The 70,093-nt window shown below is 43.6% G+C and overlaps 7 protein-coding genes across 16 annotated transcripts; 3 read left to right on the top strand and 4 right to left on the bottom strand.

The window, feature by feature from the left end:
* LOC8063648 (uncharacterized protein At4g14100) lies at positions 687–1,872 on the bottom strand. Its single transcript, XM_002459437.2, has 2 exons — positions 1,207–1,872; positions 687–1,033 (listed from the first exon to the last, which is right to left on the bottom strand). The coding sequence occupies exons 1-2, from the start codon at positions 1,742–1,744 to the stop codon at positions 903–905; spliced, it is 669 nt and encodes a 222-aa protein (XP_002459482.1). The 5' UTR covers positions 1,745–1,872; the 3' UTR covers positions 687–902.
* LOC8063647 (TLC domain-containing protein At5g14285) lies at positions 2,583–3,451 on the bottom strand. Its single transcript, XM_021453336.1, has one exon. It carries the CDS (start codon positions 3,297–3,299, stop codon positions 2,583–2,585), a length of 717 nt encoding a protein of 238 aa, XP_021309011.1. The 5' UTR covers positions 3,300–3,451.
* On the bottom strand, positions 4,070–5,331 carry LOC8075062 (uncharacterized protein At4g14100). Its single transcript, XM_002459435.2, has 2 exons — positions 4,584–5,331; positions 4,070–4,495 (listed from the first exon to the last, which is right to left on the bottom strand). Exons 1-2 carry the CDS (start codon positions 5,224–5,226, stop codon positions 4,362–4,364), a joined length of 777 nt encoding a protein of 258 aa, XP_002459480.2. The 5' UTR covers positions 5,227–5,331; the 3' UTR covers positions 4,070–4,361.
* LOC8075061 lies at positions 7,876–14,808 on the top strand. Of its 6 annotated transcripts, none has more exons than XM_021454037.1 (7): positions 7,876–8,078; positions 11,152–11,304; positions 11,487–11,758; positions 11,923–12,574; positions 12,666–12,865; positions 12,942–13,186; positions 13,361–14,808. In XM_021454037.1, exons 3-7 carry the CDS (start codon positions 11,487–11,489, stop codon positions 14,485–14,487), a joined length of 2,496 nt encoding a protein of 831 aa, XP_021309712.1. In that variant the 5' UTR covers positions 7,876–8,078; positions 11,152–11,304; the 3' UTR covers positions 14,488–14,808. The 6 variants fall into 6 exon arrangements, with proteins under 6 accessions (XP_021309712.1, XP_021309711.1, XP_021309710.1 ...); XM_021454036.1 differs by having other exon boundaries at positions 11,078–11,304; XM_021454035.1 differs by having other exon boundaries at positions 11,075–11,304.
* LOC8063646 (benzyl alcohol O-benzoyltransferase) lies at positions 18,350–20,278 on the top strand. The gene is made up of 2 exons (XM_002461564.2): positions 18,350–18,833; positions 19,127–20,278. Exons 1-2 carry the CDS (start codon positions 18,387–18,389, stop codon positions 20,021–20,023), a joined length of 1,344 nt encoding a protein of 447 aa, XP_002461609.1. The 5' UTR covers positions 18,350–18,386; the 3' UTR covers positions 20,024–20,278.
* On the bottom strand, positions 24,676–32,803 carry LOC8075060 (disease resistance protein RPM1). 5 transcript variants are annotated; one of them, XM_021452469.1, is made up of 5 exons: positions 32,578–32,803; positions 32,385–32,441; positions 29,189–30,330; positions 25,287–27,326; positions 24,676–25,191 (listed from the first exon to the last, which is right to left on the bottom strand). In XM_021452469.1, the coding sequence occupies exons 3-4, from the start codon at positions 30,283–30,285 to the stop codon at positions 25,325–25,327; spliced, it is 3,099 nt and encodes a 1,032-aa protein (XP_021308144.1). In that variant the 5' UTR covers positions 30,286–30,330; positions 32,385–32,441; positions 32,578–32,803; the 3' UTR covers positions 24,676–25,191; positions 25,287–25,324. The 5 variants fall into 5 exon arrangements, with proteins under 5 accessions (XP_021308144.1, XP_021308143.1, XP_021308146.1 ...); XM_021452468.1 differs by having other exon boundaries at positions 24,676–27,326; XM_021452471.1 differs by having other exon boundaries at positions 24,676–27,326; positions 32,599–32,803.
* On the top strand, positions 35,771–62,568 carry LOC8075058 (putative disease resistance RPP13-like protein 3). Its single transcript, XM_021453335.1, has 5 exons — positions 35,771–36,768; positions 56,207–57,382; positions 57,533–58,552; positions 61,875–62,070; positions 62,170–62,568. Exons 1-5 carry the CDS (start codon positions 35,924–35,926, stop codon positions 62,566–62,568), a joined length of 3,636 nt encoding a protein of 1,211 aa, XP_021309010.1. The 5' UTR covers positions 35,771–35,923.

Below are 70,093 nucleotides of genomic sequence, written 5' to 3'. Positions count from 1 at the left end.
GTACGCGGCGACCAGCGCGGGGCGAACTCCTCGACTCGACGACTACGCTCAGGGCGGACGGCGACCATCGACGAGAACCGGCGACTCGACGACGCCGTTCGCGCTGTCCAGGATGCCGAGCACGCCGCGGTTCTCCATAGCGACGGCGAGCGGCGGCGCGACTAAACTCTAGCGGCGCCGCGCGTGAGCGGAGTCCGCCAGGCGCCGTCGCTATTAATACCGCGTCGTGACTCACGAGGAAGCCGAACCGACGGTCGCGTCGCTTTGATGAGGGGCAGCCGCGTCCAACGGGAGTCTCGATCGCCGAAACGAACTCTATTCACGCAACTTGCCGTCGCTTCAAAACGAACGCTCTATATATATATATATATATATATATATAATTATTATTATTATTTTCGGCACGCCACATGCACATGTCTAAAATATACAGTATATAGTATACGAACCGAAGAATAAGAGCTTGTTTGGCACAGCTCAACTTCACTAGTAATGTTATTTTGAAAATAGCTTCATGTGTGACTTATGAAGCTGAGCTGTTTTAGAGAAAGTGTTTGGCAAAATAGCTTCACCAACTACTTCATGCATAGTTGAGAGAGAGCAATGAGGGAGAAGCTGCAATAAGCTACCTTTTTTCAGCTTCATCCAACTTATGTCTTTGTGAGAGGAGGGGAAAAATAGCTTCACCCATGAAGCTATTTTGGAAATAAGTGTTTGGCAAAAAAAACAGTTTACGAAGGTGTTGTGAGCTGTACCAAACAGGCCCTATATATATAGACACCCTCCTTGAGACAGATGTCGCTCTAGAGAGCCTGTCTTCAATCAATCATCAGACTTGAAGAGCTCACGTACTGTATCGCTGCAGGCGGAGACCCGGATCGAGGAGCCACGGCGACCTGAGCTCAAGGAGAAGCAGCGGCGCCGTCGGCCCTGCCGCCATTGAAGCAGTAAGGCGGTGCCTGCCACTTTGTGTCGTCGTCCTGCGGCACTCCCCCGACCTCAAAGCTCAGCACGTGCCGCTGCATCACTGTCCCTGCGAAACAAGATCGCAGAATTGCATACATAAATCATCAATCAATCTGCTGCATCAAATCAAGCAAACACGCACTGACAGGCTAAAAAATTTTCGGAGTCCTAGAACAGTAACAAAAGAAATCAAGAAACTAGAAGTACTGAATTTATTTGCAAGTCAGCCATGGACGGCACCATTATTGACGACGATCCAGCTGACGGGACGGCCGGTGGCGGCGTCCTCGTAGTATCGGGCGAAGACGGAGTTGGACCAGACATGGCAGTCGAAGCCGTCGACGCGGTCGCGCCCGAGGTACGCCGCGCCGCCGCCGCCGCGGGCTTTCTTCCAGTCGGGCGGCAGGAGGCCGACGGGGTACTGGAAGGTGGTGCAGGACGCGGAGTCGAACAGGAAGGAGGTGCCGTTGGTCCACTCCACGTCCCGGAGCGGCTCGCCGGAGCCGAGCTGGTCGCGGATGACGTTCAGCGCGCGCCCGCGAGGCCAGTCGTAGTAGATGTCGATCTGCTGCAGCCGCCCGCCGCGCGTGGTCTGGTTCGTGATCACCACCGCGTGGTACTGCTCCGGCCACGGCGGTGACGTCGTCGCCGGCACCGGGGGAGGATGGTGCCCGGCGACGGTCTCGGCAGCTGGTGCCGCCGCGGCGACGGACGGTGGTGTCGTCTTGGCACTGGCCGCGGCGACCAGGAGCAGTGGGAGGAGCTGGAGAGGCGACATCGGCGGTTCACGGAGCGAGGCTGCGAGGGATCGAGGAAGGAGAAGTGAAAAGTTGCTCGTATAATCTGCCGCTCTTGAGCTTCAGCTGGTTGCCCTCCCCAGTCCCACCCCCGCCATGACCGATGACTCGGCAGTCGTCGGCACAGCACACTAGCACAGTCGACAGCCAAATCTGCCACTGACACGTCAGTTTGCTCGTGATAATCATTTTTCTTTTTTAAGCAGGGCCTTGTTTAGTTCCCCCGAAATTCAAAAAGTTTTTAAGATTCTCCGTCACATCGAATCTTAAGGCACATGCATTAAGTATTAAATATAGACGAAAACAAAAACGAATTACACAATTTGTCTGTAAATCGTAAGACGAATCTTTTTATCCTAGATAGTTCATGATTTGATAATATTTATCAAATAAAAACGAAAGTGCTACAGTAGCGAAATCCGAAATTTTTTCGGAACTAAAGGAGGCCCAAGTTGAATTCTTACGTATTCACCGTTTTCCGCAGCATTTTATCTCTACAGTTGGAATGACTGTGACCGACAGCGTTGGTACAGAGACCGAAGAAGAGGGAGAGAGGAGATAATCTGTACTTAAGATAACAGTATCTAGAAGCTTTTTTTTTTGCTTAGCAACGAAAGAAAAAGATCTATCAAGGCCGTAATTCAGTTTGATACAAGCTTAATTGGATATTATCATGTTATTTGCTAACATGAGCTTATATTTTAGATGTTATAGTCGTCATAAATAAATTTAACTCTCGAATTTCTTCAAAAGAGGAACACAAATACTCTTCTCTTTCAAATTACAAGACGTGTTCTGACTTTTTTAGATTCATAATTTTTAGATCAACAGGTTCCAAATCCACAGGTTGCTAATCACAATGCCGATGCCGACAACGAGGATCCAGGAGATCCGCACCCACCACGGGATGACGTCGACGGCCTGGCCAGATAGGTAGAAGGCAGCCATCTTGAGGAGGAAGAGCGGGCCGGCAACGCCCCTGGCGAGCATGTAGAGCGTGTAGAAGGGAAGCGAGACGACATCGTAGACACGCGCGGCGGTGGGGGATTGGTCTCGCAAGATCCCAGTGAGCGTCCATACGTTCTGCAGCAAGCTGGTGACCTCGGCGAGAAAGAGGAGGACTAGTAGTGGGTAGGCGCCGTGGCGGACGAGGTATCGGCAGGTGAGGAAGACAAATAGCGTGGCAAGGTGGTGCCCGATGATGAGGACATCTCTGGGTAGGAAGACAAGGTAGTGGAGCAGGTCCACGGCGAAGTAGGCGATGCTGTGGTCGAGGACATGGTCCTGCGGGCGTGCGTTGGGCGCGGTGAAGGAGCGGGCTCCTACGGGCAGTGTGAGGCTGGCCTCCGCAGCGGCCAACGCGGCGGGGGTGCCATGGAAGAGCGAGATGAGGCAGCTGGCGCTATCTAGGTGTTGTCGCGACGCCCACTGCCGGAACATGACGAGCTGCCCGACACAATAGATGGTGGCATACATGGCGAAGAATTTCGGGAATAGCCACCGCTTCTCGGCGGCCAAGGACGCCATGAAATCCATGGCTAGGCTAGGAAGCCACTAGATCAGCGCTGGATCGAGGAGAATCGGTCGCGCTGAGACGTGGGTACTGGATCGAGGGCGAGGGGTAGGGCCTTGGAGCGGCGATGTTGAGGAGATGGATGGCTTTGCCTCTGCACTGCCACGGCTGTAGTTGCGGCTAGGTTTGGTTTGTTGCAATGGGGAAGGGTGAGAAGGTGAGGTGACAAATATAAACAAGTGCCAAATAGCTAAAGCCAAACCGAGAGATTGAAACAAAGAGTGTTTTTGTTTGTTCATTCCATGTGATTTGAGGTCGCTCCATAAGGGTTGCGTGTTTATTCTTTTGGGTGAGTTGGATTTGGTTTGTTGTGGTGGATAAGGGGGAGAAGGAGAGGCAACAAATACAAACAAGTGCCAAACATCCAAAGCCAAACCGAGATCGAAACGAGGAGGGTTTTTGTTCGTTTTGTTTCGTGTGATTTGAGAGGCCATTCCGTAAAGGGTTGTGTGTTTAATTCATTTGGATGAGCTAGGTTTGGTTTGTTGCGATGGAGAGGGGGGGTGAAGGAAAGATGACAAATATAAACAAGTGTTAAACAATCAAAACCGAATTGAGAGATCAAAATGAGGAGGGTTTTTGTTTGTTTGTTTCGTGTGATTTGAGGCTGCTCCATAATGGTTTTGTGTTTAATTCTTTTGGGTGAGCTGGGCTTGGTTTGTTGCAGTGGCGAAGGAGGAGAAGGCGAGGCGATAAATATAAACAAGTGCCAAACAACCAAAGCCAAAACGAGAGATCGAAACGAGGAGAGTTTTATGTTTGTTTGTTCCTTGTGATTTGAGGCCGTTCTATAAGGGTTTGCTTGTTTAATTCTTTTTGAATGAGCTGCTGAAAAGACTAATAGTGCACACGTCACCCCCCCTTGAGACACATGTGACATGTCACTGCAGAAAATCTCTCCTCAGTCTACCATCAAGATGGACTTCAACTCTTCAACAGAGCTCAGCGTCAAATGATATGCACTATGCAGCGTCCAGCTGCAGGTGGAGCCCGGCCGGACTCCGGACGCCCCCGGCGACGTGATCTCAGGAAGACCAAGCAGCGGCGTTGGCGCTACTGCCGCCATTGCTGTCGATGAAGCAGTATGCCGGCGCCTGCCACTTGGAGGAGTCCTGCAGCACTGCCCCCGCCTCGAAGCTCAGCACATGCCGCTGCATCCCTGAGAAAAAACAAGAACAAGAGCGCATGTCGTCAATCTCCAGATCAAGAAACTGACGACGGGGCGTCCGGGCGTAGACCGTACGTACCATTGAAGGTCCAGCTGACGGGGCGGCCGGTGGCGACGTCCTCGTAGTAGCGGGCGAAGACGAAGTTGGACCAGACGTGGCAGTCGAAGCCGTCGACGCGGTCGCGGCCCAGGTAGGCGGCGCCGGCGCGGGATTTCCAGTCGGGCGGGAGGAGGCCGACGGCGAACTGGAAGGTGGCGCAGGACGCGGCGTCGAACAGGAACGCGGTGCCGTTGGTCCACTCCACGTTCCACTGCGGCTCGCCGGAGAGCTGGTCGCGGACGATGTTCAGATCGCGCCCGCGCGGCCAGTCGTAGTAGAGGTCGATCAGCTGCAGCCCGCCGCCGCCGCCATGCGCGCTCAGGTTCGTGATCACCACCGCGTGGAACTGCTCCGGCCACGGCGGCGTCGCCGGCGGCACCGGAGACGACGACGGAGCAGAAGGCCCGCCACCGCCCCCGTCGTCGTCCCTGACGGCTGCTGCTGCCGCTGTCACGAACGCCACTGCGGTGGTCTTGCCATTGGCCGTGGCGAGGAGGAGTGGGAGGAGCAACAACAGGAGTGGCGACATTGGGGGCTTATGCTTATCCGAGCTGATCACCGCCGCCACTCGGTCCGGCCGTGCGTAGATGCTGAGGTTGGCGTTGGAGAAAAAGCTGCTCATTTTTAATTTGCCGCTCTCCAGGAGGTCCTGAGGAGGACGACGTAAGAGGAGGCGACGTCGGCCATCGGGGGGCTTATCCGGGGCTTATCATGGACACTTGGTCATGCTCCGCCGCGCCGGTACTACCACTACGACTACGACTACGACTACGAGGAAGCAGACGGCAGTTTTACTTTGGGCCACACGAGAAAAGTTTTTCCCCATTTAAACGGATAGTTCTGATTCAAATTCACGTTAAGTTTACTCGATTTAATTTATGATTAAGTATCTACTATATATCTTTTTATTTTTTAAAAAATTACTATGCAGATAGCGATTGAAGTGAAAGTATGTATATATAACACATGAAGACAGATATGACTCATGAAAAGCAACATGTTTTTTTATCAGTAATTATATTGGTATGAAAATATACAAACAAATAGTTATGTCAATTATATATAAAAACATTTCTCAAGGGACTAATAAATTAAAGTTTATATAAAAATACACAAAAACAAAAAATAAATAAATATAAAAATGTTGAAAAAATAAACCCAATATTTATATAGGAATATTAAATCCAATGTCATAGTCGTAGTCATGGTGGAGCAGTGGAGCTCAACCCCAACAAGAAAATCTTCTGGATCTTGGCACACACACCATAATCGCCCTGCACGGTGACTGCCTTCCGCGTGTGCTTGCTGGCTCCGCCACAGCCTTGAGCTCCGCGGGTAGCGCGGAGATGGAGAGCGAGAAAGGTGTGAAGTCCATCGTCATTACTCTATTACAGAGGAAAAAACGCGAAAAGGGAAGCTGGTTGGGTTTATGGGGGGTATAAGGGCACTCACAATGCAGACTCTATTATAGAGTCTAAAGTTATTTATTACCTCAAACAATGTGGACTTAGAGTCTAAATAATACTTGGAGTCTTATTTTTTCTACCTCTTTCTTCAATAAATATGCTGCCACATCAGCAAAATACCATAAATAATATGTAATTAAGGCCCTGTTTGGTTTCCCTTGCTAAATTTTAGCTAGCTAAATTTTAGTCATTTTAGTAGCTAAAGTACCAAACACATTGACTAAAAAGAGCTAAAATAGTTTAGTTCCATTAGTCACCCAAGAGTAGCTAAAATAATTTTAGCTAGCTAAAGTTTAGCAAGGGGAACCAAACAGACCCTAAGTGTCTTAGACTCTGTGATAGAGTCTTGCATTGTGAGTGCCCTAAGGAAGTGGATAGGTGTGTCGCTGTAACCGCCCATGCGTCCTCGATTTCTTTGCATGTGCCTTGTATAGGAAAGCATTGGTTATAAGGTCATCATTAATGGAGGTTTTATGGCCTAGTTTTCAATACACCTATATTTTGAAAACAATGTATAAAAGTTTTATGGAGATGAAACTCTCTCTACTTCCATAAAACTCTTATCATCTCTTTCTTCATTAATATAGTGTCACATCAGCATATTAAATGTCCATAAAACTCTAATGAAATCTCCATTGAGACTGGTCTCCTGATGCTTACGGTGAACGCCAATCATATATAGGGACATGATGGACTTGAGAAAGACCATGAAGGAGGATAGTAAGACAAGGGCCTCGATTAAGGATGATGATGATCCTCTAAATAGATACTCACGGTTCTTCTCTAGTGTAATTTAATGAATTAAATAAACAATTTATTTTCTATTTTTTCATTTAATTTTTTTAATTATACTAGAGCAGAATCACATGGTCGGTGAAGGGGAGCTCCACGACGATGGAGCCATGGAGGGGTAGGTCGGTTGAGGACCTCCTCCTACCGGCCGCAGTTTTACCCTGAGTCCTTTATGGCCCAACGGGTCGATCGCAATAATGACGCAACTGTCACTCGGACGCTAAGGGCACTCACAATGCAAGACTCTATCATAAAGTCTAAGACAATTAATTACATATTATTTATGGTATTTTGCTGATGTGGCAGCATATTTATTAAAGAAAGAGGTAGAAAAAATAAGACTCCAAGTCTTATTTAGACTCTAAGTCCACATTGTTCGAGGTAATAAATAACTTTAGACTCTACGATTGAGTCTGCATTGTGAGTGCCCTAAGAGAAGAAATGATGAGAGTAAGGCCTTGTTTAGTTTTATTTTTTTTTTAAAAAATAGATACTGTGACACTTTCGTTTATATTTGACAAATATTATTTCATCATAGACTAACTAGACTTAAAAATTCGTCTTGCAAATTATAAAAAACTATGCAATTAGTTTTTGTTTTTATCTACATTGAATATTTCATGCATATGTCGCAAGATTCTACGTGACGAAGTCTAAAGAATTTTGCAATTTTTTTAGAAACTAAACAAGGTATGTCAACAACGTAAAATATCATCAAAGTACCGCGATAGTTAAGGATGTAGGAGGACTTTTGTCCCGGGTGGTGCCACTATTTTTTACTATATTTTTATTTATTTTGCACGCAAGTGCCGGGGTGCCACTACTATCGGCCGAAATGAATCGCACCAACAACCCAAAAGCTATTCACGGGCTGCGACCTTTGTGGGCTTTTATTTGTGGGCTGCGACTTGTGGTGGGCCTGGGCTATATTGCAGTTGCAACATGGTCCGTCCTGCGCGGTGGCTTAGCAGGCCCAAAGGTGAGCAGGAGCTTCGCTAGGCGCCGCTGCCGCCCGACAGCGGACGCCACCCGCCCCCCTTCCCCTCCCCGTTACCCTTCCGGCCGCCGCCGCCGCACGTCGGCACGTGGACACCTCGCCGCCGCCGCCGCAAACCACGCGGCCCGCCGGTCTAGAAGGAGCTCTCCTCCCGTAGTGACGGCCACCCCCGCCCCCTGGATTGACTGACTTCCACTGGACTGGCTTCTGCTTTTGACGGTAACGAGTTCCTACCTTTGCTTTGGTGGATCATCGCTAGATTTTTTCATTTTTTTTCGCGGAATCGTTAACGGAGGACCCAAATCGAGATCATTGGTGCCCCGATAGTGTTGCTCCCCTTCTCTTCCCCGTCTTTCTCTCCCCTCCTCTGACGAGTGCCGAGCACCACCACCCACTTGCGCCGCCGGTGGAGGCGGGCTCAGCGGAGGTGCTCTCCTCGCCAGCGTCGATCCTGGCCGCGCCGGACTCAATCCAGGTTCGCGCGAGGAGGAGGCGCGCGGGACCGAGCTCGCCCTACTACCGTCGGTGAGGCGCCGTTCACCACCGAGGTTTCCTTCCTCTCTTTCCCTCTCCCTCTCTTCTCTGTCGTGAAATGTCTTCCCGCCACAAGAAACTACCGAGACGGGAGCGGGGATGCATCTCCTAGATTTGAGGGAGAGATGAGGGGTTTTGAGTAGTTACTTAAAAATTTTAGGTATTGGTAACGGGGTAGTTAATCGGTTGGTGCCCTCTCAATTACCTATGTGGCAGGTTTTCAGTATTGGGGATGAGGCAAGTATATGTTGGAGATGCTCTTAAGCATAATCCTGGGTAGTGCTAGTTTGGGAGTGATGGCGATTGTCGAAGTTCCAGTTGATTTGGGAGGGGTTAGGGTTTAGCCTAGCGCTGCAACATCCTCAAGACCCACACCTGTCGTTCGTTCCCCAGATTTAGCTCTACCACTTTGAAATACTGTAGCTTAGTAGCCACAGCGGCAGCCATAGGATAGGAAACGAGCAGGCTGCTTGGTGCGGAGCTCGGTGGTGGAGCCCCGCTCCCCAACCCGCCATCTGCGAGTTCGGCCCAAGCCCCAAGGTATGATGCCGTCTCTCCCTGCCCCTTTCCTCATGCGGCCTCGTTTGGTGACTGTGTCTGCCGACCCATATGTGCTGGTTCTGCAGGCTGTGAGGTGGCGTGGGCTTGGAAAATTCTGAACTTTTGCTCAGGATTGGTGGCCCCATTAGTTGGAGCTAGCTGTGTATGTCAGACCGATTAGCAGGAATCGACATGGTGACCAAGTGCACCTAGTGGTTGAGATCAGAGATTTTGATCGACTGCATTTCTCTACAGAACTTCAGATTCAGGCGACATATTGACTTTGCCAAAGGATTAGTCTTGTTCAGTTTATTTAGCGCATGGCGTACACAAATAGTGATACCGAGGAACATTGGTGCCTTCAGGGAATCCAGATTCAGGTGGTCGACATCATGAATCCCATACTGGCTGCGAAAGAGATTAATCACTCTAAGCTTAATCTGATCACCCTTTAGACAATCATTTAGTAGCAAACCTTCAGCCAGCCAATAATCAACTAGTTGTTCCTTACTAATAGATCCATGTGGGAAAAAAGGAGTGCAATATAGAAAGCACTGTTGTTGGGTGGGTTTCAGCTTGTCGTAGCTGTATTTGAGTCGATAAAACATTTCATCACATGTTCATTGTTGAACAAATGATGTCATTCCTTGATTTTTTCTTCTAATTACATTTTATAGAGTTCTCACTAATCTGCTGCATTTTGCTCTTCCTCAACTGAGTTGACAAACTTATTTCTTTCAGTCTGTGGCTTGCTTATACTTGGTAGAATATTAGAGTCAAGCATCCAGGTACGGCCTTTAAGATTGTTTCTCAGTTTGTGGGAGCATGTCAAGCCAAGACAAGATGGACTAGATTTTTTCTCTGGAACATTTTCTTTCTCTGCACATTTAGTTCCAGGTGTCAGTAAAAGTACAATCATACTTATATGTGTGTAGTTGTAGCCTGTAGTTGCTGATGTCATCCTTGACAGAATAGAAATGGATCTTTCTACTGATGATGTATCAGTAGAAGTACACTGCATATAGAGAAGTGATCATCACACTGAATTTTAGATGCTAGTGCTTCTAGTTAGGCTATAATAACACTGAAAAGCATTATGTTAGTTCACAGAGCATCTCATCTTCATGGCCAATGTAGCAGCTTGAACCAGCTTGTTCATACCCTATGTTCTCACATAGCTTCCCCCCAGCTTCTTGATGTTGCTATTGTTTGTTTCCAAGGTAGCTGCCTGAGCCAGCTCGTTCCTTGGACTTTCTGCTTGACGGATCCCCTCACCTGCGCCATAGACGCCAGGCAGTGACCAAGCTCCAATCGAAAACTAAACATTTACATGTTCCAAGCTGGGTAAAAGGAGGCAATACCAACATCTAGCGGGGACAAACCAAGGGCCGAATCGAGAGAGAGGGAGGGGGTTGATGATGTAGATTAAGGCCATTTGGTAGCATGGAATAGTTTGTTTAACCCTCCTGGCAGCAGCACTGTAGTTCTGGCTTCAGTTCAAATAATTTCAGTTAGTGGTGCTGAATATGGGTTCCATATTTCTGGTGTTGGGTGTTGTGACGACCTTTGAGGTTGTTCTGAAAGTTAAGGGTCTACTGAATGAGTTATTTTCTTATGATTTGTGGTTACATGTGGTGTGGCATAGTAGCATTTTGAAGTTAGCTAAATTATTTGTTCGATGAAATGTTGATCCTGTAAATGATCTGTTATTGAGTTGCTCAAACTCCTACTGCTATCAAGCTACTGCTGCTAATAGATCTCTGTTAATAGACCTCTGGTCTGCATGCTAATACTAATATGCCCCATGCACCAAGAAATGCCTTATGATGTTGATATTATCTTTGTTTGCAACAAGAAACACTGATGCTTGAACATCTGTTTAGTCTTCAGTGACTTCATGGCCAATGTATGCCACATGATCCTAAATTCTGTCACTACTCCCCTTGTTACTTATTAAGATAGCTTGTCCATGTTCTTAACTATTTTTTGTAAATTAATTAGGCTCTGTTTAATTTGGTGGAGGCTCTGTAATTCCTGTTTTGGTTCCTCTTGCTGGCGATTAGTCAAGATAGTTCATTTGGCTGTTAAGCTTACTTCCTTGCCTGTTTCATCCGATCATTCGCACGTGGGCTATGAAGCAGCAGCCAGCAGCAGTGATGCTTATGTACATGGACCGGCGAGGTTTGACCCCCGGCTAACCGTGGATCGTTTGGGCCAGGCGTAGGCATGGATCAGGTTGGACTAACTGATGGTGCGGGGAGTCGAGATTACCTGTGCTCTGCTCCGCCCTGTTTGAAGTCCTAGTGTAACCAAGCTCACGGTCAACAAGATGGTTGGGTGTAGGGGAAAGTAAGACTTTGGTGCTTTCGTGGTGAGTTGCTGTCATCATTTACATAGTCCTACAGTCTTGCCGAAATGGCATAGTGATGAGTTATTAGGAAATGGGGTTATATAATATAAGCTTGCTGGGGGTACTGGTGTCATTGTATTGATTGGCTATTTTGTTTTTTTACCACTCCTTGTCTGTGATGAGGTTTACTGCTGTACATGCAGATGACTAGGTGGGATGAAATTTTGACTCTTCCAGTTCAGAACCCACCATCGTTGGAGTTCTCAGCAGCAGATATCTCGTGGTCAATGGTGGAGGGCTGGAAGGATTCTATGGATAGGCTTGCGCTGATTCCATATTCAAGGGTGAATGACTTTGTCAGAGGAGAGTCGAACAACAAAGATTGCCCAACAAGATTTCACGTTGAAGCACGGAGAAGGCGTCCTCCGACAATGAACTGCAAGCCGAAAGTTGATGGGATACTTGAGTATATTCTGTAAGTAATTTGAAGCATTACTTATGTTTTCCATCAGACATGACCCTAGGCTGTAGGTTGTTTAGTTGTGTCACCTCTTAAAATGAATATATGAATGCTGTTCCTTGTTCCAGATGTCAAAATTCAGAGTATAATTTTGAACTTGATTGCACCATTCCGCGCAGGTATTGGTGTTCTTTTGGCCCAGATGATTATAGGAAGGGTGGTAATGTACGGCCTAGCAGGCCCATCTCAGAAAAGAGAAAAACACCTGCTGGCCGCCCTAATACAAAGAGGGGCTGTGTGTGCCATTTTATTGTGAAGCGCTTGATTGTTGAACCATCTGTGGCTCTTGTGATATATAACCATAATAAGCATGTGGATAAGAAAGGCATGCCATGCCATGGTTCTATGGACAAGATGGCTGTAGGGACAAAGGCAATGTTTGCACCATACATATCTGATGAGCTGCGTCTTCAAGTTATGTCTTTGCTCTATGTTGGTATTCCAGTGGAGACCATAATGCAGAGGCATACTGAAATGGTTGAAAAGCAAGGAGGTCCATCAAATAGAGATGATCTTCTTACTCATAGATATGTTAGGAGACTGGAAAGGAAAATACGTCGTTCTGTTTATGAGCTTGATGATGATGACACTATTAGTATTGACTTATGGGTTGAAAATAACCAGGATCATGTGTTCTTCTATGAAGATTTTTCAGATACAGACACCTTTGTCTTGGGCATCCAGACAGATTGGCAGCTACAGCAAATGATTCAGTTTGGCAGCCATAGTTTAATGGCTTCTGATTCAAAGTTTGGAACAAACAAGCTAAAGGTTTGTCAATGACTCTTTTGTTAATATTTGTTCCAATAGTAGTTTAAAATTTACTCATTTCATTGTAGCATTCCCATTCACCATTTTGCAGTATCCTGTACACAGCATCCTTGTTTTCGACCAGCACAAAAATGCAATTCCTGTTGCGTGGATTATGACCCCCAATTTTGCACATGGTGAAATACATAAATGGATGGGTGCTCTTTATGATCGAGCTCATACCAAAGATCCTACCTGGCAATTGGGTGGCTTTATTATTGATGATCCCTTGGCAGACGTTCGCACAATAAGGTAGTTAATAGTCTTTTTAACTTCATTTTACTCTTTCCTGGGGTTGCATTGCCTGAGCATATAACATGTTTAACAGGGAAGTCTTCCATTGCCCTGTGCTGATCAGTTTATGGCGTATCCGGCATGCTTGGCATAAAAATTTGGTTAACAAATGTTCAGACATTGAGAAGCGTTCAGCGATGGCCAAACGTCTTGGAGATGCAATATCTAGTATATGCAGAGGAAATGGTGATGTTGAATTATTTGAAGGTTTTCTGCAAGATTTTGTCGATTGTGCTGGGTTTCTAGATTACTTTGAAGCTAGATGGCTTCCAAGACTTGGTCAGTTCATGTACCTTCTACTATCATATTTTGCTTTTCCATCTCTGGATTTTACTGCACTTGCCAATGGCTTTTAGTTATACCCTTTCTTAAGAAGTAAAGTGTTGAAGTTATTTGGTGAGGTTTCTTGATTGCTGTCAGATCCGCTACTGCTGACTGTTAAATATTTTCCAGGGGCATGGATTACTGTCTTAAAAACCATCTCATTGGCTACAGCACAGGTAGCTTCAGCAATAGAGAGTTACCATCACCTGCTAAAACTTCGGTTGCTAAATGAGGCAGATAAAAGTGTCTACTGGCGTGCTGATTGGTTGGTTCATAAGTTGGGTACAAAGGTCCATTCTTACTACTGGCTGGATGAATTCTCAGGAAAGAACAGCTTTTCACGCTACTGGAAGAGTGAGTGGAGCAGTGGACCAAACCCATGGTGCCAGGGAATGCAGATTCCAGATTCCGATGTTGTCATTGAAGGCAATTATGCCAGTGTGGTCAGCCAGAAGAATAAGGAGAACTCCCATGTCGTACTGAATCCAGGTTCTGAGTTTGCATTGTGCGATTGTAGCTGGTCAAGGAAGGGGAACATTTGCAAACATGTAGTAAAGTCAGCAAAGGTCTGCCGTGACAGGGGATTGGCACTGCCATCGTTGGCCATGTTCCACTATTACCAGGCATTGGCAAATCTTGTTCATTGTCCACCCAGTGACACTTTGATTAGTGACCATGCAATGGCTGTGGCAGTTTCTGTTAAAACACAGTTAGATGCAGTGTTGTGCGCTGTTAATGGAACTTCTTCAACTAGGCCAGCTTTCCAGGATCCACAATCAATAAATAAGCCAAGAGAATCTGAAACTGAGAAAGCCAACTCTGAGAATGGTGTGTGCGCAAGTCAATCCCAGCCTGATGCTGGCGATGATGAAGATCAGGACATTCCAACTCGCAAGAAAAGAAAGTCGGGAAACGCTTCTGGTGACAGTGAAGATGTTTCCATATATCAGGACAGTCTGGCTAGCAAGAAACATAAGTCAGGAGAAGCTTCTGGTGATGATGAAGAGGCCTCCACAGAAGAGGACAGTCGGGCTCGTGACAGTAGGAAGACAGGAGAAACTTCTGCTAACGATAAAGAGGTTTCTGCAAGTCAGGACAGTAGAGATCGCGAGAAGAGAGAGTCGGGAGAACCTTCTGTCAACGAAGGAACTTCAGCATCTCAAGCCATGCAACCTTCCGAGACTGAAACCAGCCAAGCAACCAATGGACTAAACAATGACAAGCTTAGATTAGCTGAAGGGGCAATTGGGACATGACTTTTCATGATTGTTGTTAGGTTAGATCCTCCCTCACTTCTGAATGCACCTAGAACGCCTTGTGGGGCTTGTAAATTTCGAGCTACTGAACATATGGATCAGATTGGATGATTCAATTGTTGAATTAACTAGCAACTGAGCTCTAAAAAAACAACTAGCGGCTTCTTGTGTTTCCAAAGTGTGGAAGGAAGCATAAATCAATTTATCCTTATGAAAAAGGAGATCGTGTAAATTATGTTAGGACAACAATTCCAGTCAAACTGTCGTCACAACAACAATAGCAAGTTCCGCTTTAACCGTCTGGCACAATGTTGAACCTAATGACCTCATGATTTTTTATTATTATTTATTATTATTTGTAAATGAAGCAATATCATATCATATGGTACCTACCAAATTGAGGTCTTGTTTGGCTGTAGTCATACATATGGACTGTTGTGAACTTAAGTGTAGCCAAACATGCCGTATATAACAGATAATTCATGAGTTTGTGGTGTGCTCTATGTAATTTTGCTCGATAGATGTTAGTACAACTGCTACATAAATCGATTTTCAGTAAACAACCGCAGTGGGTTGCACCTCAGTTTCTTTTTCAGTGGTTTCAAGACCTGTGCAGTAGGTCCACAAATCACTATCACGGTCCTAGGGAACAGAACTCGATAAGAATAAGATCATCCACAGCTAAAAACTGAGTCATGAATAACCGCATCAACAGCCCAGTAAGGTTTATTAAACAATATTATGGAAAATGCATGGCATACGTATGACTACAGCCAAACTTGTTGTTTGCAAACTCCCATAACAAAATGCAAAGGATAAAAATAGACCATCTCCAAAGGATTTGACATTTGGACTTGGCAAAGGATAAAAATAGGAGATCTCCAGGCGCGCGCTTTCCTCACGCGTGACTTTGCTCGCGTGATCGGGTTTGCAAAGCCGTCCATAGTTTGGCATTTTTGCCAAGTTTGCTCCCTCATTTGCCAAGTTACCCAAATTGTAAATTCCAAATGCAAAACCATTGAATATCTTTTTTAGAGCTTTTTAGCAAATTACTTAAATGTAAACCTCAAATGCAAAACCTTTAGAGATACTAGAGGTCCCTCAGTTGAACCTACACTGTTGAAATTCTGAAACAGATCTGTTCTTTTGTGTTGCTCATTCTCACATCTCATTGCTTATTTATATGCAGCCAATCTAGTACACTTCTCTGTTCTGTTTCTGGAATATACGAGTAGAAACCAGCTGGAATCATCTTCTAACGAATAGCAGGATAAAATCTTGTTTCATTCAGAAAGAGACCCATAACAACACTTCAGTGCAACACAGATCCATACCAACATCCTAGACGAGTAGCCGTATAGATCCAGAATTCACAAATCACATAAAGTTCCATTTGAAGCTCTCTTAAACAGAAGTTAATCCCTGATCACTTTACTAAGGCTAAATTAGCAAATGCAATCAGATTAAACAAGGCACACCAAGGAAGTAGCAATTAGTGCATGTCATAGGCAAGCTTTGTTTATCATACTTAACAGAGGTAAAGCCAGTTGGACACCAACTAAGGCCTTGTTCAGTTGAGAGAGAATTTTGGTTTTGCCTACTGTAGTACCTTCGTTTGTTTGTGACAAATATTGTCGAATCATGAACTAACTAAACTCAAAAGATTCATCTCGCGAATTACAGATAAACTTTGTAATTAGTATTTGTTTTCGTCTGTATTTAATACTTCATGCATGTGTCACAAGATTTGATGTGACGGGGAATCTTGAAATTTTTAAAACTAAACAAAGCCTAAGCTACAACCATGGCTCCTACTCAGCAAGTCACATCCCTTTAAGCTCCCGTAGCCTCTGGTACTTGTCCATCAGCGCATTACTATATAGGTAAAATTTCCTGCAACTCTCTGGCCTAGAGAGGTCGTGTAGCTCCTTGCAAAGCTCCTCATCGTCGACAGTTGCTGAAGGATCAAAATTTCTAGTAACTGTTTTGAGCATTGGTGTCCATCCCAATATCCGTTTCACAAATGCAAAATCATGATCTGCACCGCTCAATCCACAAATATGCAACTCCTGGAGAGAATTCAAGCAGAGCACCTCAGTTTTCCAGTCTTGCGGCTGACGACAAATACAATCCGGCGAACAAGCAGTTTGTTCCTGAGATGAGGAGCATAGACATAAGATGGGCTAACTTCTCAACGATCTTTTCAATGGCTATTGACAATAAGAAAAGCATTAGAAAACAGAATCATTTCAATTTACGGTCATTTAGAAAGTGGAAGTCTGAACAACATATGGATTCTTTTGTGTTAGCCCATGAGAGAGAACCTTATAGACATGGTGCCCAGAAAATATATACAAATACAAATCTAGCATAACCACTTTTATAGTGTGAACATTTCATATGATTAGACCGGTTGTTATGACAAATTTTGAAAATTAAAATACGTGCACATCTTATATTTGAAGACAAGGGAGTATACGCATTAGTTATTCATGTTTAATACCTACAACTAATAAAAATTGCTTACCTCTTCTCTCTCTCTCTCTCTCTGCGTGTGTGTTTCTGTGTGTGCCCATGCATATGTGTATTGTGTTTTAACCACAACATCCATTTGAATACTCTATACTCTTTATCCAATTATGATGAACTTATCAATTACTCTACTCCCTCCATTCTAAATTATAAGGCATTCCAAGAATCTTGAAAAGTCAAAACATTTCAAGTTTGACCAAAATTATAGAGAGAATTACAAAGATTTATGATATTAAATAGGTATACTATGAAAATATAATTAATGAAGAATCTAAATACTTAGTTGATATAATAATAAATGTTATTATGCTATCATATAAATTTTGGTCAAACTTGAGATGCTTTGACTCTCCAAGATTCTTGAAATATCTTATAATTTGTGATAGAGGGAGTATAAGTTTCCAAGATGATCAACAAATTTGTAGTTGAAAAGTTTTTTATTTGAAGTTGTTTAGTGTCCCAACACTAAATGACTTCAAATAAAATACATTTCAACAACAAAGTTGTAAATTGTATTAAGAACTATAACTTTTGTATAGACCATGTCAATGTTTGTTTGATAATTTTAAATGTCAAATTTCATAATCTATAAAGTTATAACATTATTTTGGGACCCTAAATAGTTTCAATTCAAATACTTTTCAACCACAAAGTTGTAGATCCCATTGAGGTATAATTTTGATTTAAAGTTTATCTTCATCCGAGCTCATACGAAAAAGTTTGAATTATTTTAAAAAAAGTCATTATGCCATGTCAGCGTATAGAGTGGGTTAGGCCCCATTTGACTTAGATAAGACTCAAAGCCAAGTTTAGGGTCTGAAATGACAACGCTAGCCAAGTTTAAGGACCAACGGTGAACACTTTGAAAGTTCGTGGACTAGGATGGTACTATTAGCCAAGTTAGGGACCCGTAAATATCACTTTGAAAGTTTGGGGATGAAGATGACACCATCTGCTAAGTTTAAGGACCTGACAGTAAATTTTACTCGATTTTTTAATAAAAGCTGAGATTATTACACTTATGTACGAACAATTTTTAATAGACATATTTTTTTTCCAAAATCGGCAAGAGAATTGCTGGCTTAGTATTTTTTTAGAAGGCAGAGAGACAACAACAGCACAGAACAATACATATGGGTACGACAAGTTGTTGTAATCTAGAAACACCATGTCATCAAGAAGAGTAATATTCCCAAAACTTGGTGGATCCAACTTGCTGCTGACGCAGACGCACTCGTCACTTTTACGCATTGCTGACATCTCCATCTCCAAATGCAACCTCTATAAACTTGCTCCAATGTAGCAGGTTGTTCGTAGGAAGGGGACCATATAGTAATTTCTTCTCTGGTGCTCGATCGATCATCACCATGACGCTCGACTTCGCCGTGCGCCGGCGCCGTCCGGAGCTCGTCGGCCCGGCGAGGCAGACGCCGCGCGAGACCAAGCGCCTGTCCGACATCGAGGACCAGTTGGGGCTGCGCTGGCACGTGCCGTTCGTCCTCTTCTACCGTGGCCGCGGCCGTGGAGCTGCGGCCGGCGGCGACGACCCGGCGGCCGTCGTCCGCCGCGCGCTCGGCGAGGCGCTGGTGCCGTACTACCCGCTCGCCGGGAGGCTGAGGGAGGTGGAAGGGCGGAAGCTGGTCGTCGACTGCACCGGCGAGGGCGTGGTGTTCGTGGAGGCGGACGCCGACGTGCGTCTGGCCGAGCTCGAGGCGGCCGGGCTGATGCCGCCGTTCCCGTGCATGGATCAGCTGCTGTTCGACGTCGATGGCTCCGCCGCCGGCGTGCTCAACAGCCCCTTGCTGCTCATCCAGGTATACAATACAACACGTAGTCCTAGGTGGTGGTTAGGGGTGTTTTGTTTGGGTGATAAAATTTAACATTTATCGCAACATTTTCATTTTATTTGACTTTAATTATAGACTAACTAGATTTAAAAGATTTATCTCGCAAATTAACCTCTAGCTATTGTTTTTAGTTTTGTAAATAATATATATTTAGTACTTCATGCATGTGTCTAAATATTTGATGTGATATGTGATAAAAATCACGTGGAACCAAACAGAGTTTAAATGCATGGTATTATGTATTGTGCACGTATCCCTAGGTGACCCGGTTGCGATGCGGCGGCTTCGTCTTCGCGCTCCGGCTGAACCACACCATGTGCGACGCCGCGGGCATCGTCCAGTTCATGCGCGCCGTCGGCGAGCTCGCCCGCGGCCTCCCGGAACCGACCATCGCGCCCGTGTGGTGCCGCGAGGTCCTGGACGCTCGCAGCCCACCACGGCCATCGTTCCCTCACCACGAGTACGACCCAGTGCCGCCGTCGCCGTCGTCGTTTCCACCGCCGGCCGACATGGTGATGCGGACCTTCACCTTCGGGCCGGACCACGTCGCCGCGATCAAGAAGGGCCTGTCGTCGTTGGCACAGCTGGGCGGCAGGAAGGGCAAGGCCACGACCTTCGAGGCGCTCGCGGCGTTCATCTGGCGCGCGCGCACGGCGGCGCTGGAGATCCCGGCGGACGAGGACACGCGCCTGGTGATCGCCGCGAGCGTCAGGGGCGTGCGCGACCTGGCGCTGCCCGCGGGCTACTACGGCAACGCGTGCGTGTACCCGGCGGCGGTGGCCACCGCCGGGGCGCTGCGGGGCGGCGGCGGCGCCCTGGGCGACGCGGCGGAGCTGGTGCGGGAGGCGAAGAGGACGGCGGTGAGCGCCGAGTACGTGCGGTCGACGGCCGACCTGATGGCGCTGCGGGAGCGGCCGTTCATGGCGATGGGCAACATGTTCATCGTGTCCGACAACCGGCACGCGGGGTTCCTCCACGTGGACTTTGGGTGGGGCGAGCCCGTGTACGGCGGCCCCGCGGGCGCGCTGTTCGTGCTGAGCTTCATCGTCGCCGTCAGGAACGGCGACGGCGGCGAGGACGCCATCGCCGTCCCGATCGAGCTGCCGCGGACGGCCATGGAACGGTTCGCGTCCGAGGTGAAGATGCTGCTGTGTTGAAGAGGTAGTGCCGGCGTTTTGGCGCGTTGCTGCTGTGCTGCTCTATACCTCTACACATTCTCGGCCAGGTGGCTAGTGTATAAAAGAAAATCAAGCGTACATGCATCGTTGTATATACTGTCTCCAGCAGCTAGCTTCATCAGAAATTTGTGTTTTTTTTTATTTACCGTATTACGTCGCTCTGGTCGATCCCTATGTCTTTTTTCTTGATATAAGCTTGGCACAGTAAGAATTTCCGTTCTACCATTTTTTTTGTTCTGCCTCATATATAATCTACCCTACATGTAATTAGTCTCATTTTTTTCCTGTATTTATTTAATGTAATAAATTTATTGACAAATAGATTATGCTAAGCACTATCAAGGATTCGGTTCGAGTCCATTTTCTTTTTCAAAGTTAATAAGTTACGGAATACCAACGCGGTGAAAATATTTGACAAACCGTCCCCCTCCCACAACCCCCACAAACCACACTACCGGACTCACGAGCTTTGCCGTGTGCCTCAGGCACATGGCAAAATGCCCAAAGCGAGAGTGCACGGCACAGCAACTGACGGTGAAGACCATCTTTGCCGTGTGCCAGCCTCAGGGCGCACGGCAAACGTAATGCCGTGTGTCTTTCTGGCTCTCGGCACACAAAAGCAACGTGACGGTCGTATGCGCAGTAACGGCCAGCTTTGCCGTGTGCCAGCCTCAGGGCTCACGGCAAAGTAATTATTTTTGCCGTGTGCTTCCTAACCAGGCTCACGGCAAAATTTGAGACTTTGCCGTGTGCTTTTTGACCAGGCACACGGCAAAGGCAGTTCCCAGGTAGCTCTGGCCAGTAGAGATTTCTTTGAAACGCAGGAATTTCACGTATCAAGATTTTTCAGGAATTAATTTATTTTTACTGAAAAAATGGAATACATAAAAATCCCGCATTTCAAAAGAGGTCTAAGCCAGGCAGGTTATGAATTGTTTGTACTAACAGGTTTACCCACCTAAATTTTGAGTAGAGTGCCACTACTTGAGCGTGTAATCCAGGACCGTACCCAACCGTGTTAAAAAATTCACTAGACTGAAATCTCATATACAGGGGATGATTTGATATACTACAAGTACAAGGTTGTACTTGAGTTGCATGCACACTATCAATGAAGCATTTCTTTTTCAATTTTTAATTTTACCTTTTTTCGTGAAACTTTGACCAAAATTCTATCGGCTCAAACGACTTTGATAAGGAAAAGGCTAGCTACAGTAGTACAGAGACCGTTTCCATAGGGTTTCTCTACGCTGGCTCCACCCAATAGGAAACGTTGTTGGATTATAGTACAAATACTGAATCGCAATCATTCACACGTAACTGTCAGTGCCAAAACAACCATTACTTTTTCCAGTAGCTCACGACGAGTGGTGTGGTCAATGGAGATGTGCAGATCGACTGAGGATTAGCAAGCATCTCGAGTGAGGATTAGCAAGCATCTTAACAAAGAACAAGGACAATGCTGTTGTCCTATGTAGGCCGGCTGCATCATGCAGTACGACGCAGTTTTGAAAAGACTCCATGGTAGGACACGTTTTCCTTGCGCCTTGTTTAGTTCACTCCGAAATCCAAAAAGTTTTCAAGATTCCCTGTCACATCGAATCTTGCGTCATATGCCTGAAGCATTAAATATAGACAAAAACAAAAACTAATTACACGGTTTGTCTGTAAATCGCGAGACGAATCTTTTGATCCTAGTTAGTTTATGATTGGATAATATTTGTCAAATAAAAACAAAAATGTTACAGTAGCGAAATCCAAAATTTTTTCAGAAATAAACAAGGCCTTGGCCGCACTCGACCTCGGCAGCTCTTGCTAGCACCTTGGCCGCCGCGCCTCCCTTTCAGCGTGCTTGCCGCACCACCCACCTCCAACTATATATAGCTACGCAGCCTGTGGCCTAGTGGCCCGGCCCATGGCCTGGCAAATTAGCATGGTCCGAGTAGGATCCGAAGGATCAGGTTGTACCTGGGCCGCCATCTAGGCACGCAGCATGACCCGTACCAACGATTTGTGACTTGTATATATATATTGTTAATTGTTATAGTAAAAATAATAAATAGTTGGTCAAAATGATGAAGTAATTTAGTACTTGATAAAAATATTGATAAAAAGGAGCTATTTTCGGTTTAACGGGCTGTAGGCCGACACGACATGAAAATAGACCCATGGGCCCTGCCTTAGGCCGAAAACCAGGCACGAAGCCCGTATAGACACAACCCGCTAGACATGACCTGCAGTGTCTAGAACTGTAGATGGCGTGTGGCAGCACGTGCAAGGCTGGCCGAAACACATGCAGTGTTTTTGTAGATTTCAATCAACACATGCAGTCATGTGACACAAGTACACATGCAACACAGAGTGAAATAAGCAAAAAAGTAACCATATTGGAAATAATGTAAAAACAAACAAGCTAACAACTGAACTAGATGCTACAAGCCTTATAGTAAGTTGGTGTCAACAAAGAACTTCAAAATTCAGGAACCTCCACTGTCGATTTGGGGCAAAAATCCCTCTAAAAGGAAGAAAGATGCTTTCCAACACATTTTTCTGAAGGCATAAGGTAGGAATTTAAAGGCTGGATAGTCACCTACCTTAAAAAAAAGAAAGTGATGTGCTCATGTCATGTTCATCTTCGATCGTTAAGATTCTCTATGATGAAATTGGTACAAAATGGCCCCAACAATGGTGAAAGAAAGATGGCAGCCGGTGGTAAGAAAGTGGAGGGAGCGAGGAAGAACGGGAGGGTTTTGTTCCGTCCCCTTTTCACCTTGGATTCAATCCCTAAATCAGCAGTGAAATTTTTGCTGCCTGTTTGTTAGTAGGTAGCATAGTGGGTGAAAACCCATATTGAAAACTGTTTTTCTGCTGGTTTGCCATATGAAGCAGCGGAGATAACCACCACGATATTCACCGCCAGATTATCCAGTGACCTGTTGTTGGAAATAGTTTTCACCGTTGGTTTTGTGCCCTAGTGTGTGTCGTCTGGTTTCAAACCGGCAGTAAAACTTCTTTTCTCCATCAGACAGGTGTCATACTAGTCAAAAAATCAGCAGTAAAAATTAGGGGTGGGCATTCAAAAAATCAGATAATTGGAAGTTTAGGTACGTATTAGGTGTTGGACAATCTAGATAACACGAAATGAAGTGGTTTTTGACAAAAGTGGACCAAAAACTTTTTTGCAGGTACTCTTCTGGAAAACACATTGGCTATGCCAATAGGCAAGACTGCAGCGGCGTGATGATCCATAGGACTTGCTCATTCGTATTGGAAGTCATCTTGAGTTGTCAGCCTTGCATTTCTTTAGTTCAAATGGTTGGCTGTCAAATAGGTTTATTGGTCTCTCTTAGTCACAACTTTACTTCCTATTTCGTTCAAAGTAAACAGGGTAAACGTTAGAAATGGTGTGCCAGACGTGTGTTCGTACTTTGTAATAATTGACCTAATTCTACTTGTTGGTAGATGAAGCTGGATATAAACTATCCTTTATCTAAAAAAGGTATTAGGAATTTCTACCGGATAAGTTAGCCCTGAAAAAGTATTACCCTAAATTATCCGGCCAATAATTTAAGTTCAGATTTTATCCGATATACCCGAAATTGATAGAACCTTTAATTTTGACAAAATTTCAATAGCATTTTAAAACAAAAAAAATAATGGTCCTTCAAGTCGCTTCATGTTCATATCAATTAACAACAAATCATTAATCATGGTAGCACATATATTTACATTGAGCCATACCAAATAAAAGATTTACAATGCACCGAAACCACTTCATATCTTCATATTAGAAATAGAAGAGCAAAATTTTGAGATATTTTTTGTAATTTTGGTAGTTCAGGTACTGGGGAACATTACCCAACCTAAATTTAGGTTTTTATTGTTACTATCCAAAATTATGATCGGGTATTTCGTGCTAACTTTTGGATAATTCAAGGATTGATTATCCGGTGTTCTACCCACCCATAGTAAAAATTGTTTTCACCCCTAACTTGTCGTATGATCCGCTGCTGATAACCACCACAATTTTCACCAATCAAATCATCCACCAACCACATTGAAAACAATTTTCACCACTAGTTGTTGGTTCCACTACACGCCACCTTCTTTTAAACCGGTGGTGAAGAATATCAGCGCCGGTTCTAGCCAAACCCATGGTGAACCCTATCGTGAAAATGATTTCAATAGTAGTGATCTTAGTTAGAATAAATAGACAGAGACCAACTAATTTGTATTCTTTATTTGCTAATCTCATACCTAGTTATTAAGAAAAATATACATGGGGAGAAGTGCATTTGAAGGCAGCCTACACTTTTAAAATCGCCAGCAACTTGGCCGAGTGTAATTGCATCATGTCAATCCTCCAATATGATTGGTTCGGCATACAACAACAGGTTCAACCATGTGACTGTTCGTTTCAAAAAAGAAAACATGGGACTGCAATTTATTTAAATATAGGAAATGACTCACGATCCAAATAGATATCTCAGAAATGAAATGACATAAGTACATCAATACTGGAAGCAGTAGTACTACAAAAGTACAAATTACAATAACAGATAAGGATGAAAACGGTCGGAAACGGTCGAAAACGGAATTACAATGTAGAAAACGAATGCGGTCGGTATGAAATATTTCTATATTTTAGCAATTAAAGAGTATAAAAAATAAATAAAAATGGTTGTGAAACCAACTGAAACTGACAAAGTTTTATGTTTAACAAAATTCGAAAACGGTTTTATAATATAGAAAACGATATCATAATGTAGAAAACGAAAGCGGTCGGCACTCAGGAAAAGCAATAGATTTGATGAAATTGTTGGGGCTCGCTGGGGATTTCTCACGCCCGGCGAATTGGAAACGACGCACCCAGGAAAAGCTCGATGAACTCGTTGTTTTTGGTGCTGTCAACTGGTTTGCATATCTTGCAATATAAAGGAAATTTACAAGGAGCAACTCTCCTGATTGCGCGGCACGAGCGTCACTATGATCATGCCATCCCACGACCACGCAAGAGCCGCGCAGCACTTGGACGTGCCTCCGCATGAACTAATGACATGCGTCAGGCTTACAAGAACTTGACTGACGAAACTGATGAAACTGAAACTCTTGAAACTGAGGGAAAGACAGACCGACAGACTGAAACTCTGAAATGAAAAACGAAAAACAGAGTGATGGTGAAAAGCTGGAGTAGATGAACCGAAATAGCCTCCACATAAGAATACAGAACCAGATGATGCACCTGAAAGGAAAGACAATGTCATCCTCGATAGAATATCTTCAGTCACTGATTATTTTTGGCCACTTCGTTGCATATTTCTCATCTAAATAGTTGCGGTTGGCGCTGTCCTTCAATTCTTCTACCAAGAACTTAGTTACTTCATCTGCTTGGTTACCAACACTGAGATGCAACTCTTGGAGACTTTTAAGAGTCTCAATGCCATAAATTCCTTCGAAGGCTTGAAACCGCATATCAATCCTCTCGAGTGCTGGCATTACGTCTTCTCCTGTAACTGCAAAGCTCAGCCTTGGCACGAGAGTTGCAAAGAAGCGAAGCAGCTTTAGACTCTCAAATCCTCCAGGTGGAACAATGATCTCCCTGTCAGTAAGCAGCTTATTTTCCTCAAGGATGTCCACTATGTCCCGATCATCCTTCTTTGTGCTGAGTGTAAAGGTGAGACTGAATAGTTTGGGCAGGTTCTTGATGAGCATGAAAGTATCAGTCCGAAGAACTGTCACAGAAAGTGTCAACTTGTAGAGATTACCGAGATCTTTGATCCAGTTTGGGGGGCTTTCCATCTTGCCAGATAGCTCCAGCCCAATGAGGTACCTTGGAGGATTGGACATGGAGTCCAATGTGTTGATGAAGTCAGAGCCCTCATCATTGATTGCCAGAATCTGCAGACCACAACTGCAGAGATATTCAATGGCGGAGCGTAATTGTTTGAAGGTCTGACCACCCTCCTGTATGTTGAGCTTGTAAATGGCAACCTTTCTTAGCCCTGTCAGCTGATGAAGGCTTGCTACAGCTGTTGAGTCCTCGTTGATCTCAATCCCTGACAGTATACGAAGTGCTTTCATTGGCTCCTTAGTCTTCTCATTTGGCAACTTCAATGCCTTCTTCTTTGGGTTTTTACTCCCTCCAAGCATGCTACGAAGACGTTTGAGCTGGCCAAAAGCTTTAGGAAGCACCTCAACTCTCGTCTCCCTTATGTCAAGAGTTTCCAGATACTCAAGCCTCCCTATCTTTGATGGGATATTAACAACCTCTGTTCGTCGGAGGCTTAAATACTTGAGCACAAGCATTTTACATATGTCATTCAGATAGTTATCTGTCATACCCTTCCAACCCTCAAGATCCAGTACTTGAATTATTCCATTATTGAATGAATGGAAAGGAAGTCGTCGGTTCTGACTTCCAAACACTGTCAGTGATCGCACTTGGGACAAGTTCATGCCTTTTGTTGAATTCCCATGCTTGGAACCACTACTTTGCATGGAGAGTCGACGGACTTTGTTGCTCGGAGTTGGCATCAGCCAGTGGCCACCAACAACAGTAATAAAGTTCTCTTCGCTTGATTTGGACACAATATACTCAAGAATCATGTCATGAACTTTAAAGGATTTTATCTTCCCATTGCTGCTGTGATCCTCAGGGCGTATTATCTTCCTACTTATGAGCTGATTAAAGTATGTTTCAGCAACTTCCTCTGCAGTTAGCCCTTGCTTCTCTGTAACAAAACATTCAGATATCCATCGTCTGGTCAGACGCTTCTTACTAATTGTCAAGCCCTTAGGAAACATGCTCAAGTACAATGAGCAGGTCTTGAGATCTGGAGGCAAATCATTGTAGCAATAATCAAGTATCCTTGTGACCCCATCGAGGGTAAGGGGAGCAACCTGCTCTGGAAATAATGACTTGCAAACTGTACTCCAATGGTCATTCTTTTTTGTTGGGTTGCAGGCAACAAGGCCAGCCATGGTTACTATGGCTAAAGGCAGGCCCCCACAATATTTCCATATCTGCTCATGAACCTTCTCTTTTTCGCTACTGTTGCTTTGGGATTCAGAAACACCCTGATTAAATAGACTTTCGGACTTGGGATTACTAAGAACATTCACGGTATGCAGATAATCAGTTCCATCTCTTTCTGAGCAGGCCGCACCAACAGCTTGAAATCTGCTAGTCACAATTACTTTACTGCCGTTTTCATGTGGCAACCAATTTCTAATGTTCTCCCATGTTTCTACAGACCATACGTCATCAATCAAGAGGATATACCTGTGAAGAAAAACCAAATAAAATACAAAGTGAGAAAAAACATGCTACCTTATTTGTCTTTTAATTTGCATGAGACGTCGTGACCAGCTAGATTGGCGGCTATTTGGCGCTTCTACAACTTATACGTTTCTACAAATCAGTGACGGTATCCAGCCACCTGACCACCTCTAGAAACTGATCTTTAGAGACGTGCCAAAACTTTGTCTCTAGAAGTCATTTCCAGAATTTGTAAATCGAGTAAAAAATACTAAAAATTATCTTAACCTAGGAGAGAACTTTGTCTCCAATCACTTAATTTTTGCTCGAAATACACATGAGTGCGGCCGGCAGGATCAAACTCAAGACAAGCGAATTATGCACGCGTGCGACCAAAGGAATAACACTCAAGATCTCAGAATATCACTGCACCTCAAAATTACTTGTGACTAAGTGATTGATACATTCCTTTTGTGTTCACTCTAGTGAATATTATAATGCATATTGAGATCCTAAACGAATTCAAACGAAAAGGTTTTAAATAGAAATGTTTAGTTTCTCTAGTACTACAACTTTGGTTTAAAGTCGTTTCTCCATCCAAGGTCACTAAAATTTTAAAAAAAATGAATTTCAAAATTATTAGTTTGAAAATAGAATTTCTGGGCCATAAATAATTTCAAATAAAAATATAGTCAACCACAAAGTTGCGTATCTCTTCGAGTACTATATAGTCAACCACAAAGTTGCATATCTCTTAAGTTGTCTTAGAATTTTTAGAATGCACTATATTGCAGGATAGAGGTGAATATATATTTTTGCTTTCAATGTTTATTCATGGACGCGAGTTAAATTAACACTCTAGTGCTTTTTTGTCAAAATTTTCCATTTGAATTTTATTAATATACAGTTTCTAGGTCATAGGCTACACTCTTAGTCCTCTATGGCATAAAGTTAGTCATTTCAACATACACAACAATACTTAAGATGTTAAGTTTTCAATATCAAAGGATTATGTGTGGTAGTAGTTTTATTATAAATTGTAATGGTGGATGTAAATAATATAGACACAAATTTAAGGAACTATTACTATATGTATTTTCATAATTACAGAGATGGGTAATTTTTAGAAAATAGAACAGATCCACTAGATATCGCTGAATAATGATTAAAGTATTCCAAATTAAAGAATAGGTATTTCTAATTGTTATGAGAATCGTGACATTGTTTACTACAATTGGTGCTATTTGTTTTTGTATTTGGTGTCGGTTTTGGTAACTCTTTGCTCTAAGTTGCGTGTGTGTGGATAGTCAGAATATGCCTCGCTATAGTAATCCAAGCTTAGTCTAAGTGTACAAAAGTTTAAGTCATTTTTGGATCCCACGATTTAGGTTTTGGCCAAACTTTAGCTATTATAGTTCCAAATAGGTAGTCTTAACTTAAGCAGTGTTATCGTAAACGCTAAATAGTTGGTTACTCGCTATTTAGTCATTATTCAGTCTAATGGACACTTAAACAAGCTAAATGGTTATTTAAATGGGCTGAATGGCTGATTAAACAAAAACGACAAACCATTATATATGTGTTTTAAAAGTCCTAAGTACTGTCTAAAGTTTATTAGTCAACCTTAAAGGACCATTAGTTTATTACTATACAAATGTGTTAAAATGGTCTTAAGTTTAGTAATCAATTACTCCTTCCTCTGTTCCAAATTATATCTAGATGCATAACAAAATCGATATACAACAAAAGTCAAAATGACATAATTTGAAACGGATAAAAGTAAATTTTAGACAATGAGATGCAAACAGAATCTAAATATACGCCACCACATTCAAACACTTCATGTGTGGCTAATAAAAGCAAATTAAGCAATGGTTTAGAGTTACCTCTTTCCTTTCAGGCGCGATCGCAGTTCTTGAATAAGTTTGTCGTGGGCCATTGTTTCTATGTTGCTCTGTGTGCAACCAGCGTTGCCATCATTGCCTTGCTTCCTGTGGCCGCGGAGTGGCATAATAACCCGCTTCACAAAGCCTTTCATGCCGTAAGCTAATAATTGGTTCTTCTCAGCAGGAGGTGTCCCTGCTGTGTTGCGGTCTTGTTGCGCTTGGTCATCACGGGTCATTATTACCTGATCTTTGCTGTTATTTACCTGCTGAATAGTGCTGCTGCTATCATTATTATTGCCTTGCTCTTTGTCCCGTGGCTTGATTTGACCCAGAATATCCCTGAGGACTTGATCTTCATCATAGTTTTGCGACACCGTGACTGACGCTCGGCAGTCGAATTCGTTCCCGAAATCTTGGTACAGTTTGGTGGCAATGGTGGTCTTTCCCACCCCACCAAACCCGACTATGGAAATAACAGCTCGATGAGATTCTTTTGTTAGCCAAGGCCGAAGCTTCTTCATGTCCTCCTCCACTCCTATAGGATTCAGCGTGTGGACGAGCTGACGACGGCTGGCCATCAGATGCTCAGCGGCAATGCCATAGAAGGTAACAGCATGGTTTGCTGTCGTCTTCGCTCCCTCTTCAAGACTACTTTTTGCAGGGTTGTCCACTCCATATCTGCCTCGCCGCTCAGCGATCTGTTCCGCCCTGGCCTTGAGCTCAGCAATCTTGGAAGCAATTTCACGGCGAGGCCGGAATGTCCGGAGCTCATAGAATATTGTCAGTATGAAGGAACATCTTGCGTCAGTGAGGGATGAGTCGTGAGGGAGGCGGTGGGCGAAGTCGTCAATGCAGTCTTCCATGTCATATGCCATGTCGCGGATCTGCTTCATCCAGTTCTTGAGCCGGCGGTCATGGTCATCCGAAGAAAAGCCGAGGTCACCGAGGAAAGCCTGCACGCTGGCGAGCTCGTCGGTGATGTACTGAATGTCGCCGCGGACGCCACGGATCAGAGTGTACTCCTGGGCAAGGAGTCCGCCTAGCTTGCCCAGCAGAGATTTCATGCTGGCCTCCGAAGCACCCACCACAAGCTCCATCTTCGCCTGCGTGCTCTGAGATCTTCGCTACTGCAACCTCCCTTCCTGTTGTTGCGAAGTGCACCAAAGTATGAGTGGTGGAAAAAAGCTCAGATCAAGCACAGACCGATAAATTTAATTTAACGTCCACTGCGGCACTATCTGGCCAGCGGTTGTTTTTTTGTTCCATCCAAACCTAATTTCATTATAGATATAGTAACTAAATGGTCAGGAATTGAGCTTAACTCAACTTGTTGGGCGAGTGGTGTGGTTATGCACCCAACCATGAACCACCCAGGTTAGTCGTCTCTTGAGGGTGCCTATTTCTCTTAATGATTCATGATTAATATGAAAAACCCCACCAAATTTTCCCTAGGCTGGATCTCATTTATTAAAAAATACACACGATCATATGTTTGAAGTCAACAGGTACACAGTTTAGGACCCGACAATTACTTGCTATTCGGCCCAAGGACAAAGGGCTTCGCCAAAGAAGCAATCAAAAAAGTATAGTTTTCCATTTAGCACTAACACGATGGGCCGGCACGGGCCCGCTCCGAAAAAGCACGGCACTAACACGACACGGGCACGAGACTCATAGTGCCAGTGCCGGCACCGGCACGATCCCGGGCCGTGCCTGGGCCGCATGTTTGGCCCGTAGTGCCGGCACGGGCACGGCACGGTTAATGAGTTGGCACGATAGTGGCTCGATTATTGTGAATCATTGGATCAAGTTGCATTATTTCTGACCATTGGATTGGCTTGCATCACCGGCCTCTAACCTAGCCATAAAAGCAAGTCCCTCTCAATTTCCCTCTCCCAGCCGCCAGCCTCTTTCTTCCTCCCCTGCTCCCTCCCGTAAGGCAGCCAGCAGCCCCATGCCGCTTCTCTTCAGCGTTCCCAGCAAGCCGCCGTCCGTCTCTTGCCACGCCGAAGGCCCGGTCGCCGGGGCAGGCCGCCATCGCCTCCTCCTAGCTCGCCCACTCCTCTCAGGCTGCTGCTCCACACAACTGCTGCTGCTCCACGGCGGCGGCGCGCTGCAGCTCCTCCACGGCGGCGGTGCATCGGTGCGCGACGGTGGTGCTCCACTGTGCGTTGTGGCGGCGCGTACTATTGCTCCACGCTAGTGCTCCGTTGCGCGCGCCAACGGCGTGCGACTGCTGTTCGACGGCGTGGCGCACAGCGAGCGAGCACGGGATGGCACGGTGGGCTGCCGTGCTCATCGGCACGGCACGGCACGCCTAACCGGTCATAGGGTCGTGCTTGGGCCGAGGTCTTGGCACGGCGGCACTATCAGGCACGGCACGGCACGGCAGTGCCGCCGTGCCCAACCGTGCCGTGCCTGGCCGTGCCCGTGCCAGTGCCGTGCCGTGCGGCCCGGCTGGCCATCTATACAAAAAAGCGATGGCAACTATACCGCCTATGGATGGGGATGGCTCTCCAAATGCATACGCGTGGTTCTTCTCTAGTGTAATTTAATAAACTAAATAGACAATTTCTTTTCTTATTTTTGTCATTTAGTTCATTTAGTTACATTAGAGAAAAACCGTAGGTACCCGTTTGAAGCACCATCCTCATCCTTAACTACACCACTCCCAGCGAATTGGACAACAGGTTTCAGCCCGATGACATAGAAAGCCAACAATGAAAACCGACCCTTAACGACCAGCGGTTATTTCTATGAAAGAAATGGATGACTTCGTCTTACTACTACTTCCTCCATACCAAATTATAAAACATTCTAAGAATCTCAGAGAGTCAAAGCATCTTAAGTTTGATTTACGAACGCATGAACTTTAGAGGCACTATATATCGTTCCTGCCTGTGAGACCTCCAATAAAATAGCGCTCCCTCTCCTAGCAGGTGCAAGTGCAACATTAATATAGTAGAATTTTCTAACACTACAAAATGTGAACACCATTTTGCATCTCCCAAACTATAATTTCGCCCAAAAAAAAGGAATAAAAAAATATCCTAAACTGAAAAGAAAATACAAAATCATCTGGCATCAATAGCCCATGCTTCGACGAGTCCATTTTACACATTCTGTATGAGCCATGCATGCATGGTGCTAATTTACTGGATGAGGAAAAACAAGCTCCAGATCAGAGAAATATGACCTTGGCCTCTCCCGATCTTCTGCAACAATAATCGTCAGCACACGACGGGAACATCAACTGCATGCCACGGCAAGCAAAGAAACAGTAATTAAGCAGCAGGTACTGCTACTACGTACTACCAGATAACAAAACGGAAGAAGAAGAGTATGCAACAGATAGGGCTGAGCAGGCATCTCCGAGTACGAACGCGGACCTTTAGGAGGCAGGCACGTACTGGTTGTTAGGGCGGCTGCATACCGTCCAAGCTCCAAGGCGTCAGCGGTGCGCAGACGAACGGAAGCAAGGACGATGGAAAGGCTGCTAGAAGATCCAAACTAAAGACCGGTACGAGAGGCTCGAGGATATGTTGGGGGGACGGAACTCCAGTCTAAGTCTAGCTACGAGCCGAGCCAGTCACGAGCTAATGAGTTTAGAGTTTTTCGTTCAGTTTTTGATAGAAGACGGGCGCGCCAGCCTTGCTTGCCAAAAGGTTGTGAGCTGTTTGGCATCTTACATAAATCTTTAAAAAATAGGAACGTGTATGTAATTAGCATCCCAACAAAGGAGGAGAAATTTAAAAGAGAAATATCATGTATGGTCGTGCCGTTAACCTACTGCTCGGGGGTGGGTCTATGCTGGCAGCACACAGTTTTATGATGTGGCCACATGCAGTTTTAGGATTTGGCCACTAACGCGCGGATATGTGAGTGCATTTTTTAACTGAAATCGTCTAGTGACTCAGTCAACCTATATGATTTCATGTGTAATTATTGAAGGCGCCCTTATTAGGCCGTCCTCAGCAGCCCAGCTAGCGGACCAGAACGTGGTCTAACGTGGAGCGAGGTGTAAAATAAATAAACAGGGCGAAGATGCGATGCGGCAGAACCTATTGCCAGACTCAAACGTGGGACGAGAGGTCGTGGTCAACGTCCCGGCAGCTTTCGTTTCGTGACGATATGAACGTAGACAACATGGAGTATCATCCTTGTTTAGTTGCCCAGCCAAAGAAAAAAAAGGAACCAGATCGAAATCCAGATCGAAATGAGAAGACGACGAAGAACCAAACCACGAGTCCAAAGACTGCAGCGCGTAGCTTCGTTGTCCTTGTCCTGCACAGCGCACCTCGATTGTCGACCACATGTGTGTATTAATTAGTAGCGCGTTGCACCTTCTCTCGTAGGCCTTGTTAAGATGCAAAATCTTTTTGAATTTCGCTACTGTAGCACTTTCGTTTGTTTGTGGCAAATATTATCTAATTATAGACTAATTAGTATCAAAAGATTCGTCTCGTGATTTATAGGTAAACTGTGTAATTAGTTTTTGATTTCGTCTAAAATTAATGCTTCACGCATGTGCCGCAAGATTCGATGCGATGGGAAATCTTGAAAACTTTTTAGTTTTTCGGGTGAACTAAACAAGGCCCTAGTCGTAGAAACGGGCAGACCAGTTACTTCCTCCGTACCTATAAAAAAATTATTTAGGACAGCAATACGGCTTTTAAAGTTTAATTTTAATTTTTTATTTTGATATGTGTATATTTTTAAATTATTTCAAAAAGTAATATGTGTATATTTTTATAAAAATATTTTTCAAGACAAATCTATTTATATAGTTTTCATATTTTAAAATTAACTTAACAATTTAAAAGTTATTCATGATTTATATTCCTAATGTCCGATTCTCTCGCCCACGCTCGCCCTCTCTCTTCCTTAGCTCTAGTGGTGGCTAGGGTTCTGGCAGGAGAAGGAGATCTTCGGAGAGGGAGAAGAAATAACTTCGATGGGTATAGAATGGTCGGTCGGAGGGAGGCAGAGAGGCCAAGTGGTGGGGGAGGTTGACGGGCAGCTGTTCAGTGGAGCTGGCAACGGTAGGGGCAGGGGTGCCGTGGCCTGACTTCGGCGGAGTTCATTGGAGTTCTCCATGGTCTCATGCGGGAGGGGGAGGGGGAGGGGAAGAAGGTTGCCGCCACAGGCATGGTAGGGCTTCGTCAGAGCTCCATGGGCAGGGAGCTCCTGCGCAGCCCTACCGTGTCTGTGGCGGTGGGAGGTGGTGGAGGCCGGGCACCACTGGAGCTGAGGGCTGGAGCAGGAGCCGAGCATGGTGAAAAGGTTGTAACCACACGGGAGAGGAGGCGATGGAGAGGAGTGCTGAAGGAGGAAGACGATGCGGGGAGGAGGTGTGCGGGTGGAAGTGCGCTTGCCTGTACGCCCATGCTCTAGTAAAGTCCTAAAAACAAATATGTATAGTACTTTAAACCACCGTGATGTTTTTCATAACAGGATATAACGATAAGAAAGCATATATGGGTATTGTGCTAGACTGTGAACAGTTTCAACTCAACACATGTAAACACATTTATTTTGAAATTTGGGAACTGCGATGGAAAATGTATAGGGTGTTGGTACAAAAGCTCTTATTAGTAGTTTACTACCAGATAAAAACAAAAGTTTATATGTAAGCATTCCATTAGAATCTAAGAAAATAGAAAAGACCAATAAAAAACCATTTTAATTATACGTGGCACTACTACATAACTGACCTTCACTATGGATCTAGCAGTGATAGTGTCTGCAAGCCCATCACTGCAGCCAGTTCGTGGCTTGAACTGCCAATGATAGAACCAATAGATAGTGATACCTGGTTCATCACGGCCGGTTTCTATCAATGCCGGTTGAAGCCATGAACCAGCAGTGATATGGGTCATCACTGCCAGTTCTTGGCTTGAACTGCTAGTTCAGGACATGACCCGACCATGATAGATGACACGAAAAACTTTATAACTTTCTCATCTGATTTCCAATAAAGATGACAAACTTTACACCAAAGTTGTAGTACCAACGAGATCTACAACTTTGTAGATCAAACTATTTTTGTTTTGATTTGGATGTCCAAACTAAATATGCATCACAAAAATTTTGTTTCTCCAGCGGCTCTCGACCTATGAGCTCAGGCTTTGTAAAATTTTGTAGAATTAAAATCTACAAGTTAGCGTGTTGTGGTAGGGAAGGATCTTTGATGCAGAAATAATAAAAGCAAAAGTTGTAAATCTCGAAAAGCTATGCAACTTTGTAGTTCACATAATTTTATTTGAAGTTGTCTTGATGCCAAAATATTTGATTCACAATATTTTAGAGTTAGTACCAAAGGAGTCCATATACTCTATAGTCACAAGTGAGTGTGTAATGGTAGTGAGGGATCTCAAATGGAGAAGCAACTGAAACAAAAATTTTAGATCACATGTGTGCGTTTTTGAAGAGAAAAAAAAGAAAACATTAGTAAACTGATCTTGCTCGTAAAAAAAAAAAGAAACACAACTTGGTTCGGTTTGACGAGAAGAAAGATGCTTGGAATCAAAGCAAGTGCATCTAACCGACGTTAACCCCCTCGCGCTCTTCACATGTCCTTTGTCATCTCGATCGGTTTGGTATAGCATTACTGCATGCTGCAGAAAACGAGACGGCGACGACCCACTCAAACACACAACTTTTAACTCACAAACTCGGCCGCCCTGACAGTGCCGGCGGCCGGGATCTGTTCTTGGCCGATCGCCTGGAGGCATCATGGCGGAGGAGGCTCCTGTGGTCGTGACCGCAGCCACGGGTGCCCTAGGGCTCGTCGTTGCGAAGCTGAGCACTTTGCTGCGGCGGGACGGTGAGTACAAGCTTCAGCGAGGGACATGTAACGACATCAAGCTCATCAGATCCAAGCTCGAGTCCGTCCACTCAATCCTTTGGGTGATATGGGAGAGGGAGGATCTTGATGCGGCAGGCAAGGAGCTGAGGATGGAAGCGTGGCGTCTCGCCGACGACATGAACCACGCCATCGACGAATTCATCCTCAGTTTGAAGCGCAGCAACGATGACAGGCGCTTCATCCAGTCAAAGATCCAGCCAAGTCCTTTCAAGGATCTCATGACAAGAGCCGACGATGTGTCGGAGCGGTGCCGCAAGAAGTGGAGGAAGATGGAGACTTGCCAACACAGTCCACCATCTTCTCTGGTACATCCTGGCAAACGGCCTCGGGTCGTTGATCCCTATATCCGCAAGGACATCTCAGAGCTCCCCGGAATGGAATATCCAAGGGACACGATCATCAAACACCTGGTAGGAGAAGAGGTAGAGAGCTCACCGCAGCTGAAAATGGCAACCATCCTTGGAGCTGCCGGGATGGGCAAAACAACCCTTGCCCGCCTCGTGTATGAAGCGATTGAAGATAAATTCCAGGCCCGGGCTTTCGTTTCAGTCACTTCATGTCATAACGTGACGGAGGTTCTGGTAAGCATTTACCAGCAAGTACAAGGCCTAGTTCATAGTACTGTTGTACCACTTGCTGCTGGCACCAATGCAGCGATGGTCGAGAAGCATCTCATCGACGTCATCATATCGGATTTCCTGAAGAACAAAAGGTGCGCATGTTTACATCTTCTTCACTCCAACGTCTATATGCAAACACTACTGGAATCGTACGTAACATCATTATACACAAAATATAGACACTCATGCTTTATTTTAATAAATGTGCCTTTTAATTCATTATACGTTATATATATTTGAATGATAAACAGTCATCTTAGCATATATGCATGGTCGTTGCATATTATGGAGAAACATGTTACCCTTATATTATACTTTATAGTTGAAAAATCTTAAGCCGGAATACCGGGGAGGCTGTCTAGCCACCACGTACGGTCCGTACGGACCGAGTTTTTAGTAGATTTTTTTTGACAAAATCTGGAGAGGCCGAAGCCTCTACAGCGACTTTATTAAAGATTCAAAAAAGAGGATTTTTACAAGAGAGAAGTAACGGGGACGGGGAGAAGAACAAGAGAAAGAAGAGCTGAACTTAGAAAAACTAAGAAGTAAGGCATGCGGCTTAGAACTAGACAAACTAAGAAACAAGCCTTTCACCCAAAGAACTAGCTGAGCATGAGAGCTAGACTTGACCCTGTGAAGTAAAAGACCCACTTCTTTTATCAGAGTTTTTCGGCAGTTTGGGATCAAAATTTGAATGCCCTTGAAAATCAGATCATTTCTTGCAGACCAGATGGTCCAAGCCAGTAAGATGATGGCTTCCATGAAGAAGGGAAAATTAAGCTGGTCTTTGGTTTGATCAATGATGTCAGGGAAGGAGCACTAAGGGGAATATCCACCTGCATCAGGCTCCAACAGTGAGCAGCAAAGGGGCAGTTTTAGAACAAGTGGTCCAAAGTCTCTTCACCCAAGCTATTGCAAAGAGCACAAGTGTAGGAGTCAAGATGCATATTTCTCCTTCTCAAGATATTCATGGTGCTCAGCCTGTCCTTCAGGAGGAGCCAGAAAAAGACCTTATGCTTTGGTTGGTGTAACATCCCCGATGTTACGGTTACTAAAATTGGATCATGTCATCATAAGCATTGCATGGCATATTTGTTAAGCACACCCTGATGCATTAACTTAAAACAAGTTTAATTTGGTTGAATGTGCTTAGGGAATTAAAGTGTGTTTATATTGTGTATGGATGCTTGTGTTGGTTGCTAAAACCCTAGGGTAAAAGATTTCCGAGAGATTAAGGGGGGAAACCCTGATTTTTAAACCCTAGAATTGCCCCCTTTTGCACAATTTAAAAACCAAGCAAAATTTGAGGCTGAGTTCAAAAGCAAAGTTGTAGCTCTTGTCAGGATGTACAACTTTGGTGTTTTGAGTTTTTGAAGTTTAAATACAAAATTCAAAGTAATTTTGAAAATACAGATTTCCAGAAAGTGTCCCATTTTCCAATTTGAATCTCCAATTCAAAATCTATTTGGAATTTTGAAAAGTGACCAACATGAAAGTTGTAGAGCTCAAAAAGTTGAACAACTTTCATGTTCGGAGTTTTCAAGTTGTTATGGAAAATCAAAAGTAATTTTGGAAATTCTGATCTGCCCCAATTCAAAAATTTGAATTTCCTTGAATTGAGTTTTGAATTTCAAACTGTTTGGCCAAATTAACCGATTTCCACTCAGATTTAGCCTTGGTCATCAAAATATGATTTGTAGCTTATAAAATTTTGCACAACTCTCTTTTTGGTGGAAATTTGGCTTCAGTTCAAATTTTGGCCGAAATTTGCAAAGGGACAGAAAGGAGAGGATAGGGGTTGCTACAGTGATCCGATGAGGATCACCAGCCCCCTGTCCAGCACGGCCGCCGCGCGCGCAGCGCCGCGTGCGCGCGTGCAGGCACGCAGCTGCTTGCTGCCAGTGCCGCCAGGTGACGTGGAAGCTCCGTGCTCGCTCTACGCGGGTATAAAGCCGCTCCACCGGCCGACGCGCCTCCGTTTGCCTCCGAGAACGCCGACGAGCTACGCCCGCGCCACCGCGAAATTCGCCGCAAGCACGCCCTCTTCACCTCCCTAGTGTGCAACATCCACTTCGCCCGCAACCTAGCTACCTCTTGGACTCTTCGCCGTGCGCTTTAACCCCCTAAGGCTTCCAGCCGAGCCGTCGTCCCCAACTCCGGCCAGGACCGCCGCCGTGGAACCCTTCACGTGGACACGCTACTCCAGTCGGTATCACGCCTTGCCAGCGGTCGTTTCAAGTTCTTCTCGTTTCCCTGATGCTCATGCGCTCGCTCTTTCTCCCTAGACGTGAACAGGTCCACCGGAACGACCTCGCCAAAGCTAGAGCGCCCGCTCGACGACACCGTCTCCGTCGCCAGTGACCTCGGCTACCTCCTCGAGCCTCGCAACATGAGCACCACCTTCTCTGACCTTCGTGGAAGCTCTCTCGCACGTTTAATTGCGCTCTACCGAGCCCTCGTGGCCGGTCTTCGGGCGACCGACGCGGCCGTCCGCCATTTGTGCGGTTGAGGTAGAGAGAGGGAGGTAGAGCACGAATGAGTGGTAGCAATGGGTTCGCGAAGGTGAAGCGGTGCTGGTGCGCACGCGCGCGTGGGCCAAGACCCTCGCTAACGGCGGCCGGAGTCGTGGCCGAGCCGCCGTGCGCGACAGAGAAGGAGCTGACGGGTGGGACCCCCCGTCAGCGTCACGCAGAGAGAGGAGGAAGGATTGTCTGGCGAGCGGGACCCGCCCGTCAGTGGCCGCGAGAGAGAGTCAGCGCATGCGCGTGACGCGGGAGGGCTCTCGGGCCGACTTGGGCTGGGTCCAAGCAGGCCACCAGCGTAGCACAGTGTGTTTTTCTTTTTTTCTTTTTGCTTAAAAATGCTTGATTTGTAGAATTGTGTAGAAAATTGTATACTGATTCAAAAATCATGAAAATTTTTGTATAGATTTCATAAAATGGATAGAGCATAGGAAAAATATTAGGTTCTATTTTCTAGTAGTTTGCATGTGTATAAAAATTGCCTCTTTTAATTAGCAAATAAAAATTCTATGAATTTTAATAATTTATTAATATGTCCAAAAATCACCAACATTTGTGGGGAGTCTCTGAATGTTATTCCCTGGCTTCACACAAAATTTGGTGGCATTTGGATAATGTTTGAATAAAATATTATTAGACCCTTAATTAATAATTGAATAATAATTCTAGAATAATTAAATAATAATTAGTTAAATTCTCAAAATTAGGATTTGAGTGATTTTGGGATTGTATGATGACCTGAGGTCATTAACCTTAATGACCTTTGGCATTTAATTATTGTTTGGCATTAATGCTTAATTGCTGTCATTAATATTTAATTAAGAATTAATTAAGGTAAAAGGATTAATAATTAGTAAATTTAGGATAATTATGAATTGAGAGAAGTCCTAATTTACAGATGCAACCTCTTGGGTGAAGACACTAAGATGATAAACAGCTTTAATTATTATTTAATCTGTGTTGCACCGAGGAGGGCTAGTAGTACTTAACTTGGTCCTTCTTGCATATTTATCATACGCATATCATGAGCATACATCATTTTGCGTATAGTGCCCGTGATCGAAGGAGCGACCGTTGAACCGAACCTCGAGGTCGGTGCTCCGTTCGAGGAAGTAGGATCCGAGACTTGGGAAGTCTCCGAGGGTCCCTCTCAGCTCTGCAACCAAGACAAGCCCGGGATGCATTAACCCCTCCTTGAATGTTTTAAATCTTTTATCACTTATGAATTGAAAATGCTGCATTAGGTAGTTGAGAATTGGGTTAACCTACTTGCTGCATTTACTACCTTGATATTTGTTATCTTGTCCTTGGCATTTGTTTTATTTTAAAATCGCGTAGTGATGCTTAGCCCTCCTACTAGATAGGTTTTCAAACAAGAAAGTTTGAAGGGTTGTTGTGGAATACACTTATGATCAATGATGTTTCAATTTGAGACCGGTCGGTGGACTTGCTTTAAGAATGGAGTCTTAAAGTAGTGTCTCCAACTGTGTCGGTTAAGGACCGGTCCGTTGATGGCCTGCTGGGTTGAGAATTTATAGTACTAGCCACTTGCCCTCGGTAAGCCCGGTCTTGTGATCCCTCGATGCGAACAGCTACTCGCGCACTGGGCGTGGAGCGATGGCGAGAGTAGTGTGTACCCACCTTACGGATCTGAGATGACCGGAAAACATCTAGATCGGCTGTAGGATGGTGGAGTACTGTGCTCTCGGGTGCCGCGAACCTAGTCAAATTTGGGGAGAGCTTGATTTGGGTTGACATATGCAAGATTTGGTTCTACATATGTCGGGTGGTTAGGAACTCCAGCTGGATTGCTAAGCGATTCGAATCGTCGTTGCTCCCCGATTGGGAGACTCAATTCCTTCGACCCTCATCGTAGTTAAATATGCAACTAAGTGATAAAATGAGAAAGGGGAAGATGTCTCATGAGGTTCGGATCCCAATTCCCGGACTCAGAGTGACATGAAGCTATGGCCGTTGGATAGATAATACTTTGATTAAGGACTAGGAACTTATAGACTTGTCTGTGAGAAGCAACTAGATAGACTGTCCTCGAACTCCTCGACCTCTTGCGGAGAGGAATTCGCGGGTAAAACTTGAAAGTAAGGATGCACTATTAGTAAGCTTTCTAGCAAAACACTTTGGCTCCTTGCTCAGCCACCCCTTGTCTACCCTAAGCCTGCATTCCTACTTTCTCCTCTTTTTCCACCGGGTAAGTCTTGTTGAGTACTCCCGTACTCAGGGTTTTATAACCCCTGTTGCAGGTGAAGCTCAGGAGCCGACATGTTTCGGACCCTGTTGTGTGACCGTCGTCGAGGTTGACGACGAGGAAGAGTGAGCGTGACCCATGGGCAGGGTCTGTAAATTTGTAATCTGTGTACTAAAGTTTAAGTTGCTCCGCTGGACCTGGCTTGTAATAACACTCTACTATTTGGAAGAACTCCTTTTGTAAATTAAGTTATGTAATACTTCTGCTGTTCTACTCTAAAATATTATTTTGGTCTTGTGTCGTCTGTGATACTGCAATGTCTTCGCAACGAGTGATCCTGGTGTTAAGGTGGCCACTTGCTATCCTGTAAGGGCGAGGAGAAGAAATTTTCGTTAATTGACCACTGCTGGTGGTCAAGACGAGCTTGTTTGATACGCCCCAGGTAGCGGTGGAATGAGCGTCCTGAGATGCCCATCGGACTTCTAGAGTGGGAGGATCCCCGGCATCACCGTCAGAGGTCCTTGGGACAATGACAGGTGTCGGTGGGCCCAAACACTTAGGAGGTTCTGCCACAGTTGGTAGCAATTCTTTCAGAGCCATCTGAACACAGGATGCTGAAAGTCTTCTGTAGACCTTAGCAGAGGCAAATCGATTAGAGCCCCAACAATAGTGCCACTTGTCATTGGCATCAGATGTTGCAATCTCATCGACGGCCTGTTGAACTTCTTGGAGGTGTTGAAAAGCAGTGAGGGACAAAGGCAGGTGTACCAAATCAGTGAAGTCATGTGCCTCAAAAGTTTTTTGGGCTGTGATTTGTTTGTTTTGGGCAAAGGAAAATAACTCTAGGTTTGAAGATGCAAGAGAACCAATTTGATGTCAGGAGTCATGCCAGAAAAGGACTGAGGTGCCACTGCTGATATGAGGGCTGGCAATGCTCTTGAAGTCTTGGAGAAGTTTTAAAATGTCCCACCAACAAAAAGAGCCCTTCCTAGTATGATTGGGGAGCTTACTACTTTTATAATGCTTCTCCCAGACCAGCTGGACCCAAGGGATGTCCAACTTATTGAAGACGAACTTGTGCAGGTTTTTCAGAAGAAGGGCTCTATTCTGTTTTTCCAGATCAATTACACCTAGACCCCCTCATCTTTTGGAACACAAACCAATTTCCAGGTAGACTTGGGCATGGATTTTGGATTGATAGCAGAGCCTCTCCAAAGACAATGCTTTCTGAACTTGTCAATCTGTTTGATGACCCCTTTAGGAAGCTGCAGGGTACACATGAAGAAGGTGGGGAGAGCAGAGAGCACTGAGTTGGTAATCTGAAGCCTACCAGCCTAACTTAAAAAAGTGGAGATCCCTCCTAATCTTCTCTCACATTTATCAACAAGGGGCAAAAAATCCTGAAATTTGGGTCTATCAATATAATGCATAGAGGAAGACCCACGTAGGTGAAAGGGAGAGCACCCTTGGAGCATCCAAAAGTAGCAGCAAGCAGATCTAATTTTTTAGCAGAAGTATTAATTGGAACCATCATAGACTTGGAGAAGTTAACCTTGAGACTAGTTGACATAGAAAATGTATTGAGCAAGGATTTCAAGAAAAACAACTGCTTAGCATCACCCTCACACACAATTAATGTGTCATCAACATACTGTATAATCGGGAATGCATTTTCAGAAGACATTGGGATGGGGAGCCTGAGTTGACCCATAGCCATTGCCTTGTTGATCATAGACTGGAGAAAATCAGCAGCAATAACAAACAGAAGGGGTGAAAGGGGATAACCTTGCCTGACCCCCCTTTTACAGTGAATTGTCCTGCTAGGTACCCCATTAAGCATGATTGCTGATGTACCAGAGGCAAAGATGGCCTCCATCCACTTTAGCCATCTCTGACCAAAACCCATAGCCCTCATTATGGTGATCATAGCTTGATGTTCAATCTTGTCAAAGGCCTTTTCAAAGTCTAATTTGATGATGACAATCTCCTTCCTTGAATGAGGACAGAGGTGTAGGTACTCAAAAGCCCAAGCCAAGCAGTCTTGAATGGTTCTAGACTTGATGAAGCCATACTGATTTCTGTGAACCAGGGAGATGATATGCTGTTGGAGTCTGTTGGCAAGAATCTTGGTGATGATTTTGATTGAAGAATTGAGGAGTGAAATTGGTCTGAAATCACTTGACTGCCTCGCATTATCAGTTTTGGGGATGAGGGTGATGAAAGAAGAGTTGATGCTCTTCAAGCACAAATTGTCATCAAAGAAATCCCCACAAAACTTATAGAAATCTTGCTTAACAATGGGCCAACATTTTTTCAAGAATTCATTATTAAAACCATTAGGACCAGGAGACTTATCATTAGGCAAGCTTTTCACAACTGCATCAATTTCTTGAGGAGACAAGGGGATTTCAAGAGAGCTGAGATCAACATCACTCTGCACAAAGAAACTTGGATCTACCCAAAATTGATCAAAATCAGAAGTACCAAGCCTCACCTTGAAATCTTCCCAAAGAATAGCAGCTTTACCAGGATGGTGAGAGACTAGGGTATCATTAGGACCCATGAGCTCACTGATCAAGTTGCGTCTATGTCTCAAAGTGGCATTAGCATGGAAGAATTTAGTTCCTGCATCTCCAAGTTTCACCCATTTAACATTGCCCCTTTGTTTCTAGAAGATTAAGCAGATGAGTATTAAGGCCTTCTCTGAAATTCCATTCTTGAATGCTAAGGTCTCTATAATCACTGATAACCTCCAGAAAATGAAGATAAGCCTAGAGCTGGCAATTAATTTCCTAAGCCCAACTTTATTGGCCCGCCAATCTTTGAGTCTTTTCCTGAGTAATTTGAACTTAGCAGTTAGAGACCTAGCACTATAATAGTTCAAAGGTTCAGATCCCCAGCAATCCGCTACTAAGCCATAAAACTCCTCACACTAGATCCAATAATTTTCAAATCTAAAGACCTTGCTTTTGGGAATCACAGTTGAAATAGACACAATATAGGGAGTATGATCAGAGGGCACCATATCGAGAGCCCTAGCAGAAGTGGTGGGAAATGAAATATTCCAGCTGCTAGAGGTGAAAACCCAGTCAAGCTTCTCAAGCAGGGGAGGAGTCTGCATATTAGTGCAGGTAAACTTCCTGCCCTGTAAAACAATCTCATTCAACCCTAAAGAACTAATAGCTTCATTAAACAACAACATTTCATTTAGATTGCCCCCATCTCGATTTCTATCTTCAGGCTTTCTGTAACACCCAAAATTCGAATTTCAATTAATAGGATTTTAATTGGAGTTAATTATGTATTTTTGGTGAGCATTTAAACTTAGCACTTAAATAAATTTTCGGAAAAATAAAATTTATCATAAGTTTAGAAACATGTTTTGCATTCATGCTGGAGCATAGTATTTTTTTTTTGTGATTTGCTGTTTCTGTTATATCTTTATTTGTTTTGCTCAAAACTCTTTTGGAAAATGAAATAAAAAAAAAAAGGAGAAAGAGAGCCACCTGCTCTCGGCCTGGACACAACCGGCCGAGGCCCAGACTCCCACCCCCTGGTTTTCCATTTTTTTTCCCTCCACAGCTCACCTAGCCGGCCCAAGCTGCGGCCCAAGCCGAACAGGCCGCGCGCGCCGCATCCCCTCCTCCTCTCCTCCTGTTGGCTGACAGTCGGGCCCGCTCCTGTCCCCGCTGACATTCCGCCCCCGCACGTCAGCGTCCTAATCCCCTTTCCTTCTTCCCCGCAGAGACGCGAGCTGGGAAGTTTCCTCTCCGAATCCGACCCGAAAATCCGCGATTTCTTTGCCTTATTCGTGGATTCAAACCCCTATAAAGGACCCAAGGACTCGCCCGCGCCTGTTTTTCCCATCCACGCGAAGTAAAACAGCCCTAGCCGCTGCAGCCGCCTAACAGAGATCCCGCCGTGTTGCGCCGTCGCGAGCCGGGCTCCCTACTCCTTCTCTGGCCGAACGGAGCCCCTGGGTGAGTTCGCGTGAAGCTTCTCCGCGTCCTGGTGTTTTCCTTTCGCGAAACGGTGCTCGGAATCGAGAAGCCTGTCGTCGCCGGCGAGCTTGTTCCGGCCGGCAATGGAGCCACCGTGCCTGATGGCCGGACTGCCGCCAGGCCCCCCTGGTGGAACAAGGGCCGTCCGATCAATCATCTACGGCCGAGATTAGAACTTACCACTTCGCTGCCATTTTGTTTAAGAGACCCTGACAGATTCTATATTTAACCCGCGGTCCCTGGCGCCCTGTGCAGAAACCCGTTTTCCAATTTGGAAAACGTAAACCTGGCCGGTTCGAGCAAAATGCGCTTTCTGCCTATTTACAAGATTGCCACTGATTTTGTTTTGCTCATAAAATATTCATTATAACTCCGTTTTTGTTCATTCAAATTCCGTTGGATTCGTATTTACGATCTCTACATGTTAGAAATATTAGTTTACTGTTTTGAAACTTTTTAATTTTCTGGTACTATTTAATTAATTATTTCTCTATAGGAAATCTTAGAAAATTCATATCTTTCACGTTTTAATTCCGATTTTCGTGAACTTTACGTTTGTGTGATCGTAGCGCTGCGTAGAATATTTTGATAAACTTTTATATTTGTTTTACCACTGTTTGGTGTAATGTTCTAATTATACCTTGTTTGCTTTGTGTATGATTGTCTCCATTGGATTGCGTGTTGTTGATTGATGTTTGGGAAATAGACGGTGAGCCGTACGTTGGTGATCAAGACCAGGCTTTTGAGGACCAGCAGGCTCAGGAGAGCTTTAGTCAAGGCAAGTATAACTTGGGATCATCCTTGTTACCTATTCACTTATAACTACACATATATATCATATGCATGCTATCACCTTGTCGACCTTAGCAAAATCATAGATGATTGTTACCTGGATTCCTTGTTACCTACTTGATATGCATTTGGTGTAGATGTGCTAGTGCTTGATATAATCCATGATCGTGTAAGGTGATTAATAGCTATGCAATGAACGTTAAAAGATGACAAATAACTATATGAGATCTTGTCTGTAAGTGATCATCGGGACAACAGTGCAACCATGAGGGCTATAATGGCTCTGGCTTTAGCTCAGTATGAAGACCTTTTCTAGCTTGTTAGAGGTTACCCGAAAGGGCGGAGGGGCTGAACCGACACGGGTATAGTGCGAGCCCCTGTCCCTATGTGTATAGGCTGCGCGTCATTGTGCCATTCGGAAGGGGGGTATCTATATCTGCTCGCAAAGGAAACCTTGCGGCCCTAACATGTTAGACGAACTTTTGAAAGGCTTCATAGTGATCCCTGCCGACCTCCCTAGGAAGGGGGTTAAGAGATTAGCTACCTCGGGCGAAAGGGTAAATCATGACTCATGGGTAAAGATGTACAACCTCTGCAGAGTGTTAAAACTAGTATACTAGCCGTGCTCACGGTTATGAGCGGCCTTGGGGGTTCTTGCTGCGCCGACGATGAGCTTATTAAGTTGTTATGTTCATTTGATTATCGTTTATGCTATGAATTAATTATGCTTACACTTGATCATGGAATTAAAGGAATATTTATGTTACCTTGACAATTGCTCATTAATTATGAACATGCTATCCACCATTAAAAGCTAAATGCAGTCAAACCAGTGTCAGCTGTTTGAGCCTCATGAACCTCTGGTTATACTTGTTGAGTACGATATGTGCTCACTCTTGCAATTTCCCAACACCTCAGGATATGATAATGAAGATGACTGGAATGAGGATTACCGTTATGAGTACTAGGTTTGGAGTCAACCAGTCAACAGTGTCCCTGTGTGGAGCTTCCGTCGAGAGCGTTGTTTACTTTATGCTATCATTTTTGTATGAGACTATGTGATTCAATATATATTCCGCTATGTAATAAACACTGCAATGGTACATTTGAGATTTGTCTACTTATGTGTGCGACTGTTTCTGGGGCACATATGAGTCTTTTATGCATCCTATTTTGTTCTTAAAATATGGGTGTGACACTTTCTTAAAAGATTAAAGTCACCAAGCAGCATCCAATCTACCTCATCAGGCATCTGAATGCCTTTCATCCAGTCTAGAAACAACAATTTTCCCTCAGGAGTATAGGGGCCATACACACAAGTCAAAATCCAGCTAACATTATTATGAGCAGAAGAGAATTCAAAAGAGATGCCGAAATCATTAAAGGAGACCTTTTCCCCCTAAAGCAAGAACTTTTCTAGGCTACAAGGATGCCCCCAGAGGCACCAACAGAAGGAAGGAAATCAAAACAATCAAAACAGTTAGGACTCAACTTTCTTAGAAAGTTGATGTCAAAGTTATCCCTTTTTGTTTCTTGCAAACAAAAGATGTCACAACTAGACTGCAAAATCTTGTTCCTAACAACATCCCATTTCCATTCAGCATTAATGCCCCTTACATTCCATGAAAAGACCTTCCAAGACCTATAACTGTTCTGATCCATTAACAAAGGGGAGGAAAACAACAAAAGAGTGTGTCCCAAGTCTAGCAAGGAGCACTATAGACAAGAATAGCGCTGCACATCAGTCGTCCTCGGGCTTCTGACCCTTCTTCTTTCCCTCCTTGTCCTTATTTCCATTCTTCTTGGTTTCTGCTTTTGGGCTGGCCTCTGAGTCTGCCACTTCGAACTTCCTTCTCTTGGAGATGGGCGCCGGTTTCTTGTTCTTTACTAGGGTCCCATCATCCAGCTCTTCTAGGTCAATTCCACATAGCTGCACACCCAAATTTCTAATTACTTTAGTGGATAGAGTGGGTGGGGAGCAGGAGGAACATCTTCTGTCAGAACAAATGGAGGGTCTGAATTTATTATAATTTAGTTTCATCCTGGGGCTCCTTCTTACCTCAGAGTCAAACAGGGGCTCCCTTTTGCCTTTTCCCTTCTTTTGATTGGTAGGGGAGGAATCTAGGGTAGCTAGCACACCAGTATGTCCAGGATCATCCTCCTCTAAGCCAAGCTTAGGGTCTGCTGATATAGAGCAATCGGAATCAGGGGTGACAGGGCAAACACTAGGTAATGAGAAATCAATAATACCACTCCTACGTGTCATACAGCTTGTGGCTTTTGTTTGCAGGAACTCTTTGGCCCACCCAAATTGATCTGGTGACTGAAGCATGTTGGTAAAGAATTCGGTCCATTCTGCAGGAATACTGACAGTGATAGAGTTGGGCTTACCTAGGCTAAAGAAATTGGCCCAAAGTCTAGTGGATTCAGCAATTCTGAGCCTTTCCTCTGTTGCAGAAAAAACTGGGTCAGAACAATACTGTCTGATTAGAACCATGCCAACATTCAGCACATTGTTACCAAAAGCATTCTCAGCTGCCTCGTTCTGAACCTCCTCAACATCAATGTTCATTGGGAGGCCATTTTCATCAAAATCCATCATCAGGGAGGACTTCCTCATCAAGGACGTTAACACGGTTAACATGAAGGTGAGGAACCTGTATTTGCATTTCTTCATCTGCTAAGGCAAGTAAGTTAAGTTCATTCTGGTCAGGTACAGAGTGCTCATGCTGAATCAAGAGTTCCTCAGCAAAGTTATTGCCCTGCAGGAAATCATTTAGCTCCAAAAAATCACCACCAGGGAGAGGGTGAAGAGGATTAACTCTTGAGGATTAACCTCTCCATCCATAACAGGGGCATTGAGATCAATCTCCATGACCTGCTGGGGAGCCATGTTAAGGTCCTACACCTGGGTTGTTTCATCTGTTGTTGCTAGACAGCAGCAGCCCAAGGATCCCAATCATTTTCATCTTCCTCTTCTTGTCCCTCTTCCTGGTTTTGCTGGGCCTGTAAATCCATATTGTTCTGTTCATCTTCATCATCCTGGGCTACATTCAGATCTAGCCCAATACTAGGCTGTCCCAGGCCAAAGAAATCAAACGACAACTCTGCAATTGGCTGATTAGGAACTGGCTCCTCATCAGGAAGTTTAGCACCAAGCAAGTTATTTGGAAGAATCTCACACTGCACAGTCTAGGATCTAGCAAGTTATTTTGGCTCCTCTTAATGTGGCGCCAGCTACCTGGGCGCTTCGTCTTTCCTCGCACCCTTCACCCCGTTCGTCCACTTCAGCTCCCGAAGCAGAAAACCCCAACTTTGAGCTACAGTATAGCGCGCCATTGCCTAGCAGTGAGCCCCCTGCTGCTCATCCGTGCTATCCAATGGTGTACCAAAGGATCGACCCGTGGCCTTTCGTCCCCCGCAACATGGTGTGGGAGGAGATCCCCAATAGACCGGCCATGGTGCGTGCGGTGGCCTCTAGAAGACTCGTTCCTAACAACGACGAAGCCCCCAAGAATGACAACCTCGCCATCGTCAGCTTGAACCCGCTCCCGGGTGTTGCGCTGGACTTCGACGGTGTTGATGAGGTGATTCGCTTGTTCCGTAATGCCAGAAGGATTGGTGTGGTTGAGGTCCAACCTTGCTGATTAGGCCAGTCATATATATATATATATATATATATATATATATATATATATATATATATATATATATATATATACAAGTGCTATTCTACACCCTAGGTCTAGAATACTATTCTATAACGAACTGTTATACTGAGCAAAATTTAGTATCGTTCAGTATTCATATTTCAGTATTGTTCAGTATTTCATGGTCCTGATGGGTGTTCGACGGGATGATACTGAAGGTTCTCCAGTATTGCTCAGATTTTTTCTACTCAGTTTTGACTTGCAGTGTAGAATAATATTCTACACCTAGGGTGTAGAGTAGCGCTGCCGTATATATAAAGTATATTCTTGGTCATAAACCCTACTCTTAGTCACTAAAATGATATAAACATTTGTTTGAGTCTACACCACGCCACTTAAGATGTTCGATTTATCTGCCAAAGTATTATATATATATATATATATATATATATATATATATATATATATATATATATATATATAGGTGTAGAATATTATTCTACGCACTGAGCAGTAGTGAACATCGTTCATTATCATCCAACACTACACTTAGGACCACGAAATACTGAACAATACTAAAACACGGATACTGAACGATACTAAAACCTGTTCAGTATAGTAGTTCGGTGTAGAATAGTATTCTACACCTAGGGTGTGGAATAGCACAATATATATATATATATATATATATATATATATACGGCAGCGCTATTCTACACCATAGGTGTAGAATATTATTCTACACCGCAAGTCAAAACTGAACAGAAGAAATACTGAGCAATACTGAACAACATTCAGTATCATCCAGTCGTACACCGAGGACCGCGAAATACTGAATAATACTGAAACACGAGTACTGAACAATACTGGTTTTTATTCAGTATAACACTTTGGTGTAGAATAGCACTTATATATATATATACACACACGGCAGCGCTATTCTACACCCTAGGTGTAGAATATTATTCTACACCGCAAGTCAAATTTGAGTAGAAAAAATACTGAGCAGTACTAAACATCGTTCAGTATCATCCAACACTACACTCAGGACCACGAAATACTGAAATACGGATACTGAAATCTGTTCAGTATAGTAGTTCGGTGTAGAATAGTATTCTACACCTAGGGTGTAGAATAGTATATATATATATATATATATGATAGGTTTATATTTACATTTTCTACCAATCATGAGAAATATTTTCTCAATGACTAGCAATTTTTATAAGATTTTATTAATACTAGTATAAATGCATGTGCGGCACACACGTGGCTATAAGAATATTTTGTAACTATCTAAGATTTAAAGATTTTTCAGCAAATTTTTTAGGAATTTTCAATAAGTAAAGCTTAAGATTTAAAGAGGAAAGCTCTACCAAACTGACTACAAAATTGAAGAAGTCATCGAGAGTTCAATGGAGCTGGAGTGAGCTGAGTCACAACCACAAGCCTGGAATTCCTTGTCAAACTACACAGAACTACATGTCATTTCATTAAGTGGATAGAAATACAACGGAAAGAGACGATTCCCTGAATAATCTTGACATGTCATACAATTATCCTGGAAGGGCAATTTCAACATAGATATTTCTAGCTCGAAACAAGTTACATGCGAAAACATTTCTATGCAATAGATAAATAAAAATGAACCTTTTTTGCCATAAACATCTGATCCATTAGTAGTACACAAAGAGATTAAATAAACTAAGATCACTGGTTGAATCGATTATATTTATCACAAAATAAGATGGTCCTCCAAACAATTACCAAGGATCAAGCACATCTTCACATCGATCCGCACAAAATATGCTATGAAATTGGAAGACATGGTTATGATCCACGTATTTTGCACATACCCCCATTTTTTTGCCTTGGGAGATGCACAAAAGTCAAAACAAAATCTCTTGTCAGTTGATTGATGCCAACCACCCTTGAACTTCTGCCGTAACACTACATGGTGTCACATCCAAATTTGACAAATTTGGATATAAATCATATATGTGCCCAGGAGTTACACACATACAAAGACAAATTAAAAGAGAATACCAAGCACAGTGTTTTATTACATTACAGATCACTACCGCAGATCAGTACAATACAGCCGGTTCAGAATCATCTTTTACTGCCAGATTTTGAACCGGTAGAACCATACCTGCAGTGTTGTGGAGTTAACTCACTGTCGGTTTTGATGAACCGACGGAAGAGGCCCCCACTAGTCAACCACACAATCATATGATTTCTCTATTTTTTCACAGCCATCGATGCTCGAACCCTTGGCTCAATGCATTTGTTCCCTAATTAGTCCACCTAAACACTTATTTGTGTCTAGTTAGGATAGTCGTGCTAGCCATTTTATATTAATCTAATTTTAAAATAAGTATTTTGGAGTCTAAACAAATCCAAATAATAAAGTTGGCAACTAAAAAATTTTATAACATTTTGAGATCTACAACTTTAATTTTAGTAGTTTCTCAATCCGAGGTTGTTTACAAAATTGAAATTTTAAATTTGAGAAATTCAAACGTAATTTTTCATGACAAGATGATTTCAAATTAAAACATTGTTAACTACAAAGTTTCATAACTTTTTGAGATCTACAACTTTTATTTTTGCTGTTTGTAGTTTTTCTTGACAAGATGATTTCAAATTAAAAAGTCATCAACTGTAAAGTTTTATAACTTTCTGAGATCTACGACTTTTACTTTGAGAGTTTCTTCATTCAAGGTCGTTTATAAAATTTGAATTTCAAATTTGAGAAATTCAAATGTTGCTAACGTTGATAAGTTGATTTCAAAGAAAAAAGTTGTGAACTATAATATTTTATAACTTTTTGAGATCTACAACTTTTATTTTAGGAGTTTTTTCATCCAAGACTGTTGTAGTAATTTGTTCACAAATCTTACATCTTACATATCTTTCTCTTATAGTTTATGAACTACAAGAGAGATATAAATTTTGTAAACAGTGTTACTATCACAATTTTGGATGAACAAATGATTAAAATAAAAGTTATAGATCATGATGAGTTCTACAACTTTTATGTTCATGATCTTTTTAGCAAAAGTCACTTAATATTTCAAAATCACGATTGAAATTTTCCCTTTTTGAATTTCAAAATTCAAATAGACAAAACATGGTCACATAAAAAAGATGGACATAATAATAGCTTTAAAAACACAATAAATTGATAGAGCATGATTTTAGAAAATTTTAGGAAAAAATATATCATCAAATTTGAAGTTAGTATGAGGGAGAAAAACTTGTTACAAGTTTTAATCGGAGGTCAAAAAGAGAAATGAGTGTTCTTTAATAACATCAAAAATTAATTTCAAATAGCATTTTAAAGTAGTAAATGATTTAAAATGAAAAAGACATCAACTATAAAGTTGCATAACTTTTTGAGATCTATAACTTTTATTTTGGTAGTTTCTCTGTTCGAGGTCATTTGAAAAAAATCAATTTTTAAATTTTAAATATTTGGACATCTAAACAATCTCCAATTAAAAATTTTGAACTACAAAGTTGTAGATCTTTGTTGGGTACTATATATTTGATATAAAGTTCACGTTCACGGACATCATATGGCAAAGTTATGAAGTTTTCTTGCATATCACTGTCGGTGCAAGCCACAAACCGACATTGATAAAATCAGTCTCGGTTCTTGGCTAAAACCGACAGTGATGATCCAATATCATTTGTGGCTTAAACCGATAGTGATATGAACCGACAGTGAAGACCCGATTTTCACTGTTGGTTGGCCTTATCACTTCTGGTTTAAACAAAAACCGATAGTGATGTGCCAGGAAGCACTATCACTGTCGGTTTTCTAAAATCCGACAGTGATGCAGCCGATAATGAAGACCAAATCTGTATTAGTGAATATTTAGTCCATTACATAAATAGATCAAAGTGTAGCAAGCAGAAATAAATAATTGTAACTCCATGGCGTCTCCATAGCCATAGGGACGGTCAAATTGGTTGATCGCAAGACTAGAAATCCTCATAACCATTAAAGGCCATTGCCATATATACTCATTTGAGATTTTTGTCCAAATGATGAAAATAAACAAGTAATAAGTACATCTCATGCTTAACAAGAATAACATGGCTGATGAAGCTCAGAAGGCTAACACAGCTTGTACTACAGTTAGCATTTTTGTTAAGTCACAATTTTAACACTATATTAGCATTTAGTTGTGCTTAAGCCCCAATTATACCACATGATCATATAAAGCAACATTTTATCTCATCATTGACCATCAACAATAAAATTCCTCTATTTTGTGAGTTTTTCAAGCCACTCGTGTCTATGAGCACGGTTGATATATTAGTTTTTAATACTCTATAGAGTTTGTACATCTTTACTCGAGAGCTGTGATTTACCCTTTCATCCCGAAGTAGCTAATCTCTTAACCTTCTTCCTAGGCAGACCGACAGGGTTTACTATGAAGCTTTTTAATGGTTTCGCTAATAAATTAGTAGCCGCTAGGTTTCTGTGGCCCGCAAACATAGACCCCTAACACTAGAGCACACTCACGCAAAAGTACATATAACATCAGGGGCATCCTATGCCCGACTCGGTCACACCCCTGTTGTGCCCTTTCAGGTAGCTACTAATAAGCTAGAAAAAGCTAGAAAAGGTCTTGCTACTAGGCTAGAGCCAGAGTCATGTGGCACCCCTGGTTGTACTATGTGTCTCAGCTTTTGTCGACAGATAAGTCCTTAAGGGAGGGCCAAGAGCATCATGATGAAGCAAGAGCTCTAACTAGCAAATCCATGGACTCAACATTCATTACAAAAATTCTAAATCACTCATAAATTAACATAAGTACAAATCAACTAACACACCAAGTTCACAAGCACCCATTTGACTCGACTTGCTCAACTAGCAAGTTTTTATTACACAATAGACTTCAACTCCTATGGTTAGTTATCTTGAAATAAGCTCATACATTATTGGCGTATGAAGGCTCGCTCTATAATCATCCAACATCTTTTGGCTTCATGCCGTAACAACTGATTCTAGCTCGAAGGTTTTGTATCGTTACTCTTTTTTGGCCTGGCTGAGAGAAACGACTCGACTGGCTTCGCCTGATTCCATTTCTAGTTTCTCGTATACACCAATGACAATATTTTTTCTACTTACCCTTTCTAAGTGCAACAAATTAAAATGGGTTGCATTTAGAATATTCTTCATCCACAAAAAGTTCTAGATTTTTTTGAAGTCTATTCTTATTTATATATTTTTTATGTATTTTTAGAATCTAAATCTAGCCAAACAGTTCCATAAAAGTGTTTTTGATTTATCACCTAAAATGTTTCTTGAGAAAATTTGGATTTAAAATATTCGTACAAGAATCTGGATCCCTACCAAACCAGCCCTCACATTATTCAATGTCTAGTTCGGGAGGTGAATTCGACTTTACTCTTCTGAATATCATAGGAATTTTTAGGATTCATCATTGTTCTAGTACTGTCTCATGAGTATTAACGTGGATACACCTTTAGAGCCCCCAATTTGTAATAGAAAATGGTTATATATGGCGAGGTCCTATCGATCACCTTTTGTGGTGTGAGGTCTGGTTCGGAGAAATTTTTTAGTTTTGGGTACTGTAGCACTTTTGTTTCGTTTGTATTTGGTAATTATTTTCAATCATGGACTAACTAGGCTCAAAAGATTCATCTCGCAAATTACAGACAAATTGTGTAATTAGTTATGTTTTTAGTCTATAGTTAGTGCTTCATGCATGTGCCGCAAGATTCGATGTGACGGGGAATATGGAAATTTTTTGGGAACTAAACAAGGCCTGAATCTCCTTGCTGCGTACTTGCGCGCGATGCCCAGTGATTCTAGAAATGCTGCCTTGAAGCTGTTGTTGTATCATAAGCGACCTATATAGCCTTCCGTCCCAAATTATAAGTCATTCCAAGAATCTTGGAGAGTCAAAGTTTTTCAAGTTTGACCAAATTTATATAGCAAAATAATAATATTTTTGGTACCAACCAAGTATCATTAGATTTTTTGTTAGTTATATTTTCATAGTGTACCTATTTTATGGCATAAATCTTTATATTTCTCTCTATATTTTTGGTCAAACTTGAAAATGCTTTGACTCTCTAAGATTCTTGGAATGACTTATAATTTGAAACGGAGGGAGTAAGATTCTATATATGGTACTGCAATAGTAGTAAGTATGGTTTCTGACGCCATACTATACGGCAATTTATTTAATAAAAGAAGCTTTTATAATACTGCGTGTGGTAATAAGAGCTTATCGCCAATACAGACGTGTTCGCCACGTAGTATAAGTAGTACCAGCTGACTATAATTGACAATATTGTCTCGTCCACTTTTACAGGTACTTGGTTATAATTGACGATATGTGGCATTGTGGGGAATGGGAAACCATCAAGAAGTCTCTTCCAGAAAATAATTTGGGCAGTAGAATTGTCACCACAACTCGTTATAATGCTATAACCAACAAGTGGCGTGATGATTTTGATGTCTTGGTCCACAAAATTGATTATAATGGTCATTTTTTGGATGAATCAACGTTAGCTTGGGAAATGATTGAAATGAGTGCTGACATGGATGGAGAAAATATTGACTATGACCACCCTATTGCGGTCATGTGTGTTGGTATGCCGTTAGCAGTGGTTTGTATGATTTCGGCATTGGCAAAGGAGAGAGCACGTCAAGAACAACAAGGGCTGTGTGTAGTAAGGACATGTGATGTGCAAGACGGCATTGAGCAGCAAGTTAAGCAAAATGGGATTCAGAACACTCCAGGGTTTGAACTATTGGTAGAGAGTTTGGAGCTTGGTTACAACCATCTTCCTCATCATATGTTGAAGACTTGCTTGTTGTACTGCAGCATATACCCTGAGGATCACGGTCTTAGAAGAGCAGACTTGGTCAGGCGATGGATCGCTGAAGGTTTCGTTTGTACGGCAGAGGCAGCAAAAGATTACTTTGACGAGCTTGTCAGCAGGAGATTGATTATAGATGGCTCCCTGCACCCCATGATGCGAAATTACCTTAGACGGAAGTTACGAGAAGACAATTTCATCACTTGCACTTCTGATGGCGTTCCATCCTCTCCAGTTGGCCGCCTATGTATGGACTGTTGGCCAAGCAGTGATGCAGTGGATCCTTTGTCAGGAATTGATTGGCATCATATCCGGTCCCTTGTCGTTTTTAAAGATGCCGAGAGGGTACCCTACAAGCATTTGCAACACCTGCGAGTGTTGGATGTTCAATACAACCGTGTTCTTGAGCAGCAACATGATCTGAAGGATATGTGTGGGCTGCTCTGTCTCAGGCACCTGTTTGTGTCAGGCGGCCAGTTGGGGATAAACGAGATGCCAGCAGAGATAGCGAGGCTGCAGTATTTGGAGACACTAGAGGTGAGCAAAACAGGGATCAGACGATTACCTGCTGAGGTGGGTGACCTCAAGCAATTGAAGTCTCTGGACGTGAGTTGGAACGAAGAGCTCGCGGAGCTGCCTAGGGAGATGAGGAAACTGCAGCATCTATTAGAGAGACTGCGCATCAGTGGATCACGCATCAGAGAGCAGGCCTGGGAGATCATCGGGACACTGAAGAAACTGAAGACTCTGGACGTGAGTTACAACAATGAGCTATCAGGGATACCGAGGTACATTGGGGAACTGCAGCAGTTGACGGATCTTTACGTGTGTCGTAACTCACGGATCACAGAGCTGCCCAAGGAGATTGGGAAACTGCAGCATTTGGAGACGCTGGACGTTAGCCAAACAGGGATCACGGAGCTGCCCAAGGAGATTGGGAACCTACAGCATCTGAAGACGCTGGACCTGAGTTATACAGGGATCACAGAGCTGCCTAGTGAGATCGGGAATCTCCAGCATTTGCAAGCTCTATATTTGAATGATGTTAAAACAATCACAAAGCTGCCTCGAGATATCGGGAGGCTGCAGCATTTAGAGAGACTGCATTTGCGGAACACGAATGTAAGGAAGATACCGAGGGAAATTGGGGGACTGAAAAAACTGAAGGATCTAGATGAGAAAATCGGCACACTACCCTTTGAAGCTGGCCAGCTACCAAAACTGGAGGGATTGCCCAAGTGCGTCCAAAAAGCATGGAAGAATACTGACCTGGTGTCATCGCTGGCAGGGGAGTTCCTGTCATTTGAAAAAACAGATAGGATTGGTGATGGTGGATTAATCGTCGGCACTAAGCACATGCACATTCCGCAGTGGATCAGAGAGCACTTCAACAATGTTGGTACTTTGGATATCAGGATCTGCAAACTAGAGGAGCAGGACCTCAAGATTCTGCGGGAGATGCCTAACCTTCACGAGCTCAAGCTAAGGTTCGAAGCTGTCCCTAGGAAGCCGATAGACATTAGCAGTGGAGGGTTCGCACGGCTCGTGGGCCTCACTGTTGATAGCCGAGTGCCACGGATCACCTTCCACGAAGGAGCTATGCCGAGGCTGTTTTGGCTTACGTTCGAGTTCCAGTTCTACGGTGGTCTACCACCAAATCCTATGGGTATCAAGAACCTCGTGTATCTCAAACGGGTCAGATTCCGATGCAACAACCAATGGTATCCAGGAGACAGCCCGTGCATCAGCGCCACGATCGAATTCGTGAGAAAAGAAGCCCGGGAGCATCGCAACAAAACGATTGAATTAACTCTATCAGTGGGGGACCTGGAAAGGCATATAAAGATGCCAGAAATTGCACAGTGTTCTCACAGTACATCAACACACGGATACAGTAACACCAACTTATGTTACTACAAGTTGAAAAAAGTATTACTAGCTCTTCTAGTAATATATCTTTTGTATGTTCTAATTGGCCATGTTAGTGTAGACTGATCTATACTCTAACACCAACTATATGTTCTTTTATATCTAAAAGAGTGTTACTACATTGTAATATATTTAAACATTTGTCTAGTGTTACAATGATTCAAGGTAGCAATGAGGCTACAACACCGGGGCTCCGGTGCTAACAAGAATATTTTCAAATGATAACGTGTGGATTACTCCCCACTGGAACATATATTATGTAGCCCAAAATAGCTTGTTATATATTTTATAAATATTTAGGAAGAAATAATAAAAACACCGAACAACCCTAGCACCAAGACGAAAAGTGACAGAACCACAAATACACAAACGGAAAGCAAGGACTAACACACGCGAGGCAAGGGAGCTCTTTGACGATGCCCCTAGGGAGGTGAAGGACGCCATAATGTAATCATCGTCAGTCAACCAGAAGCTTGGCAAGGCATTGTGCCGACAGAGAGTGGTCGATCCATGAGAAGCAGCTGCTAGATGTTCTTCAGCTATGCCTTCAAAAAGAAAATCTCGTCACTGGCCTAAACATGATCTGGGCTGAGCTTTCGCCCAGAACCTTTGTAAGTGTTGATTACCCGCCCACGACAGAGCAAGTGGACAGGGTAGCGGTCGCCGCCACACGTCACAAAGCCGTTCGGACTCGCTCGTGATGACGAGAGGCATGCGCCGATAGTGCCAGTCACCACCACATGTCGCGGAGCCGTTCAGACTCCCTCGCGATGACAGGAGGCACACATCGGTAGTGACAGTCACCGCCACACACAACGGAGTCATTTGGACCCACCCGTGGTGATAGGAGTCGTGCACCGGCAGTGCCAGTCACCGCCACACATTGTGGAGCCGCTCAGACTTGTTTGCCACGACAGAAGGCGCACACCAGCACTGCCAGTCACCACCACACATTGGGGAGTTGTTCGGACTTGCCCGCAATGATGGGAGGCACGCACCGGAAGTGCTAGTCACCGCCACACGTCGTGGAGCCGTTGAAACTCATCCATGATGATGGGGGCACACATATCGCTACCAGTTGCTGCCACATATCGTAGAGCCGTTCGGACTCACCCACAATGACGGGAGATGCACACCAACACTGACTATGAGGTCTCTTGGGGGACATGATGTATGGGGTGATGCTGACCACATGGGGATGGTGGACCGTGACCAAGGAGAAGAGCCAGCCACCACCGCACGGGGACGTCAAGTCCACCCCTCGACCCGCTCGTGTAGCATTAGCAGCAACACCCACACTGTGCCCCTCACCTCGTCCTAGAACGCTAGCTCATCTCGTCTCCAGATCAGCCCTCCATCGTGTGTAGTGGCTACCGCACACCGCCATGGCTGCCGAGCGCCCAAGGTCGCTGGATTCGGCAAAGAAGAGGAAGAAGAGGCAAGGCAGAGAAGTGGAAGAAGAGGCAAGAGATGCATATGCATAGTCAAGTGCGAAAACTACAGATCTAGGCCTAATGTGCTCGACGGCCGCCCCAACATCACCGGAGCTAGAGGAGAGGAACATGATGAGGCAGAGGATGAGGAGGTATGGAGGGGTTTCCTGCACACGATGGGTACGATAGATCCGGGCATGGGGGAACCGGATCCGCCAATACCCACACCGGAAAGCACAGCCGAACGTCTCCCTTGTGACGGTGTCGGAACAACCGCAGAGGCTTCACGAGAGGGCCATAGGGAAGGGATGCATAGAGCCAAGCCGCCGCGGTCCTTGGCGTCCGCCAGATCCCGGCATCGAGCTCTGGCGGCGGTCAGACCGACAAGTTATGTGGGAGGGCTTTGTGGTGGCGGTGGAGATGGAATTGCCTGGTCACCCTTGAAGGGAGAGCGACACCTGGTCTGTAGGAGTGTTGCCTCAGAACTTGGGTTGTTAGTATGAGGACGTGGTTACGACATTGAGAAGATCTAAGCCCAATTCTCTTTTTTTCCTTCAGTATATTGCCAAAGTATACAAGGTACTGTATAATCTGTCTGACACATGTAAAAGCAGTAACATTTTACTAATACAACCCTAAACTAATAGCCCCTTCTTTTCCTTCCTTTCTTACTGCGGCTGGCCAATGATAATTATCATTAGTATGTACAAGCTGAACCTTTGACTCCATAGACAAGTGTTTCAGACTTCCACGTTAATTTGCTTGCTGCAGATTTTCCAACCCAAAGGCACCCACATCATCACTATTCACAAAACACATTCACTGAAATTTGGCTTATGCTGCTGCTTGTACTGATTTGTTACGAGAGAAAAACATAGTTCCTTTGCTAAAAAGTACTGCTGAATCTCATTCTCCATCTTCAGAAGAGTCTGCCATTGCTAACATTCTCAAGTCCACCCCTAGCTAGGCGCGTGGGGGAGTAGTGGGCCAGCTGGCGCATGTGTCGGGCCCCTAATTTAGGGTCCCTTATGCATCATATATCAGTCCTACATGTAATTTGAACAAGATTGATCTAAAAAACCATATATTTATTGCTAATGAGGAAACACATTACATGGTTCATGTTTACATAGCTTGGGCCATTGGCCTTATGTCATATATCAGGGTTCTAAAATAGCAGTCCTTTGTCGTCGTGGCTCCATTTCCTACTAGAAACTTGGAGTGCGGATGTAACTCTAGACTTATTCCTTAAGTGTACTCCTATATTCGTGTGTAGTCATACGGCCCCGTCTTCGGATATGCTCCGATTGTCCTATCCTTGCGCTCAATAGCTCTATACTTGTATGTTCTCCTATTATCCTCACGTAGTCCATTCAGGTATCTGCTCATGTAGCTTTACTCATAAAAGCATAGAATGGAGGGGGTTGAGTACATAAAGTAGTCAGCAAGCCCTAACTTTGGGTGGAGGAAAAGTGGAAGGGGAAGGCTATATTGGGAGGTGGCTAAGGTGGTTTATGTGGAGGTAAAAGTGTTAGGGTGAAGTAATTATAATTTTAGATTTGGCCGTGATAGCAGAGTATTACCATTCTCACTAGTTTCTAGGTTAACTACAATTTACCAAATTAGTAAAATACGTCTTACCAGTTATCACCGTTTTAAGAGAAGTCTAATCATAATATCTCATCACAGCAACTGCCTATTCTAACGGCATGGCTATTCGAATAAATTAAATAAACTCTACAGAGGTGTACAAGTTTCCCCACATGATAGGCATAGTCAATAAACATGGGATTAGACGATTACCTACTGAGGTGGGTGACCTCAAGCAATTGAGGACTCTGGACGTGAGTTGGAACGAAGAGCTCGTAGAGCTGCCTAGGGAGATGTGGAAACTGCAGAATCTATTAGAGAGAGTGTGCATCAGCGGATCACGCATCAGAAAGCAAGCCTGGGAGATCATCGGGACACTGAAGAAACTGAAGAATCTGCACGTAAGTTACAATAATGAGCTATCAGGGATACCGAGGTACATTGGGGAATTGCAGCAGTTGAAGAATCTTTACGTGTGTGTTGTAAGTTGTAACTCACAGATTACAGAGCTGCCCAAGGAGATTGGGAAACTGCAGCATTTGGAGACGCTGGACGTTGGCCAAACAGGGATCACGGAGCTGCCCAAGGAGATTGGGAACCTACAACATCTGAAGAGGCTGGACCTGAGTTATACAGGGATCACAGAGCTGCCTAGTGAGATCGGGAATCTCCAGCATTTGCAAGCTCTATATTTGAATGATGTTAAAACAATCACAAAGCTACCTCAGGATATGGCGAGGCTGCAGCATTTGGAGAGACTGCATTTGCGTGACATGAATGTAAGGAAGATACCAAGGGAAATCGGAGAACTGAAGAAACTGAAGGATCTAGATGCTGAGATTGGCACACTACCCTTTGTAGCTGGCCAGCTATCAAAACTGGAGGAATTGCTCAAGTGAGTCCAAAAAGCATGGAAGAATAGTGACCTGGTGTCATCGCGCAGGTGATGGTGGACTAATCGTGGGCACGAAGCACATGCACATTCCGCAGTAGATCAAAGAGCACTTCAACAACATTGGCACCTTGGATGTCAGGATCTACAAACTAGAGGAGCAGGATCTCAAGATTATGCGGGAGATGCCCAGGCTATATCACCTAACGCTAATGTTCGAAGCTGCCTTCAGCCGTTGCAGCAGCAAGGACATCACTGTCAAACAAGTTCTCCAACAAGGCCTACAACAGTTTCTGGTGCCACGCCTATCACTGCAAGCTGCCTCTGAGCTTCAACAGATAGACCAAATTCTATCCTCAATACAACTATCGGCTGAACCAGATAAAAGGGTGACTCCCTTCACCAAGGAGGGTAATGCTTTGGACACTGGGACCTTATTATGCCGTCTGCTAAAAGCCCGTGGGCAGTAACCGGATGACAGAGCCATTTTCGTCTGGCAAAACCATGCACCACCGCGTGTTCAAATGTTCATTTGGTTACTCACTCAAAGGAAGATTCAATGTAGAACTAATCTGCTAAGAAGGCATGTCCTTCTAGATGCGACATGTGAGGTCTGCAATGAAGCGGATGAAACCCCAGAACACATAATTGGAGGATGCACCATTGCGAGGCAGTTCTAGGAAAAGATTGGTCTCGACTCCATGAAAACAGCATCGATGGAGGCTATCCACAACCTTAGCCCGCCGCTAGGGATACCCATCCAAGGCTTCTCAGCTTTCATCGCGCTTGCCTGCTAGCAGCTCTGGAAAACAAGGAATGCAGCGGTCTTTCGAAATGAGTTCTTGGGGCTCAACCAAGTAATAGTAGCTTGCAAGGCAACAGCAAGGCAATGGCGCTGTAGGTTCTCGCGCCAGAAGAGGGAAATCGTGGATCAGTGGTGCCTTTTCTTGAATTTGGCTAATTAGTACCATTTGTGTTTTTTGTTTTTTGGCTTGCTCTCCTCCATCTACACCTAAACCTTATAAAATCACCATCTTGTAAAATCACCATTTGGGTGATGCTATCCTCAATGTAAATTCTCTAATGGCCATTTAGGGGCCATATATAATAAAATGCAGGTAGGACCGGTGACCATAAAAAAATGTTTGAAGCTGTCCCACGAAGCCGGTAGCCATTAGCGGTGCAGGATTCGCAAGGCTTGGGTGGCTCACTGCTGACAGCCGAGTGCCACGGATATCCTTCCATTCTCAAACCATCAATGATGCTACTAATGACCCTCACACATATTCCAACTTTTTAGTCCCAGGAAATTTGTAGCAACAAGAAGGTATGGTGGACGATGATCACTTGGAATTCACCTATTCAACGCCCGACTCTAGTGAAATCCATGCAATCATCAAGGAAATGAGAAGTAACTCGACTCCGGGGCCGGACCGTCTTAATGCAGCCTTCTACAAATCTGCTTGGCCATGGATCAAAGAGGATGTCCTCAAGCTAATAAATGAATTCTACTCATCCAAAACCATGCACCATGATATTAACCAAACTTATATCACCTTGATCCCCAAAAAGTCCCAGCCTACTATCCCTCAAGTTTTCAGACCTATTAGCCTTTGTAATGTTATTTATAAGATCATTTCTAAATCTCTAGCGAATAGAATTAAACCTCACCTTCCCAACTGCATCCATCAAGGTCAATCTGCTTTTGTTGCTGGCTGTAATATTTCTGCTAATATTATTATCACCCAAGAGATTATCCATTCCTTCAATCTTAAATCTTGGAAGAGTCATGCTTTTATCCTTAAAATTGATCTTGCAAAAGCTTTTGATAGACTTGAATAGAACTTCATCTGTCAGGCTCTCAGACGCAAGAATTTTAACGATGATTTCATATCCCTTATTCATGTGTGCATTTCCTCTCCTAGTTTCTCAATTCTTGTCAACGATGAGCCTACCAGCATGTTCTCTTCTCAAAGAGGACTTAGGGAAGGATGTCCTCTCCCCCCCTCTCTCTTTGTTTTATCCATTAATGAATTATCTATAAGATTGCAGGAGGCCTTAAGTGCTTCTAGACTTCAAGGTATTACCCTTGGACCTGGTTGTCCACAGATCCACTCTCTTCTTTTTGCAGATGACTTAATTCTTTGTGGCAAGGCCACTATTCATGAAGCACAGGCCATGAAAGACATTCTCATTGACTTTTGCAACAGATCAGGTCAGTTACCAAACCTCAGAAAATCTTCTATCCTTTTCAGCAAAAATGTACCTAGTAATATCAAACAACAAATCAAATCTATCTTTCCTGTTCCTGACCTCCAACCCCATACTATGCATCTTGATCACCCTCTCATTTTCAGCCACAAGGACAAGAACAAAGCTTATGAGTTCATTTACAATAAATTCATGGCCAAATTTGGCACTCTCAAGGCTAACACTCTCAACCATGCAGGGAGGCTACAATACATCAAATCTGTTCTTTCCTCAATTCCAGTTTATTACATGTCTATTGTCCTTTTCTCAAACTCTTTTATCGAAAAGATTAACTCTATTATAAAAAGATTCTGGTGGGCAGGTGTTCAGGAGGAGAATATCACTAGTCCCATTGCTTACAGGTCTTGGCAGGACATTATTTGTAAACCTAAAGAACAAGGAGGACTTGGAATTAGGGATCTCCACCATATAAATAAAAGCCTCATCATGCAATTGTTGACGGTTCTTAAGTATCAATTTTAATTATCAAATAAACAAGAGAAAGGACCAATATGCAAACAACACCTAGAATTAGGGTTTGATCTGACAGAATTCCACGAGTTTTGTTGTTTACCTGTTTCTGCAGGGGGTTATCAGGAAATAAGGAAGAAAGGCCCACATGTCGGGATTACATAGAGATATCAACGCACCGCGTAATTTTCTACTATCTAGAAGACTCCAGAAGCCACAGGAAGGAAGCGAAGGCCGAACGGGGCCAGGCACTGGGCGCCCGCCCAGTTGACCTGGGCGCCCGCCCCCCTACAGAGTTGGATCAAGACTCTCTTTTGGGACGAATCTCCACCGACCTAAAGGATCAAGGATAACCGTCCAATCAATGTCGGTTTGATCCAACAGCTCACGTTCACTTGAGAGGACTATAAAACCAGACCCCCTGGCCCCTGGAGGAGACAAGTTCATCATAGAGTTGAGAGGAGCCCTCGAAGGAATACCTCTCCTCTAAATAAAATTTCTTTTTAGGCTTAGCAACCAATGTGAGTAGAAATAGATCTTCTAGTTTCTACTAGATTGAGAGAGATAGAGTGGAGGTGTAGATCGGAGGAAGCCCGGCCTGTCGGTGTCTACTCCGAGTTTGTACCTGCGGGGTCAAGTTCTCCTAACCCGAAGCTTGCTCCTAGGATTCTTCAGTATTTCGACTTCTAAATTCTAGTAAGTTCTTGTTTTATTGTTCTTTTGGTTTATGAGTTTACTTTAATCTCTTCGCGTAGAGTTTAGAGTAATCATCTCTAGCGTAGACGTGGTGTTTGGGCTAGGATACTCATAGATATTCCCTGACTAGCTGGACCGTGGTAGTAGCGAGGAACGTGACATTTCCGAGTTACCTTTGAAGACCATATCTCGTTAGGAGGAAGGATAGAGTTTATAGGTGCGGGTCGAACATCCTCTGTGGTGTCTAGATTTCGTTAGCCTCCCCAATAGAACAGTAGATCATCCTTACCAAGGTTAGAAAGAGACTACGGTTGCAGTCTTCTCTATTTACCACTCACATCGAGAAACATTCTTTGTAGCCTAAAGGGTTACTAGTAATAGACCGGGTTAGTCAGATGTACTCTTTCTCCTAGTGGTAAAAAAAATAAATACGATACTCTCGATAACCTCTCGGGTGAAGTGCTCATCGATATCTGAGTGCTTGCGGATCAATTCCTTATTGCGTTCCCAAATATCAACAAGCATTTCTGGCACCGTTGCCAGGGAGAAAAACGGTTTGTTGAGATAACCTTGAGTCTTACTACTAGCTTGTATCTATACTTTTATCTTTTCTTATCTTTTATATTCTTTACTTATTCTCTTTACTCTTACCTTATGGAAAACCAAAATTCTAAATCGATCCATGAATCTGCAATCCCTTCAGTAACTGAACTTTTACCATGGGAGTCATCAAAGCCTATTCAAACATCCCAGTATAAGTTAAGTTCTAGGTTGATTGCCATGATTCAAAACCTATCTTTTTCGGGAAAGGAAGACGAAAACCCTTACCTTCATATTAGAGATTTTGAGCAAACATGTGATTGTCTTCGCATTGAAGGCATTTCTGATAAAAATTTACGTTGGAAGCTTTTTCCTTTTTCTTTAAGGGGAGAAGCTAGACAATGGTACAGTCAGAAGGTAAGTCAACCACGAGGTGAATGGGGAGTTTTACTTTGTCTAGATTTTTATTCCCTCGACCGTATCGGCGACCTTAGACTCGAAGTCCTATCTTTTAAACAAAAAGATAATGAAACTTTGGGAAAATCCTAGAAACATTTTTCTGATCTTTTAGAATCTGGTCCAAACCTTAATCTTGAAGACCCTGTTCTTTTATTTTACTTTTTTCGAGGTCTTCAGAAAGATCATAAAAAATGCTACATACAATGTCTAGAGGTTCTTTCTTTCGCATCCCTACTGATGAAGCTAGAGTAATCCTAGATAGAATCCTAGAAGCTGAGATGGATAATACCCTTCATGATGAAACCCATGAAGCCAAAGTAGACACTCTGCCAAATTCTTCATCTACTTTAGCTATCCCAAGTTCTGAGCCACAAAAGGAAGAGATTCCACCACTAGACTTCATGCTGGATATAGAATCTGATCTTTTTGCCGATTTTGGAAACATTTCAAACTACCATTCTATTAACAGACCCCAAAAAGGCCATCTTAGCATTTGTTTGCCAACTGAATATCAATTGAGAGAGCTTATCTCAGTCATGAGTAGCGAGTGGTTGGAGGAATCAGAGCTTTCCTCTGATGTGATCCGTTTGGGCACACCCTCTATAACTATACACTGTGCTTATAATTCTGATCGATTTGATGCTCTCTATAATCCTATTATGGGGATCAACATCATGTCTAAATCTTTTGCACTTAAATTATTTAAAAATCTTATCTTAACCCCCACAACAAAGGTCATAAAGGAATCTTCAGGACGATTAGTCCCTAGTCTTGGAATTATTAATGTCCTACCTCTTACGGTAGAAGGCTCCATGATTCATTTGAACTTTTATATCTTTAATACATGGGACTTCGACCTGTTGATAGGACAACCTTTTAGAAGACTCCTTTATGAAGGTCATACTGGAAAGCTACACATTTCTTTTGGAAAAACCTTTAAATTTCCAATAACAATTTCACACTCCTTAAACAATAAGGCCGAGTCATATCTTTTGCCTGATCCTATGGAGGAGGTAAAGGCTGCATCTCTAGAGCTTTTAGATGAACCAGACTTAGAAGACGAAACTCCTTTCTTCATAGAAGAAGAAGCTGAACCTTCTGAACCTGAACCCTTAGATGAGTTTGCAGAAACACCTAGACCTCCCATAGAGCTTAAAACTTTACCACCCGGTCTTATCTATGCTTTCCTAAACAATAATCCAGAGTTTCCTGTGATCATTAGTGATAAACTCACTCAGGATCAAACTCTGCGATTAATGACCATTCTTGAGAAACATCACTCAGTTTTTGGCTACTCACTTCAAGATCTTACAGGAATCAGTCCTATGATTTGTACCCATCGTATTCCAACAGATCCTTCTGTTTCACCTTCTCGAGAACCCCAACGTAGACTTAACAACACTATGAGAGAGGTAGTTAAGAAGGAAGTTATAAAGTTGCTGCATGCAGGGATTATATATCCTGTGCCGCACAGTGAGTGGGTGAGCCCAGTTCAAGTTGTGCCTAAAAAGGGAGGCATGACTGTCATTATGAATGAAAAGAACGAGCTAATTCCGCAACGCACCGTCACAAGATGGCGGATGTGCATAGACTATAGAAAACTAAACAAAGCCACGAGAAAGGATCATTTTCCTTTACCTTTCATAGATGAGATGCTAGAGCGATTAGCAAACCATTCGTTCTTCTGTTTCTTAGATGGATATTCAGGGTATCACCAAATCCCGATCCATCCTGATGATCAAAGCAAAACCACTTTTACATGCCCATACGGAACTTATGCTTACCGTAGAATGTCTTTTGGGTTATGTAATGCACCAGCTTCTTTTCAGAGATGCATGATGTCTATATTTTCTGATATGATTGAAGAGATTATGGAAGTTTTCATGGATGATTTTTCTGTTTATGGAAAAACTTTTGATAGTTGTCTTGAAAACTTAGACAAGGTTTTGCGAAGATGTGAAGAAAAGCACTTAGTCCTTAATTGGGAAAAATGTCATTTTATGGTTAGGGAAGGAATAGTGCTGGGACACTTAGTGTCTGAAAGAGGTATTGAGGTAGACAAAGCTAAAATTGAAGTAATTGAACAACTACCTCCACCTGTGAATATAAAAGGAATTCGAAGCTTTCTTGGCCATGCTGGTTTTTATCGCAGATTCATAAAAGATTTTTCATTCATTGCTAGACTACTTACTCTTTTGCTAGCCAAGGATGCTCCTTTCGAATTTGATGATGCATGCCTAACATCTTTCAATTTATTAAAGAAAGCACTCATCTTTGCACCAATCATTCAACCCTTTGATTGGTCGTTGCCTTTTGAGATTATGTGTGATGCTAGTGATTATGCTGCGGGGGCAGTTTTGGGACAAACTAAAAATAAGAAGCATCATGCAATTGCTTATGCCAGTAAAACTTTGACAGGAGCTCAACTTAATTATGCAACCACTGAAAAAGAGCTTCTAGCTGTTGTCTTTGCTATTGATAAATTTAGATCTTATTTAGTTGGAGCTAAAACAATTGTTTACACTGATCATGCTGCACTAAAATATTTGCTCACTAAAAAAGATGCTAAACCTCGCCTGATTAGATGGATCTTATTACTCCAAGAATTTGACTTAGAAATAAAAGATAAAAAGGGAGTAGAAAATTCTGTTGCTGATCACTTGTCTAGAATGTATTTTAAGAGTCCACAGGAAACCCCCATCAATGATTCACTCCGGGACGAAATGCTCTACGGGATTAACAGGTCTGACCCCTCATATGCAGATATTGTTAATTTTATGGTTTCAGGGTATGTACCACCAGGAGCAAACAAGAAGAAGCTTATTCAAGAGAGTCGTTCACATATATGGGATGAGCCATACCTCTTCCAGGTATGCTCTGATGGCTTACTCAGGAGATGTGTGACCACTGAGGAAGGATGGAAGATTATCGACACATGTCATTCATCACCATATGGAGGTCATTTTGGAGCATTCCGTACACATTCAAAGATCTGGCAGTATGGATTCTACTAGCCTACAATGTATGAAGACACAAAGCAATATATCAGAAGATGTGGGCCATGTCAAAGGCACGGAAACATAAACACAAGAGATGCCATGCCACTCACCAACAAC

The sequence above is a fragment of the Sorghum bicolor genome, chromosome 2, assembly GCF_000003195.3.
Source record: "Sorghum bicolor cultivar BTx623 chromosome 2, Sorghum_bicolor_NCBIv3, whole genome shotgun sequence".
Taxonomy (NCBI): Eukaryota; Viridiplantae; Streptophyta; class Magnoliopsida; order Poales; family Poaceae; genus Sorghum; species Sorghum bicolor.
The sequence above is the reverse complement of the archived record's forward strand: the minus strand, read 5'-3'. Positions and strand labels throughout refer to the sequence as shown.

What these genes read in the sequence shown, in the direction of transcription:
- LOC8063648 (XM_002459437.2), bottom strand. Translation starts at nt 1,744, where the DNA reads ATGTCGCCTCTCCAGCTCCTCCCACTGCTCCTGGTCGCCGCGGCCAGT. An exon ending in CTGGATCGTCGTCAATAATG is followed by an intron (nt 1,034 to 1,206) that starts GTGCCGTCCATG and finishes CTTGTTTCGCAG; the next exon opens with GGACAGTGATGCAGCGGCAC.
- LOC8063647 (XM_021453336.1), bottom strand. Translation starts at nt 3,299, where the DNA reads ATGGATTTCATGGCGTCCTTGGCCGCCGAGAAGCGGTGGCTATTCCCG.
- LOC8075062 (XM_002459435.2), bottom strand. Translation starts at nt 5,226, where the DNA reads ATGAGCAGCTTTTTCTCCAACGCCAACCTCAGCATCTACGCACGGCCG. An exon ending in CGTCAGCTGGACCTTCAATG is followed by an intron (nt 4,496 to 4,583) that starts GTACGTACGGTC and finishes GTTTTTTCTCAG; the next exon opens with GGATGCAGCGGCATGTGCTG.
- LOC8075061 (XM_002461565.2), top strand. Translation starts at nt 11,487, where the DNA reads ATGACTAGGTGGGATGAAATTTTGACTCTTCCAGTTCAGAACCCACCA. An exon ending in GGGATACTTGAGTATATTCT is followed by an intron (nt 11,759 to 11,922) that starts GTAAGTAATTTG and finishes CATTCCGCGCAG; the next exon opens with GTATTGGTGTTCTTTTGGCC. An exon ending in TAGATGGCTTCCAAGACTTG is followed by an intron (nt 13,187 to 13,360) that starts GTCAGTTCATGT and finishes AATATTTTCCAG; the next exon opens with GGGCATGGATTACTGTCTTA.
- LOC8063646 (XM_002461564.2), top strand. Translation starts at nt 18,387, where the DNA reads ATGACGCTCGACTTCGCCGTGCGCCGGCGCCGTCCGGAGCTCGTCGGC. An exon ending in GCCCCTTGCTGCTCATCCAG is followed by an intron (nt 18,834 to 19,126) that starts GTATACAATACA and finishes ACGTATCCCTAG; the next exon opens with GTGACCCGGTTGCGATGCGG.
- LOC8075060 (XM_002459434.2), bottom strand. Translation starts at nt 30,285, where the DNA reads ATGGAGCTTGTGGTGGGTGCTTCGGAGGCCAGCATGAAATCTCTGCTG. An exon ending in TCGCGCCTGAAAGGAAAGAG is followed by an intron (nt 27,327 to 29,188) that starts GTAACTCTAAAC and finishes TTTTCTTCACAG; the next exon opens with GTATATCCTCTTGATTGATG.
- LOC8075058 (XM_021453335.1), top strand. Translation starts at nt 35,924, where the DNA reads ATGGCGGAGGAGGCTCCTGTGGTCGTGACCGCAGCCACGGGTGCCCTA. An exon ending in GATTTCCTGAAGAACAAAAG is followed by an intron (nt 36,769 to 56,206) that starts GTGCGCATGTTT and finishes CCACTTTTACAG; the next exon opens with GTACTTGGTTATAATTGACG. An exon ending in ATGAGGAAACTGCAGCATCT is followed by an intron (nt 57,383 to 57,532) that starts ATTAGAGAGACT and finishes GCAGCAGTTGAC; the next exon opens with GGATCTTTACGTGTGTCGTA.